General features: G+C 36.1%; 2 protein-coding genes and 1 long non-coding RNA gene across 4 annotated transcripts; 2 read left to right on the top strand and 1 right to left on the bottom strand.

Moving 5' to 3' along the window:
• Nucleotides 1-9857: 9857 nt before the first annotated feature.
• LOC145097187 (uncharacterized) lies at nucleotides 9858-12879 on the top strand. Its single transcript, XR_013704268.1, has 4 exons — nucleotides 9858-10177; nucleotides 10262-10645; nucleotides 11138-11707; nucleotides 12656-12879. It is a non-coding gene; the product is annotated as an uncharacterized LOC145097187 (long non-coding RNA).
• Nucleotides 12880-43404: 30525 nt separating this feature from the next.
• LOC145099456 (uncharacterized) lies at nucleotides 43405-46632 on the bottom strand. The gene is made up of 3 exons (XM_079037030.1): nucleotides 45756-46632; nucleotides 44236-45128; nucleotides 43405-44145 (listed from the first exon to the last, which is right to left on the bottom strand). Exons 1-3 carry the CDS (start codon nucleotides 46630-46632, stop codon nucleotides 43405-43407), a joined length of 2511 nt encoding a protein of 836 aa, XP_078893156.1.
• An 8111-nt stretch (nucleotides 46633-54743) lies between these two features.
• Nucleotides 54744-59617, top strand: LOC145100652 (uncharacterized). Of its 2 annotated transcripts, none has more exons than XM_079037839.1 (10): nucleotides 54744-54900; nucleotides 55014-55091; nucleotides 56662-56684; nucleotides 56839-57130; nucleotides 57206-57503; nucleotides 57617-57679; nucleotides 57773-58113; nucleotides 58216-58308; nucleotides 58402-58518; nucleotides 59118-59617. In XM_079037839.1, the coding sequence occupies exons 4-10, from the start codon at nucleotides 56846-56848 to the stop codon at nucleotides 59265-59267; spliced, it is 1347 nt and encodes a 448-aa protein (XP_078893965.1). In that variant the 5' UTR covers nucleotides 54744-54900; nucleotides 55014-55091; nucleotides 56662-56684; nucleotides 56839-56845; the 3' UTR covers nucleotides 59268-59617. The 2 variants fall into 2 exon arrangements, with proteins under 2 accessions (XP_078893965.1, XP_078893963.1); XM_079037837.1 differs by having other exon boundaries at nucleotides 56662-56720.
• Nucleotides 59618-72089: the final 12472 nt, after the last annotated feature.

Genomic DNA, 72089 nt, shown 5'->3' with positions numbered 1-72089 from the left:
CGTCATGCCTTCGCCTTCCCTGGCTCTCCTAAAGTACCTGAAACAATAAACTAAAAACTGTAAGCCCGAGGGATTACTCAGCTACCCCCAAAATACCCATACCGCACTAGCATAACCATAGCCATAACGATCAATCAAACAATATAAATACTGGACCATTGGCCGGACTGGTCCGCCCTACCGGGCCTACAGTCTATCTGAATCTATCCCGAGCCTTCGGCATGACTGGTCCGCCGCGTGGGCCTACAGTCTCCCAGGACCGCTCAAAGGGTGTGTTGGCCTTCAGCACAAAGCAGGAGCGCCTCAACCTAACCAACAAGCAACTAACCATGTACGCATACTATCATATACTGCATGTATACATAGCAAACATATCTATCTCATTGACCATCAATCATAGAGTTTCACTCATAGCTAGAGTATCGACCTAACTGGTCACTAGCACACCGATCCTCACGGATCATAAAAGCATAACATACTATCCATCCTGATTCCAAACCTATAGATCAGAATCTTATGCAGCATACCATAACTACCAATCTCTAGTATAACAACCATCCTACAGGATAAATTCTAGCAAAGCAATAACATAACACCCATCCTAAACCAGGATGAAATCTAGCATGGCAATAACAAGCAACCATCCTAACCCAGGACGAAATCTAACATGGCAATAACAAAGCAACCATCCTAACTCAGGATGTGAAAGGGTCGGCCTTGGTGTCGTAGACCCTATTGATATAGTGAGGATAACTAACCTCACAGATGTCAATAGAAATGCAAACTCCAACTATCGGATCACTTGACACCGGCTCCACCACCTATAACCATAGCACAATATACTCATAAGTTCTTACCCTTATGAGACGCCCCATAACCTCTTAGAAATTCCTGATCAAGGTTAGATTCCTCAGTCAAGGTCAACAGTCCATGTTGACCTCTACTCTCCGAGTGCACTCAGCCACTCACCGAGTTCATGGAGCACATTCCAACTCGCCGAGTCACCGGAGTGACTCGTCGAGTTCCTTCGAATCCCGATCGATCCTTAAGGGCCACCCGTCGAGTTTCCCCTGCAACTCGACGGGTACCCACACAAGACCATCCAAGGGAAAAGTCATCCGACTTGCCGAGTTGTTCTTCAACTCGTCGAGTTTTATGGAGATCTTCATCGGACTCGCCTAGTTGTTCATCCAACTCGCCGAGCTCAATGACCGTCTTCATGGCACTCGCCGAGTTACCCTTCCAACTCGCCGAGTCCATTCAATCCTCTTTCCATACAGATTTGTTTTGAGCCATGCAGCGGCTCCAAATCACAGATCTAAGCTTCTAAGGCATACTTATCACGTAAAGTTGCAAACTTTATGTACATGCATGGCTATAAGGGCTCCAAAAGTCTATTTTAAGTTCTTAATGGAGCTTCTAGTCCAAGAGGGACTTCATCCACAACCAATACATCAACTTTATGGCTCTAGCACCCAAGGAGGGTCTAGATCTGAAGTTACAACTTCAGATATAGCCTATAGCTCAACATCCCAACGTGAAAATCCATAAAAAGACCTAGAACTTAACAAGAGGAAAGAAAAGGAAGTAAGAATGGCATTTTGATACCTTTAAAAGATGCTAGCTGAGGCAAAACTCGTTTCCCCCTCCTTTCTTGCTTCAATTTCCTTTGCACTCTTAACTCCCTTCCTCCAAAATCCTCTATTCTATGCTTCAAAACCACTCCAAGGCACACACACATACGAATTAGGGTTTATAAGGGCTCTCAAAGACTGTAAGGAAGCCCAAAGGAGGCTAGGGCTCCTTTAAATAGGGCGCAAACCCTGTGATTTTGGGTTTCATCTGCCAGTTCCTACTCGCCGAGTCCCAATAGTGGACTTGCCGAGTAGGTCACTAAACACGCGTTCTCACCCCGCTGCTACTCGACGAGTAGATCGACCAACTCGTCGAGTAGAGCATTATCCAGAAATTCATAATAAAGAAATACCTGAGGATCGGGGCGTTACAATGTTTGTATGAAAGCATTTGTAAGATGTTTGTAAGATGTTTGTATAAGTTTTGTGAAGTTTGTATTTGTTTAAACTCTCCTAGAAAACCCTATGTTTTCTACTAAAAGTAGCCTTCTACCAAGGCATCTAGTATCTCTGTGTGTGTCTCATGTAAGAGTGTGGATTTTCGCAATCCGACTATCATTAACCAAAAATATAGTTTTTACATTACCGTGCATCGTGTGCATGTTCACGAAGTGAATGTAATGGGAAAATATTATAGTACTGAAGTGTTGTATTAAGTAACTACTGTTGTACTAGCTACCTTAAGCAATTGTAAATTTTAAGGTAACACTTGATCTGCCTGTATCTTGCTACCAACTCAATAGTAAAACGACAATGTAAGATGTCGTAGAAAATGACGTTTGCCACCCGTAGACTTGCAAGTCCCACTGTAGCGAGCAGCAAGGTGTAGGATAGTCAATCCATCATAGATCTATACACAAACTCATACGCTCCCCAATTAAGGAGATTCTGATACAAAAACAGTCATTGCAGGTAGTGCCATGCCATGTTTAGTGGCTCACATAACTGTGTTAATGTAAATGTAATGTATATGTGTGCTAGCTGTATTATGTGTTCTTTCTCTGTCTAGCCTGTATGTTTGTTTCTCATCATAGTGTCTATCGTTTGTTTCTCGTCATAGTGTCTATCGTTTGTTTCTCATCATAGTGTTAACATGTTTGTATACCCTTGGTACCCAAGGGCATTGTATCCTTTGACTCATGTATGAACTGACTCATTGTATGTTTCATTGTACTAGTAATAGTGTTAGTGTCTTCCTAAACAACTCCTATAGTAGTTTACTAGCAATGTATGATCATGTTTGTGTACCCTTGCTACCCAAAGGTATAGAACAGACTGAAAAAACTTTTTTGACTATGTATGTATACATGATATACAACTAATATTTAAACGACCTTTGGACGGATAACCGATGCCCTAAAACCACATCCAAACAAGGAAAAGGAATTAAAGCGGGCTGGCCTTCCTAAGTCTTTTAAACATTGCTTACATAACTATACATACATAGACATGCATTTGACAATATATAAGTATGAAAGAGTTTAAGTAAAAGTATTTGATAAGTAGAAGAGTTTGTAAAACAGTTTGAAGCAAAACAGTTTGAACAGTAAGAAAAACCACTGGTGTTGTTGTTATTAATCAAATGTGATTAATGTAATAACTATAAGTATTTAACTTGTATCCCCCCCCCCATAAAAGCATTTAAAAATATTTAAACCATTGATTAAGGGATATGAACTCACCTGTAGTGAGTGTTTTGGATGAAAGTGTCGGATAGGCTGCTAAGTGTCAAGCTGAGACTTGAACACACACGCGGATCCTAGTTAACATATAATATCACATATATGAATCCAATTAGTGTTTAAAATAACTGATTATTGAATTGGGACCACCTTAGGGACTATTAAACACTTATATTGAAGTGTTACAACCATATATGATAGTATGAAGGGGGTGTATGGCTTCACAAAGGAGTGTATGGCCAAAATACACACTATATGTGTGTGTGCGGCCAGGTGTGCGGCCCTACATGGTGTGTGCGGCCGTACACCTAGTGTTCTTGGTGTTCTTGGTTAAAGATGCTACCTTTTATTAAGATCCTCAAGGAGAGTTGGATGATACTTGAGAGGATTTCGGGTCCTAGCTTTGAAGAAGTGTAGAATGTGTTCAAAAATGACTAAGTCTTGAATATATAAGGGGAGTGTGTGAGGCTGGGATGGGTGTGTGGCCGCACACTCTTGTGTGCAGCTGCACGCACCTTGTGTTGGTGTGATTGGCTCAAATGCAAGCCGATACACCCACAATACTTATCCCACGACTCCTACCCTGCTTATACTTTGCTTTAGACACTCTAGTTGACTCCAAACATTGCTAGAAAATAGCAAAAAAATGATTTTAACTTTAACTTTGATAAGAAATGAAGAACGTAAGCTAGAAATCTTCGGGTTGTCACACTGGGGGCCTGAGCAGCAGGCAGCGTTCGAGACACTGAGACAGAGATTGTGTGAGGCTCCAATCTTAGCCCCGCGAGAGGGCGTAGGGGATTTTGTGGTATACTACGACGTGTCAATTTCGGGTTTGGGCGCGATTTTGATGCATAAAGGACTTGTAATCGCCTACGCCTCAAGGCAGTTGAAGCCACACAAGGCGAACTACTCGACGCACGATTTGGAGTTCGGGCGGTTGTCTTTGCCCTCAAGATTTAGCGACACTATCTCTATGTGGTTCGATGTACCATCTACGCGGACCATAAGAGTCTGAGATACAACATGGATCAGCCGAATCCGAATATGAGGCAGCGTTGGTGGTTAGATGTGGTGAAGGATTATGATTGCGAGATCCTTTACCATCTGGGGAAGGCCAATGTAGTGGCCGATGCGCTTAGCCATAGGGCAGTGCCGATCAGAGACTTTTGTATGCGGATGACAGTAGTGACTCCACTATTGGAGCAGATCTGAGAGGCCCAGCAGGAGGCTATGAAGGAGGAACATCGGAAGAGCGAGTGTATAGTGGGTCAGGTTTCCTCCTTCGACTATGATAGTCGAGGGTTATTGAAATTACACCGCAGGGTGTGGGTTCCATACAATATGGGTGTGCGCCAGGTTTTTATGGAAGAGGCGCACAAGTCCCGATTCTCCATTCATCCCGAGGTGACGAAGATGTATAGAGATCATCGTCTTGACTATTGGTGGCCCTGCATGAAGCGGGATGTAGCATGGTATCTGGAGCGGTGCTTGACCTGCAAGAAGGTCAAGGCCGAGCACCAGAGGCCACACGGCAAGATGCAGCCATTAGATATTCCCATGTGGAAATGGGAAGATATTAGCATGGATTTCATCACCAAACTTCCCATGACTGCGTGGGGAGTACATTCCATATGGGTCATCATGGATCGATTGACGAAGAGTGCCCATTTGATACCGATCCAAGAGAGTATATCGGCCGAGAAGCTGGCCGAAATCTACATTCGCAAGGTGGTGGCTCGGCATGAAGTGCCAGTGTCCGTGATTTCTGACAGAGATGTGCAGTTTACTTCTAGATTTTAGAAGAAATTCCACGACGAGTTGGGTACTCGTCTACACTTTAGCACCGCTTTTCACCCGCAGACGGATGGGCAGAGCGAGCGGACCATCCAGACACTAGAGGATACGCTGCGGGCATGCGTGTTGGACTTCGGTGGTCGTTGGGATACCTATCTTCCATTAGCTGAGTTCTCCTACAACAACAACTCCCACGCGAGTATCGATCGTCCTCCCTTTGAGATGTTATATGGGAGGAAGTACAGGACCCCGATATGCTAGGGTGAGGTGGGCTAGAGGGTCATGGGGAGCACTAAAGTGGTGCTCAAGACGACAGAGAGGATTCAGCAAATCAGGAGCAGGCTTCAGACTGCTCAGAGTCGGTAGAAACGTTATGCCGACAAGTGCCGCTCTGACCTGGAGTTCTAGGTCGAGGATATGGTCCTCCTGAAGGTGTCGCCATGGAAGGGCGTCATCTGATTCAGGAAGCGGGGCAAGCTGGGCCCCAGGTATATTGGATCTTTCAGGGTTATAGCATGGGTAGGCAAGGTGGCATATCAGCTGGATCTATCGGCCGAACTTAGTCAGATTTACAGTACGTTCTATATCTCCCAGTTGCGGAAGTGCTTGGTGGATGACTCGGCGGTGGTACCTGTGGAGGATATTCAGGTGGATGACATCCTAAATTACATTGAGTGGCCTATGGCGATCCTCGACTGGAAGTCGAGGGATTTGAGGAACAAGAAGTTCGAGCTGGTGAAGGTGCAATGGCAGCACCGAAAAGGCTTGGAACGGACGTCGGAGCAGGAGGATGAGATGATGGAGCATTACCCAAAGCTTTTTTAGGATCGAGCAACAGACTTCGAGGACGAAGTCTAAAATAAGTCGGGTAGATTTGTAGCACCCGGTCCCTGGTACGTATTTTCATTCAAGTAATTATAACATTTTGGCCTGGGACACGGCGATTTGAAGTCCCAACTCGTTGAGTAGAATCGACTTTGGACGCAGGAGTTTAGTGGCCTACTCGACGAGTCGGCAAACCGACTCGATGAGTAGGCGATGTTTGGACAAAACCCTATTCTAAGGGATTGCACCCTATTTAAGCATCTCATTCAGCCTCCCTTCGTTTCTATTACTCTCAGAAACCTCCATATCAAACCCTAATCGTTTGTGTAAGGATCTAAGGCCTTTGTGGTGGTTTTTGGTGATTTTGGAACATAAGAAGGAAGAGAAAGGCTTGAGGAATCAAGAGGAGGCCAGAGGAATTCAAGTTTGTGCATCCTCTGTAGTTCTTTAGAGGTATAAAGCTGATACTTTGCTCTTTCATGTTTTAGATCCCCTTTTGGGGTGATTTAGGGATTTTAGGAGCCATTCTTGATGACCAATCATGAGTGCAAGCATGGTTGGGGGCTAATACTTCAGATGTAAGGTCTTTAAGGGGTTATAAGGCAGAAAGGGACTAATTTTGGAGCCATAGAGAGCCCCATGCATCTTAAGAGTCCCATTTAAGGCCATTTGAGCTCATAGTCCCATACATGCACGTAAAGTTTATAACTTTACATGCTAGATCGATCTTAGAATCTTAGATCTATCTTTTAGTCAAGTGTTGTACATCAGAAATCGAGAAATGAGACATGGTCATTCCCGACTCGGCGAGTCATACTTGGGACTCGGCGAGTCCATGGCTTGACTTCCCTTTTTTGTTATGGTTCGAAGGAACCCAGTGAGTGTTAGAATGGTCTTAGAGGAGTCCGGGGGAGTGACCCAACGCATTGGACTTAGCCATAGACCTGGTAATCATAGGAATTGACAAATGTATGAACATACTCGGCGAGTCCATGGCATTCTCCCAACTTTCAAAGATGAACGCGAAGAGTTGTTCATACGACTCTGCGAGTCAAGGGCAGGACTTGTTCATAGGATGGAGATGAACTCGACGACTTGTTCATACAACTCGGCGAGTCGGATGAAGGTTCATTCGGGGTTGTTTTAGAAGGAGAACCCGTCGAGTCGTTGCAAAACTCGACGAGTAGAGGCATGTAGAAGGACAGATGAAAGGATAGGGACTCGACGAGTTGGCGGCCTAACTCGGCGATTCGGGTCAACTGGAAGTTGAATTTGACTTTGACTTAGTCAGGGGTAAAATAGTCATTTTATCCTAAGAGTAGTTATCAGTGTCTGATTCAGTGTTTTATGGATTTATAGCTGAAGGATCACAGGAGCAGTAGTCAGACATCTGTCGATCAGCTTTTCAGCAGTCAGCCTTACAAGGTGAGCTACCTTCCGGTAGCAGTGGGTCTACGGCCACAATACCGACCCACCAGTAAGAGTCGTATGTTAGATGATTGTTTTTGTGATATTCATCTAGGTTTGCTGGCATGATATGTTATGTGTGATATTAGTAGAGTTCGGTTGTTAGGACCGAAGGGTAGGTCGGACACCCCAGATATGTCTGACAGTATGTTATGATATGCTTATATGCTGGCATTATATGTTATATGTGATAGTGGTAGTAGGAGGGGAATAGTCCCCAAGTTTGGTTGATAGGACCGAAGGGTAGTTCAGACACCCCATATATGCCTAATAATATGTTTATGTTATGATATATGTGATAGAAGTAGTAGGGGGTGGAATAGTACCCGTGGTTCGGTTGTAGGACCGAAGGGTAGGTCAGCGCTCCAGAATGGCTCGGCATGGGTAGGTCAGCACCCCATAATGGCTTTACTCGGGTAGATCGGAACCCCAGAATGGCCGTACCGGGTAGGTCGGCGCCCCAGAATCGTCGTACCGGGTAGGTCGGGCACCCCGTAATTGTCCGACAGTATGCATGCTATATGATTGTATGGTATGTGGTAAGATTGGGGGGGGGGACTCACTAAGCTCCGTGCTTACCGTTTTTAGTTTTGTTTCAGGTGCCTCTTTAGTGAAGGGGAAGGAGCCGACGTGGTAGCTGCACATCATACACACATGGGATTCCGCCTTATGAGATTTCTTGGGATTGTACTCTAACATTGTTACTACTTTTATTATATGATTTTCAGACAAGTGATTACAGTTTTATGAAATGATATGACACAGTGATGATTTATGACAAATGTTTTCTAAATCATTATACTAAAATTGAAATTTTTGGACTCGGAAATTGGGGATGTTACAAAAACATCAAATATACATTTCATACAAATACACATATACACAAATATGAGTAATTTCACATAATAGGCACAAATACACAATTTTTTGTAAATAATCTCGAAATTAAAGGAGAAAGGTACCTATGGTTGCCGAAAATCAACAATGGTGACCGAAAATCAAGCTGTTGCCGGTCATAAAGGTAAAATGTTTACAATTTCAATAGTTCGGTGGCAAATAGATAATAAAAAAAAGTTTAGTGACTAAATATGAACAAAATCGAAAGTTCGTTTCTCTCTAAAAAAATTCAATGACTAAATATGAACAACTCTTTTATTATGTTTTAGCAAATTATTTATTTTTGTTAAATTCTAGCAAGATTTGTTGATGAAAAAAGTTTATAATCATTTTTCGATTATAAAAAGGAGAGATTTAGATATCGAAATTCGAAAGTTGAATTTTTCATATTATGCTAACTTGAAGACCGAAGTGACCTCAGAGTATTTGAAGTTTATGAAATGATTCGATTGGAGATTCGGAAGTGATTTTGGTTCATGATGGGTTTGGACTTATTAAAGATTTTTGAAGTGTGCATAAATGCTCAAATTTTGGGTAATTTTTTGGAGAATGAGAAACTCCTAATTACCTTTTGATGCTCGGTTTGTATGTTCTCACATTCTATAACCCAGATTGAAAAGTCATGGAAGAATTGAAGATTTGATGTTCATCTCTACATGTGTCACGTTTGAGGCTCGATTCGTGAAGTTGCTCGAGTTTGGAAGATTTGAAGCGGGTCATCCATTCATAAGTTTGAGGGGGAAAATGTTGGCTAAAATGTTATCCATGTATGACTTTCTAAATGGTTTGACTTTTGTAGACTCACTTGCATGTGGTAAAGTAGACTTGTGACATGATATATATATATATATATATATATATATATATATATATATATATATATATAGAGAGAGAGAGAGAGAGAGAGAGAGAGAAAGATGTAAAGACCTCTATATAAGGTGGGTTCATACCACATGTAGAGGTGTGCTCCAGAGATGTAACATTGAGAGTGTTAGTGTGTGTTAATTATATATATTTAGATCTAGATCCTTTTTTGTAAACACATTTCATAATCAAATGCATCTATTAAACACCCAAATCACCGTGTTCTTTGTGTGTTCTTTAATTCCACATGTCAAACTAATGATCATAATTCACATGAGTGAGAATGATTAGTTGTTTTGTAAAACCAAAACCGGATTGGAAATTTTGATTTTTTATTTTAGAAAATATAAAACCATTGTTTTTTTTTTCAGTTTTATTTTTTCGTACATTTCTTCATCAACAAATGTTGATAGAATTTAACAAAAATAAATAATTTGCTAAAACATAATACAAGATGAAATTTGTTCACATTTAGTCATTGACTTTTTTAGAGGGAAACGAACTTTCGACTTTGTTCATATTTAGTCACTAAACTTTTTTTCATTATCTATTTGTCACTGAACTATTGAAACTGTACACAATAGATAACGAAAAAAAAATTAGTGACTAAATGTGAACAAATCGAAAGTTGGTTACCCTTATATATTAGTTTGGCAAGTGATTGTCACCAGATAGAGATGTGAAATTTAAAAAGAATCTAACACAACATATACGTGTTTCTCCTCGCTTCCCACCACTTTCATTTGGGGTCTCGCTTCCATCTCCAATTACCACGTGTATTGCTCCCTTCACAATCACACCGTCACAACCACCACCACTATGTCGATGAACAGTCTTCTTCTTCAACAATCAGTAATGCAATACAGGAGGTTATTTCAAGTGTATCTTCCACCTTTTGTTTCTTGTTTTTCATGCGAACTTCTGATTGAAAAAAAGCTACCAGAATTATCGATATTGTCTGTGAACATCACCAAAATGATCTTTTGGGATTGCTTCTGCTTTCTTCATTAGGTATGTTGTGGTCGAAGTTGATCTGGCATATCTGGCTGTTTTTATGTCTCTTGATTTACTACATTTGGCTTACTCATTTTTTAGGGTTTATCTATGTCGACTTTGCCAATGTTAACAGAGATAACACATCAATTTTATAATCGGGTCTTCTCTACTAACTGAAAACAACATTTATCAATTCAAGTCAGCCCACCTTATTCTGCAAATTTCAATCGATTATTCATGTGTGGAGAAGGAAAAAGGGGCGGTGACCAAAGTGCAACAACGAATTCAAGAAATTGACCAGCTCTTAGCTCTCCGATCACAGCAGACGCCTTCATCACAATTTCTTCTCCTCCCACATCTTCTGCTCTCTAGCCACCGCTGCCAGCCCTCCGAACTCCACCGCTAGTACTCCAAACACCGTTGCCATCATTGTCGACTCAGCTTCCGATGTCCAATCTCCACCACCGCCATCTCTCCGATTAGGTAATGAATTTATGTTTTTTGGTTATCATATATGTCTATAAATGTCGATATGACCATGTCTGGTTATTTCGATTTTGTGGTTATTGTCATGGTTTGCAATGCCAAAAATCTCATTTTCTGATTATCATATTGTCTGTCTTTTGCTATCTGCTCGCACGAATTTCTACCAAATGTTTGCAATGGAAAAGATTTCTGGTTAATCTTTACTTGTGAATGATTTTTGTGTCTCAAATTTGCCACTTCAAATTGGAATCTCACAAAGGAATGTGTTACGTCCCTAAAACTTTTGTGTCTGATTGTTGAATTATTTGATCTGCCATTTCTTTTCAATGCTAGAAATACTAAAGAAAGGCTTATCAACATATAGTTTTTTCCTAACACACATAAGCTAATCCAGAATATCAATCCACTCATTTTTGGTTTTTAAAACCAAGTTCTAAGATGCATGCAAGAATTTCTCATGAGTTACAGTTGTCGTTTTTTTTTCTTCAGGAGATTGATTATACAAAGGAGGCAGCAGCAAATGCCGAGTTGTTTGGAAGTAATTTCAAAGATCTTGATTATGTAAAAGTCCCAAGCATATATTAGGAATGCACCACTCCATTTGATAATATTTAAGTAAAAATATGAACTAATCTTGGATTTTATGATGCTATCAAAGTTTTTTCTTATCCCTTTTGGCTCAATAGTTTGATTAGAAATACTGAGAATCTTACAAATGTCTAAAATCGGAGTCTAAATTGACAGCAAACAAACTAACCACATCTATTTGAATATCAAAATTGAACACTTACTATTGTCAACTTTCAAAATCTGAAGTTCATCTCCACTCATAAATAACTTAATTCTACCATTTGGGGTTGACAAATATATGTTTTAGTTGCGAACAATTAGATGATTTGAGTAAATATATATCTTCTTTTGCATTATATTGGTTTGAAACAAACTTAAAAGGTCAAGAAAATTTATGTAAAAGTTGGTTACCAAAGCATGGAGTCAGAATCAAAGTTGGTGTGTGTTTTGTTCATGGATATGGCAACACTTGCACCTTTTTGTTTGAAGGTATGTGGTTACACCTCATCATCTATGTCTTATATAATCATGAAATTTGATTCTTTATCCCTAATTTTAGTGATATAGTTGACAATGTAATCGAACAATATACAAAAATTAAAGGTACACCTATTGTCTAAATTTGTATGTTTGACTTTTTTTGTCAAACAAAGTATTTTTTGATAAAAAAAAAAAAGAATAATTTTTTCCTAATTTTGGTATTTTCTTTCACCATTTCAGGGGAGATAAGTTATTTAGTCACAATTTTATGATTTTAGGATATTGTTTCACGATCTCAAAAGAAACAATTTAAAGTAATAGTTTATAAATGATGCGCGTGTATTTTTAAATTGTGGTTGTTTTGTGTATGACTTTGCATTCTTGGATTAGTTTTCTTAAGTTTCTTATATTAAATGCTTAGCAATAGTATTTTTCTAAAATTATAGTGTTCATTCTTCTTTTTTTATTTAAAATGACCATTTTGACCATTTTGGTCAAGTTTGTTATTCTTACCAAAAAAAAGTTGTTTCATAATTTGGCATGCTTAAGTTGACAAAAAATACTGATATGAAACTTTTAAAACAGAAAGTTTAATTTTTCTTAGGTTTTTTTTTTGTAAAAATGACCATTTTACCCTTTTTGTCCAATTTGGTCATTTTTATTGGTTTTTTTTTTTGTTTTTCACAATGTGATTCATTTAAACAGATAACAAAAACAATACATTGGTATGTTAATTTTGTTATAAAAATTCTATTTATAACCATTCCAGTTATTTTAAAACTCGTAATAATTACTTTCATTTTTTTTAATTTAGCAATGTATTTTTTATAATACAAAGTATGATGTTATATTAGACATAAAAATACAAATATGTTGTTGTTTATTGTATTTACCATATGAATGATTTGTAGCTTTTATGAGATACTATGCCAGTAACATAAGCTTTTTTGTTATTAGGTTCCCAAAGAACAACCATAGAGGAGAAAAATGGTTCAATTGGTGTTCGATTTGTATACTTTCTCCATGATGAATGCATCCAAAGCCAAAGCCATTCAAACAAAAAAAAATATCTTGTTTCATATATGCAATCTACAGTGATCCGAAGGTTGTTTATGTTTATTAAGTGGTTGGTGTGTTTTGAATGTAGATACATGGAATAGCAGTTTACTTATTTTGAGTTAATTATAATAGCAACCTATTCCTACAAAGGCATTATGTTCCGGACATGCATCAAATATTGAAAAGTTGGATATATATTTCTTTTGAATATACAAGGAATTGGGAGGCTATAAAATACCCTTCAACCCCCGCAACGCGGGGCGATTCTTCCCTAGTTCTTTCTGAGGTATCCACTTAATATGTAATATATGGACTATTATACCCATGAATTCATTTAATTCATTTAATTCATTTAATCCACTTAATATGTAATATATGGACTATTAATATGGACTATTATACCCATGAATTCATTTAATTCATTTAATTATTGTATTGATATATAATTAATATATGGAACTAATAATATGGGATCTTAACTATTCTTTTGTGAATTATAATCCTTAACGTATATACAAATTTCTATTTCCAAAAACACATGCACGTTCCACACAACACCAGGCCTTGAAAATCCATAGACGGCACAACAATCTTCATCAACGGCGCTACTTCCATGCATTTCAATCAGTAAGCTTCAAAATCACTATTATTAGTCATTGAAAATTTTAAGAAAAACTCCAAAAAAAATCTTCGCATATTGGCTTGATAATGGATTTAGTCTTTATATCTTTTTTTTATTAAATTAAGTCTAGAAAACTCGTAATCATATTCAATTTGACTCTTTTACTCAGTCAACAAGTCATCCAACTTTCAAAAAATACGCTTTCGGCCCAGATTTCAATTTTTAATCCAGAATTTATGCTGTTGGCCTTAATTTTAAATTTATTTCCAAATTAGGTCTAAAATTTACATTTTCGACGTAGATTTTAGAATTTTGATATGAATTTATCATAAATTTAGTTTTGTTAGCAATTTTTTATTTCAAACATTGGTTTCGAGTATGTTTTTTCTCTATAAAATCATATATTTAAAAAAATTTGACATAAAAAATCTTATATTTTTAATATAATTTTTTTTTAAATTTGTATACGAAATACCTATTTATAAAAATAGTTATATATTATGTACATAAATCTATACAAAACGCTTTTTATAAAAAATATATATACAAACACGTATTATATATATATATATATATATATATATATATATATACACAAATGCATTAATTATAAAATTGGTGTTTATTATATATATATATATATATATATATATATATATGTATATATATACATATATATATATATATATATATATATAGGTTAGGTTATTTTGTTTTTACTAACTATTGTGTGTCATAATACACAGATTTGGACCATCGGATGGAATATAATCAAATGTCATGATTTGAGGGTCTATGGTAGTAGAATATGATAGCATGTACCATATAATCACACAAATTTCAGCATAAGGGCATTTTAGTCAATTAACCTATATTAAAAAAGGAAATTTTCGGATTTTTAGGGATGATTAATTCCTTTATTTTTTAAAAATCTGAATATTTTAAATTAATTCAAATTTAAAAATCCGATTTTATTCTGTCAGAATGATAGAATGTCAACTATAAACTAGTAAATGTATTTTTCGATTTTATTCTGTCAGAATGGCAGAATGTCAAACATAAACTAGTAAATACATTCTGAAAGAATACACAAAATCGATTCTTGAACTAATAATATATCAAAAAAATACATTGTATGATTGTGATTCATTGAATAATAACAAACATTCTGAAAGAATAACAAGTATAATTCTTAAAAAATAACAACATTCTTAAAAAATGAGTGTGATCATTCTTTAATTCATTCTTCAACCCTTTCCCATCAGGTCTTCAAGCCATTCTTTAATGAGAAAACATCATTTGGAAAATCCGTGTGTTTAATTTTCCTTAGCCTTGATAGTGCTAAACAATGAACCAAAGAGATATAACACTATTGCACACTCATCGGGAGTGTGTAGGATACTAAAACATGGCTTAACGGGGTTTACGGACCTTGCATTGCGAAGCCGGATGCACAAAAAGGTCATAAAGGAACCTCTCTGAATCTCTTTCACTCTATCTCTCTATTTTAAATCTCTTCAAGAATGGGGGAATCTCTCCCAAATCTCTCTCAAAAGTTCCCGTAACTTTTTGTAATCATTTGGCCATCCCGACCCTTAACCGGGTCAAAAACGGCTTGAAACAGGGTAAAAACGAGTAAAATAGCCCCTTAGGGCCAAAGCCTCTCTATAGGGGCCAAGTCCTCTTAGAGCCGATACAAGATCCGAGACCGAGGCCCCATGAGTAGCCGCAGCCACCGAGCCAAAGCCTTAGAGCTGCAGCCGTCAAGCCCGCAGCCACCAAGCCCGGAGCCACCGAACCTGGAACCAAGCCCCCGCATTAAATCTCGCCTTCGATCTTCCTTCAGACGAAGCCGCCTGTGGTAGCTGCTCGGAACGCATTCCCCTCTCCCTCGGATCCGCACCAGCAGCCCAGCCACTCCGGTTCCAAGGCTGCCGACGACCAAACCCTCGTCAGACTTCGGATCCTCCTCTTTTCACCCGGTTTCGACCACGACTCCATTTTAAGCCAGTTTTTAATTATTTCAACGGTGGATTTTCAACCAAACTTATATTTTGACATATAAGGTCCCATATATTCATAAATTCAGCATATTTTTAAGGAAATCTTTATTTAAGAATAAAATCAATTGAATAAGATTTTATGGTTGAGTGTTGACTTTGCTTTACCTTATGACACAAGCAACCACCCCCACACCCACTCTATGACCAGCCACACCTCCCCACCTTACCTAGGTCACTTCAATGTCCTTTCCACTCATTTCCCATTTCCCAGCCCTCCCCATGTCCTTAGGGCTGGAACATCCATCCTCTCTCCTCACTTCACTCATTTTCTCTCATTTCACCAAAGATCAAACACAACTTTTCTCTCAAACTTTCTCTCTTAATTTCGGGATTCCAAAGTTGATCATCAAGTTTTCTTCCACTCTTGGTAAGAATAATTCATCCTCCTTGTGATTATTACACTTCATTCTACTCCAATCATAGGTTGCTCACACAAATTCCATCACTTTGGTGTTAGATTCTCGAAAATATTCAAGGCATCTTCAAGTGTTCTTGAGTTGAACACTTCTCTTCTCCAACACTCACCTACTGATATCACATAAAGTGAGTTTACACCCCTATATTTTTATTCTTTCTTGATTTTTAAGGGGGGGGGGGGGGGAATACAAGTTAAAACACCAAGAACACAATTAAAATTCTTCTAACAGCTTTCATCATAAAAATTGGGCTCCATTCACGGACTGTTTTGGTCAACTTAAACATTTTAGTTTTTAAAACTGTTTTAGGTGCAAGTATTTCCAGTTATTATCTTTAAAATGGTTACTTGCACATCTCCATACGATTTTTCTAAAATTTATGGTGATTTTTACAAAACTGTCTATCATTTCAAGAACCAATCCGGACCAGTCTGTGATTATGGACGTTTTCACACATGTTGGGGACCACTAAAAATCATGAAAAAATTTATGAACAAGATAGACACGTTTTCCAAACTCCCAGAATTTACGGATTCTGATTTGGACCTGTTATGAGTTTTCAATAAATTTTCTAAGAACAGTAATAGAAAATGTTAACAACAGAAAAATGCTATCAATTTCATTTCACCTTGTAACATGTCGAGCAAGGTGTATATCTTTATGTGAATATATGTTATTGCAATAAATGACATTTTGTCTTAGTATATAGACATGCATCAGTTAACAAATGGATTTTGATATATAGAACATAGAAGATAACAAATTATTATAATCAAAGTACATCCATTACATACAAACATTTGAATAAACTATGTTAAGTACAGTTTATGTACATTACCACTACTACCCTTGTTTTGTTAAACTATAATAGGTATAGTTTATGATACATTACATAACACACTCATACAAAAAGGGTATATTTATACAAAAGGGATTTTCATTACATTACATGTAAATTCGTTAATGACTTTTGTGAGACATTCGCTTCACATTACCAATAAGTCATGTATTGTAACCAGAGTCTCCTGGAGGGAGAGCGTGATAGTTGTATATAGATCTATATTGGGTTTGACAAACCCACACCTAAGTTGCATGCAACAGCTAGACAGGCAGGTCTGTGGTGACAAATGTCATAACATTTCCGACGCCTGAAGAACGTCGTTTCAGGCCAACTAGGTCATAGCATGGTTATAATAACTCACATTAAGTATTAAAAACATATAATTTACGGGGATTTCATTGAAATCAAACGAGTTATGTTGATATGAACTGGCACTGTTTTACTATAAATATGACAAATTAATTGTACATTTCGGTCTTTGGGTTTTAAGACTACATTTACACATTAAGGAAAATATTGGATTTTCTGGAACGGACACTACTTTTACAAGAAAAGGTTTTCATAATTGCATACAAAAACTTATGAACTCACCAACCTTTGTGTTGACACCTTTTTTAAACAACTTGTATTATCAGGTAATCACTAAACAGGTAACCAAGTGCTTTTGAGTATGGGACGTTAAGGCGTCAAACATTTCACATTTTTGTCAACATAATGTAATTGATTTGGAAACATGTAATTCATACAATGATGTAACTCTTTCAATTATATATATGTTGGTTGTGTTTACTTTAATCACTACTGCAAATGTTGTTATGATATTATACATGAAGTCCTCCACCCCCAGACGTTTCCGCCATCCTTGGTTTGGGGGTGTGACAATTCACCAACTCACTAGGTCGTATTGGGCTCTTAATTATTAATGTGACGCGTATGGTTTTTTGCCATCTCGCATGACTCGCAAGTGGTATCCTTTGTTCTCTGTCCTACTCCTGACGAAAGTAATCTGTAGTCCACTTATGTACCTTTGGTATCCTCTGGCATCCCACTAGCTTCGTACTCTTTGTCTGATCCCTTCTCGAAGTTCTCTCTGTTGACTATTTTAGTGAGGTGGTGTCTCTAGTCAAGTTATCGGTGCAAGAATGGGAATGTCTAGAGAATCTATGAGAATACTCAATCTATTTCTAGTACTAATTTTAACTTGAGATCCTTATTGAATCTTTCTATAATCACATAGGGTATACAAATTATATATAACTCGAATCTAATAGTCATTCGAATATGTGGTATCACTCCAAATCCACATCCAGACAAGGAAAAAGGAAGTGAAGCGAAACCACACATTCTAAGTCTATGAGATCTTTATTATATATAACTCTAGGATGTATACACTTTGCCATTATAGATCGATCAGTAAGGGTCTTTTAATTCTCATATAATTATTTACAGTTATTGAAGACACTCCTATAGTATCTCTGTTTTGGATTTGGTTCTTAGGTTTCTTGTTACTGTACACTTTTAGTATTGTTATTGGGTAGTATCTCAAAATACTCAGATAGTATTTTACTTTATGTTTTGTTCTAAAGACTCCTTTGGACCTAGTATTCGGTAAGTTTTACGTTTGTCGCAACACCACTATCATCCCCGAAGACACGTTCACCATATCTCAAATAAATATAGTTGATCAAGCTATATTCATTCCAGATATGATTACATAACTGCCCAGTTTTGACTGTTGTGCCCAACAATTAAATACTTTTGTTATGTTCTAGTATGATACTGTTCTATAGTAAGTATGTAGGTACGTAGATATGTGTACCTTTAGTTTAGCATTTTAGTACTTAAAGGTATAAACTCGTGGTCAGAGTATTTTAATCCCATTGTATTTATAGTCTATATATCTTCCATGGGTTGATATACTCAATTCACTATAAACAATGCTCTGATACCAATCTGTCACACTCTAAAACCAAGAACGGCGGAAACGTTCTGGGGCGGAGGACATCATGTAAAGTATCACAACAACGCAAATTAGTAAACAAGCAACAACATCACCCATTGCATTAATAGTATAATTTTAAATACAAGTGTGTTCTTTTATAGAATAAAAAAATATAATGAATATTCAAAATAAAAGACAAGTCTTGACTGCGCCGTCTTCACAAAACATGGTCATCGTACCTGTCTATTGGTGTAACGACCGAAAATACAACAAATTTTAAATTTTTCAAAAACATCTCGATTTCATTAATTCATTACAAAAAGGGTTTTCAATACAAAACATTTAACGTGTTCCCAGAATCACACACTACAAAATCATGAGGAGCGGTATGATCACGCCTTCGCCTTGCCACGATCTCCTGAAGAACCTGAAAAACATGAAACCACAACTATAAGCCCGAAAGCTTAGTGAGATATCCCCAAAATACCAACCACAAATACCATACACGCATAACATGCCATAACATATCCGATCACAGAACATCCATGCACTTCGGGTCTACTGTGTGACTGGTCCGCCGCACCGGCCTACAGTCCACCTGGTCCACCTCTGAGTCTATCCACATCCATCGAGTCTACAGTGTGATTGGTCCGCCCGGTCCCGGGCCTTCAATCCCCCTGGTCCACTCTCTGAGTCTACAGTATGACTGGTCCGCCCGCACCGGGCCTTCAGTCTATCTGGTCCACTCTCCGAGCCTTCGGCACGTCTGGTCCGCCCTTTCGGGGCCTACAGCCTATCCGGACCGCTCGCTGGGCCTTCGGGACAACCGGTCCGCCCTGAGTATCTTGGCCTACAGCACACAGCAGGACCTGCCTCAACCCAACTCCAGTCCAAACAACCATGTGCACATATACATACAATCATATAGCAATTCACAGGCAACAGGCAGATCAAACAGATCGCATAGCATATCATCCTCCTAACCAGGATACCGACCTAACAGGTCGCTAGCATAGCATCTCCCTATCTCTCAGGATACCGATCTCAAACAGGTCTCTATATACCATCCTAGCTCTCAGGATGCAAACATAACGTAGCAACAACATAACAACAACTACCCGGATCTCAATCCGATAAGGGCCGGCCTTGGTGCCTTAGACCCTGTTGATATAGTGAGGATAACTCACCTCGAAACTGCCGACTGAACAGACAACCCGAACTGCCCCGATCAGTGATTCGATCTCCACCACTGGACAACCGCCAATGCACTGAACTCAAAACAACAATCAACAATTACCAAAATGCCCCTGGAAACCACTGGTCAACCCTTGGTGAAAGACAAGGTCAAAGTCAACTCCGGACTGACCCTACTCGCCGAGTCAACCCTATGACTCGCCGAGTTCCCATAATCAGAACTTCACTCAATCCGCGACCTAACTCGCCGAGTCACCCCGAGACTCGTCGAGTTCAACAACTCTGAGTTCTACTCGCATACAACTCACCGAGTCATCCCTTGAATCGCCGATTCTCGACTCGACCAGAAAATATTGGGACTCTTCGACAAGACTCGCCGAGTCCAAGAACAGACTCGCCGAGTCTAAGGCTATCATCAACCTACTCGCCGAGTTGTTCATACAACTCGCCGAGTTCCAGGCTATCTTCGTCCGACTCGCCGAGTTGTTCTTCCAACTCGTCGAGTCCCAGCTCATCTTCAAGCAACTCGTCGAGTTCACCTATGTGACTCGCCGAGTACCACTGATCTGAATCCATTCAGAAGCATTCCAGGCCATGCAATCGATCCAAAACATAGATCTAGCCTCATACAACTCATCCATCACGTAAAGTGGCAAACTTTACGTGAATCCAAAGAGATCTAGGCCTTATTCACTTATAACTAGGGTTTGGGACATGCAAGCTTCACTAAACACTCCAACATAGGGACTTTCATGCTCTCTGATTCTTCTCCATTCCAGATCTGAGGTAGCAACCTCAGATCTAACCTCTAGACTTCCAATTACATCCATAGACAAGATCCCACAAACCCCAAAATGAAGAAACAACATACAATCAGTCCAAGAACGAGATATTACCTCCAATGAACGCCCCAACTGCTATAAAATTCGATTCCAAGCAAAGCCCCTTGCCCCAAGCCTTCAATCTCACAAAATTCCTTCAACAAACTCCTCAAATGCTCCAAATACACTCCAATCTTCTTCAATCGCACTTTCTAGGGTTTCTGGACTTCAAAGGGGAATAGAGAGGCTGGGGGAAGGGTATAATGTTCTTTAAATAGGGCTCAACCCCGAGGATTAGGGTTTTCTCCACTCAGCGCCTACTCGCCGAGTCCATCTCACTGACTCGCCGAGTCGGCTACTTAACACGCGACCCAGTCGCGACTCTACTCGCCGAGTCCATCCATGGACTCGCCGAGTCACTCCTTCCCAAATTACACTTTTAGCCCTTCAACTCTACTCTTGCTATTCCTGGATGTTACAATTGGTGACCTGAGAATACAAGTTATTTTGAAAGCGTAGATCAGCATAAACCTGATGAATTCATAAGTATTTAATGTCATTATTTGTATAAGTATCAATGAAAATGTTTGTAAGTAATTGTAAACGTTTGAACTTCCTAGAAAATCCCATATTTTCTACTAGTATAAAAGGAGTCATCTACTGAGACCCGAATGAAAGTAAGTAAGTAGTCTTCTAACGAGACCCTCTGAAAGTAAGTAAGTAGTCTTCTCATGAGATCCGCTGAAAGTAAGTAAGTAGTCTTCTCACGAGACCCGCTGAAAGTAAGTAATAATGTGATTGATAGTCCCCATACTAAAAGTTCTCCATATAAGAGATTCTAGGAACTAAAGGTGACTTCCGCAACGAATTGCTAGGTCGAATAATCCACATTAATGTTACGAAATCATATATAAACCCAAAACTATACCTAGAATAGCTTACTAGGAAATTATATATATATATATATATATATATATATATATATATATATATATATATATATATATATATATATATATATGAACGTATACCTTTGCTACCCAAAGATACTGAACTGACTGATTAGAACCATTATATCTACATATGTATACATAATATATAAGTAAGATTTAGATGACCTTCGGACAACTAACCGATACCTTAAGTACACATCCAAACAAGGAAAAAGAAATAAAGCGAGTTAGCAATTCTAAGTCCTTTAAACGTTATTTATATAACTATACATATCTAGACATTCCTTTAACAATTGTACTAGGAATAGTAAATAGTATCACCTAACTATACCTATTATAGTTACTAATAAGGTATGTGAATAAACAAAAGTATGCCTTTGCTACCCAAAGGTACTGAATTGACTGATAGAACTTTTATGTCTATATATGTATACATAATATATAACTAATATTTAGACGACATTCGGACAAATAACCGATACCCTAAGGCCACATCCAAACAAGGAAAAGGAATTAAAGCGAGCTAGCAGTCCTAAGTGCTTTAAACATTACTTATATAACTATACATATATAGGAATGCAATTGACAATATAAAAGTATAAAAGAAGTTTTGGTAAAAACTTTGAGAAGTTTAATAAATAAGAATTTATGACTTGATGTCAGTTTATAAAATGATTTGAAAGCAGTTTGTTTGATAAGAACATTTTAAAGTATAAGAAATCCTTTGTTTTAAACACAATTGTAACAGAGTTTGAAAGGAAAGATATAGTATGTAATACATTTTGATAAAGAGTTTAGTATGTAAAGATGTTTTGAGAAATCATTTTGAAGTAGTATACTAAGTAAAACAGCTAAAAGTGTAGTAAATCCATAGTTTGATAGTTATTAATCACATGTGATTGATATAATAACTATCATGATTCAACTTGTATTCTCCCCCCCCCCATAAAATATTTTATAAACATTTAAAATGTTAATTAAGGGGTATGAACTCACCTGTTGTGAGTGGATTGTACGGAAGTGTTGGACAAGGTGTTAGGTGTCAAGTGGAGACTTGAACACACACAATGGTCCTAGTTAACATATAATGAAAAACATATGTATCCAAGTAGTCATTTAACAACTAATTAACCAAGTTAAGACACCCTAGGACATGGAAACACTTTGATTCAAGTGTTATAGGTACCGAAGGGTTGCATCTAATGGTTGCATGGCATGGCATTGGAGTTTATGGCCCAAAGGACCACTCCTTATGGAGTTTACGGCCTAAGGTCATTTCCCCCATGAGTTTACGGCCATAAACTCGTGGTACTAAGTGCCATTGGGTGTTTTGAGGTCTTATAAGTCAATATTGAGCATCCATTGATCAAGTCCAAGCCTTAGGAAGCATTAGGGGCACAAGATCACCCCTTTATAGAGTTTACGGCCTAAGGACCATTTCCTTATGAGTTTACAGCCATAAACTCTATGTTGACATGGTTTCTTTGATGTTTAAGGACCTAATCACTTCAAGGATGTGATCTAGGCTAGTGTCCAAGGCAAAAGAAGGGACTAGGGTGCATTTTGCCCCACTTATAAGGGTTTATGGCCCAAGAACATGTCTTGGCCGTAAACACCTTTGATCTTGAGTTTCTTTGTGATTTCCAAGTGCAAACAAGTCAAACTCAAGTGTATAACAAGCTAGGATAAGTGTAAATACAATCTAGAAGCTTGATTGGGTGTTTAAGGTCGAAGAACACTAGTGTGTGTTCTTGGTGAAACTAAGAACACTTGAAGATATACACAATTGGAATGATTTCACGGATGAAATCATGTAAGATCACTAGATCAAGTAAGATATCAACTAGTTAGGGCAAGAAACACTTACAAATTTGAATATCAAAAAGGAAAATTGGATGATACTTGAGAGAATTTTGATGTTCTAGTTCTTGAAAGTGAGAAAAAGTGATAAATATGACTAAGTGTCATATTTATACCCCTTGGGGTTTACGGCCGTAAACACCTTGTTTAGGCCGTAAACTCCAAACTCTTGGAGTTTTGAGACCTTATTGTTGCACAATAAACCCTAAGGCGTCCTCTCTCCTGTTATCTCTTGAAGTACTAGGCTTTAGAACACTCAAACTGACTCCAAAACTGCTAAAATTTAGCAATTGAAAGATTGACTTTGATTGAATGCAGGGATTGTTATAAGATAGAAATTTCGAGTTGTCACATCATCCCCCCGTTAGAGGGAATTTCGTCCTGAAATTCAGATTCGAAAGTGAATACTCCTAAATCATGAAAAGAATAGGTACTTCTGTTCCATCTGCATCTCCTGTCCTGATTGATGGGAAGTTCTAAGTTTGGCTTCTAAGTTTATTTGTATGGTAGCACAATCACTCGTTGTCTGGAGATACTCTCCGTCCTGAAATTCATATTAGAACTCATACATGGTTCATAAATCACCATCTCAGGTATACGAGTCGTATATAATTAAGATTGAAAAGGTAGTCGGATAAATGATTCTTCTCTAAGCTCACATCCAAACAATGAAAGAAGTTAAAGCGGAATCATCAATTCTAAACATGTAGAATCTTGATTATGTACCACCCTAGCATACACTTTCCTCCATGATAGATTAACCATATGGGCCTTTGGATTGAACTTGACGTACTGTACGAGTAGTTTTCCAGAGAGGTTTGCTGAAGTTACTTCGGGAAGGCTACGAATCATAAGGTACTCTGCGCATGAGCACCTCGGAGTTCTGGAACAACGGCTTTGATAGAAAGTCGATTACAAGAAAAGGATTTTTGCTTGAGACTGGCACTGTGAGGATCAAATCGACTCAAATGATGACGTCAAACTACTCAAAATTACTGGTGTTAGACTGGATCAAAAGGTGTTACAAAACGATACGGTGAAATCTAGGAAAGAGTTTTTAGTACTTTAGTTTCAGCTATGCTATTACAGTTGTGAACAAAGTATACTGCAAAAAGCTACTACAGGCAGCATGAGAGTCCCTAACACTGATGGGATCTCGCAAAATATAAGACTCTAGTTACACTAGTTTTTAATAGTTTAGGAGTCTAACATAAACGCTACTGAACGTAATAGATTTTTAACGTGGGTCCGGAGTAGTCTCTCCTGCGGCGGTGATCGTTAGCATCCTTTCGTCTGTGCCAGCATTCGTTGTCCCCAGGAAATTTATTTTGTAGTGACCCACCTCGCCACAACCGTAGCAAGCTTGGCTCACACGAGCGTTGGGTACTTGGTTGATCGGCCTTGCTGGAGTCTTGCAATAACGGGTGGTATGTCCCTTTTTGTTGCAGTTTAAGCACTGCATTTCCCGACAAGGTCCATGATGGTGAAATTTTCATCTGTTGCACTTTTGGAGATTACGAGCATAAGGATTTGTTGGTAACGGGTTAGCAGAGACTATTGTAGGTACTGTAGCAACATTGACTGTAACTAGTTGTTGTTTCCTTGAGGACTCTTGTGAGGACTTGTCTTTCCTCTTATTCCAACCTTCCTTTCTGTCGTTGTTGTTGTTTCCCTTTTGTTGATCTTTTACAGCAATCATTGAGTTCTGATAGTTTTCGTGGTCAATAATAGATTGTGCTAGTTCTTTGGCACTATCAAAAGTATTAGGCCTTGACGCTACCACGCTTGACTGGATTTGAGGCGACAATACCCAAATATATCTTTCTATTTTTTTGCTCTCTGGAGCAACCATATATGGGAAAAGAATTTCCAGGTCGCAGAATCTGTTGGTGTAGGTTGATATATCATAACTAACCATTTCCAGACTCCAGAGTTCCTGCTCGAGTTTTTGAATTTCCCCTCGTGGACAGTACTCTCTCATCAGCATTATTTTTAAGTTCTCCCAGCTTATTGATTTTGCCACTATTAGAGTCAACGCCTTAATGTGGCCATTCCACCATGTTAAAGCTCTTTCTAAAAAGGTATAAGTAGAAAACTTGACCTTGTTGTTCTCCAGGCAGGCGCAGATCTCAAAGACTGTCTCTGTCTTTTCTATCCATCGTCTTAATATCATAACCCCTCCAGTTCCATTACAATTTAGGGGTTTGGCGTTCGTAAAATCTTTATAGGTGCACTCTCGTGAGTGCCCATGAATCTCGCCATGGTTCGAAGGAAACACCCCAATTCCCAAACCAGTTGCGCCAGAAGTATTGATATGTGACATGGCAGCCGCTATAGCCGCTGTGACTGTTTCTTGGAACATAGCAGCATCAAACTAAGGAGGTGGTGGGGGGTGGTATATGTGCTTTAGTACCATTGTTATGTATTGGATTTCTTCTAGGAGGCATCTTTCAACTATAAGTTGAAAATAATTCAGAAAATGATAAGAATCCAATAGTATAGTAAATAAATGTCTCCTATGAACTAAATCGCCATAGTTCAACAACAAGAGATAGTATGAATGGTATAGGGTTCTAATGATAAAAGAATGAAAGTATTTGGACAAGGATTGTCGGGAACCAATCCAACTGTCAAAATCATTGATATTCAAGATGTAATTATAAAGACTTTAAGCCTACCACAGAAGGTGAGTAGCGTATTCACCAACTCACTAGGTCGTATTGGACTCTTAATTATTAATGTGACGCGTATGGTTTTCTGCCATCTTGCATGACTCATGAGTGGTATCCTTTGTTCTCTGTCCTACTCCTGACAAAAGTAATCTGATGTCCACTTATGTACATTTGGTGTCCTCTGGCATCCCACTAGCTTCGTACTTTTTGTCTGATCCCTTCTCGAAGTTCTCTCTGTTGACTATTTTAGTGAGCTGGTGTCTCTAGTCAAGTTAGCGGTGCGAGAATGGGAATGTCTAGAGAATCTATGAGAATACTCAATCTATTTCTAGTACTAATTTTAACCTGAGATATTACTGCAAATCCACATCCAGACAAGGAAAAAGGAAGTGAAGAGAAACCACACATTCTAAGTCTATGAGATCTTTATTATATATAACTCTAGGATGTATACACTTTGCCATTATAGACCGATCAGTAAGGGTCTTTTAATTCTCATATAATTATTTACAGTTATTGAAGATACTCCTATAGTATCTTTGTTTTGGGTTTGGTTCTTAGGTTTCTTGTTACTGTACACTTTTAGTATTGTTATTGGGTAGTATCTCAAAATACTCAGATAGTCTTTTACTTTATGTTTTGTTCTAAAGACTCCTTTGGACCTAGTATTTGGTAAGTTTTAGGTTTGTCGTAACACCACTATCAACCCCGAACACACGTTCACCATATCTCAAATAAATATAGTTGATCAGGCCATATTCATTCCAGATATGATTACATAACTGCCCAGTTTTGACTGTTGTGCCCAACAATTAAATACTTTTGTTATGTTCTAGTATGATATTGTTCTATAGTAAGTATGTAGGTACGTAGATATGTGTACTTTTAGTTAAGCATTTTAGTACTTAAAGGTATAAACTCTTGGTTAGAGTATTTTAATCCCATTGTATTTATAGTCTATATATCTTTTATGGGTTGATATACTCAATTCACTATCCTCTGATACCAATCTGTCACACCCCAAAACCAAGAACGGCGGAAACGTTCTGGGGTGGAGGACGTCATGTAAAGTATCACTAGTGTTTAAGGTCCAAGAACACTAGTGTGTGTTCTTGGTGTTCTTGGTGAAACTAAAAACACTTGAAGATCTACACAAATGGAATGATTTCATGGATGAAATCATGTAAGATCACTAGATCAAGTAAGATATCAACTAGTTAGGGCAAGAAACACTTACAAATTTGAAGATCAAGAAGGAAAATCGAATGATACTTGAGAGGATTTTGATGTTCTAGTTCTTGAAAGTGAGAAAAAGTGATAAATATGACTAACTGTCATATTTATACCCCTTGGGGTTTACGGTCGTAAACACCATGTTTAGGCCATAAACTCCAAACTCTTGGAGTTTTGAGACCTTATTGTTACACAACAAACCCTAGGGCATCCTCTCTCCTGTTATCTCTTGAAGTACTAGGCTTTAGAACACTCAAACTGACTCCAAAACTGCTAAAATTTAGCAATTGAAAGATTGAATTTGATTGAATGCAGGGTTTGTTATAAGATAGAAATTTCGAGTTGTTACACTAGCGTTCCTCTGGACTGTCTAGAAAAGTTTGTGGTCGTCATCTACACTCTGCTAGATGACTGGATCAACGTCAACATCGAGGCCTCTCATCATTTTATTTCATCACACACCAACTATTACATCTACCCATCTTTTACCTAACACATTTTATAGATATAAAATACATAGACAGTTTAAATCATTTAAAACATATATAAAATCGCTCATCCAGCATAGACAACAAGTATTCAGAGAATATGCACACATAGCACGTAATTTTATTTAAAATACTTCTTATCTATGTGTAAGATGAAAGTAAATATGCACTCACTTATAGCGTGCTTTGATAGAATCTAACTAGAAAAGGTTAGCGGTTCGTGATCGTCGGGCTCGGGACGGGAAACGGCTTCAGCAAACGAGAGAGAGAGAGAGAGAGAGAGAGAGAGAGAGAGAAGAAAATTGGGTGCAAGCAAACTTAGTATCAAAATGGATATTTATAGGCTGAATTTTTTCCTATCATGACATGAGAATTCATTGCTCACGTTGTGATCCATGCCTGCTCACCCCGTAGACTTGCAATTTGCGTTTATAGCTTCGAAACGTGTCCGGACAACTTCTCACGTTGTGAGAATGATAAGCTCACGTCGTGAGCTTTCAAGAGTCATATCGTAGACTTACTAGGTGTTTTCTAGGCTCTATTAGTGTTCATTTGACTTCTCACATTGTGAGAAATAATACTCACGTCGTGAGTCCAGTCAAATTAGGGTTTCTGACACGTGTCATGCTCTTATACAGTTGCATCTTTGGAAGGTCATAACTTTTGCATACGAGCTCCGATTTTGACGTTCTTTATATCCACACATAGGTGGAGACATCCTCTAAAACTTTCATTTAGACCCCTAAGGCTAAAAAGTAACTTATTGTAAACTCATATTTTACGATTCTCAGTGTCGTGCCTGTTTTGTCGCAAAACTTCGACAGGTCATAACTTCTTCGTTATAACTCGGATTTCGGCGTTCTTTATATGTTCGAAAACCTTGTGACATATACTAAAACTTAGTTAAGATTAATTATTCTAAATGATAATCTATAGAAAAGTCATTTTTGATACTTATCGTCTCAAAACTGACTAGCCCGAATCTGCGGGCGTTACATTTAAGACTCACAGTGCCCTCTTTACATATAAGATTCTCTTGTCATGAACCATTCCTTTTCAAAAAAAAATTCAAGAGTTATCGCAGATTCTTATCAAGATAAACACTTCACACAATTGGTCTTAGTTGGTCTTTGTCCTTACCAAGACATCACAACTTACCAATTTCAAATGTATAAGAGCAAAAACATTTTACTCAACATTTGATGAGTGTTTTAAACCTTCTTAGGATTATGTCACTCAAGGCACAATCTTGGAGTTTAACTCTAAGACTTGTTTTTGGAACGAAGTATGATTCAACTTAATTGATTTACCCATTTCAACAATTCCCGATTCCTCTTCTTAGCCATACAAGTGTCCTTATAGGATCAATTGTGATATGGTTTACATAATCATTAATATGTTCATAAAACACGATACTAAAGTACTCTCCCATCCTTTCAGATTGGAGAAACCTTTATCTTTCTACCTAATTTGATTCTTCTTATTCGTCCTGCCATACATTGAAACTTTTCCAATGTTTCAGAATTTTACTTAAACTTGTAAGCATAACCATATCTACTAACTTTTAGTAAATCAAGATGAACAGTCTAATCGATATTTGTGGTGGACCTGACCAGCGCACAACCAAGTGTACCCAATCTCCTAGTCCTTCACTTGACTCACATATTCATGTGAACATGGAACTAGTCTTAATTTCCCAAAGACAAAGGTTCCCATTCATCACACAATACAAATTGTATGATTCCCAGTTTGTATCCAATGAAACTTAGGTGATGAGAATATATCCTTATTTGGTAAATTTTGACACTTCCACAAAAGAAAGAAACAAATCCATATTGCTAACAATAGAAACATACAAACATCAATTTTCACAAATGCCATTGCAAGGAAACTTTAAATAAAATAAACTCAAAATTTTCTTTTATTTATAAAATTGTGGAAAAAAACTTTTCCTTACAATGCAATTACAAATGAAAACTATGTTACTACATATTTCTAAGCAATCTATCATAACCCCTAAGCATCAACTCAAAAATCTAATCTTCGAACCATGCGATCGAAATCCATCTCTTCGCAACCAGATTCAGCATGCTCTTACTTTTAAGCTTCCTTCCTTTTGCATGATCCTGAAGTAGAACCATACATATTGATTAAATTTCTCAGGTAGTCAGGACAGCTTCGCTTCCAATGTCCCTTTCTTTGGCAATAGAAACACACAAGCTCATTGGGAATGGCACATAATACAGTCTCAGAATTTGCCTTTCTCTTATGATCAAAACTTTTTACCATGGCCAATTCCTTTCCTTTAGGAGAAGGAATCATTTCTGGGATGTCCATGTCAGCTTGGGATATAGATCTTCAAATCAAAATTTCTTGACCATTGCACCAAATCATTGATGATTCAGCAACAATTAGAAAATAGGTAAGATCAATAAGGGTCATGTCGTGATCTGTCACATAATAGTCTTTAACAAACTCACTATATGACTCGGGAAGTGACTAAAGAACCAAATCAATAGAAAACTTCCTTGGGAATACGACACCCAACATTCCTAGCCTGTCAATATGCAGGTTAATGTCCAAGACATGAGGACATATAGACTTTCCATCTTTGTGTTTACTAGCCAATATGGATTAAGTGATCTTGAACTTTTCATGTCTTCAAGCTTGTGGGTCAGGGAGAATAATTGGAGGTGGTGGAGGAAGTAAAGTATGATTTCCACTTCCACGATCCAATCGTGGAACATCATCTTCAAGAGGAAAGCTAGTTCCAAAAAATTTGTGAAGACCATAGTTGTCTGAACCGGACATCTACAATGGAGAAATTCAAGTTAGTTGATTTAAGTACTTAATATAACACCCAAATGAAATATTAAGGCTAGGACCCAACACAATATTTTACAATTCGGAAGAGGGATGTCGTAATCCAATTGTAAAATATTTGAATGTAGGTAAACGACGATTTACCAATTTCCACCATGAAAAACGAAATGATTATGAAGTTTTAATTGGTTTGAAATTCCTAGATCCTTTGAGATTCATTGAACTTTTCAATGGCATGTTTAAATCTAGATTGTGCCCTTCAAGTTTGTGACTGGGATGCCGAGGATCACAAACAATGTGTGAATAACCATGCAAATTAGCTTGGTACACCCAATGTTACAAATCACTTAATCAATATGCTAGTTAACCACACACGCTCCATTGATCTATGATTAACATCAAGCTACCCTTTTCCACGCACTGTCAGTCCCAAATTAGTGTATCGGTTAACCACACACGCTCCACTAACGACTTAACAAGGTGCAAAGTGCAATTTCATGGGATAGCACCATATTCACAATTTTCCTAAAGTAACTAAGATTGGGAATTTAATAAATTTTAGTTACTTTATAATTATCATTATACTTATAAAGAGAATTAGTGTCCTATCCTACCCGTTTGGCTAACGTCCCTCCACCAGTCAAGGAATCGGTGGGTGAGAGTAGACACTCATTAAATTGTCATTTTATAGTCAGTAACTTTATCCCCCCCCCCCCCCTCTTATAGATTGGCTTCGTGAATGAAACCTACTAACGGTAAGACTAACTTATTCTTATATATATATATATATATATATATATATATATATATATATATATATATATATATATATATATACCATTATATAAACCATATATAATGATGGACCATTTGAATTTTAAGACAATATCTTATAGAATGTAGACCTTTAGATCTAATTTCAATGGTCAAGATAGTGATCCTTGTGATTAAAAAGCAACCAATCAAAATACAAGGTTTAAATGTTGAAGCCTTAAAGGAAACATACATGACTCACTAAAAAAACACGGGAGATGCATGTTTTTTTTTTCTTGATTTGGATTGCCAACGTGTAATAGATTTATGTGAATTAGATTGCCAGCATGGAACAACTTGCCACTTTGCCAGTATAAAAACTCCTTTTTCACTTTTTTTGTTCCATCAATTTTCTAAATTGTTTTCTCCCTATCCCTTTTCCCTCTTTTGGTTCATCAAATTTCCAAATTGTTTTCTTCCTATTCTTAGTTTAGTCACAAACAAACACATGTGGATGTTTTATTTTTGTATTATATTACTCAGGTTCTTAGATGATTCTTTGTTATTAATTACTACTATAACATTTTTGTTTTATTTCTCTATTATTAATTCTAGCAATTTAGTGTGGTTTTTGTTTTTGCATCGTGAGTGGTTAAACAATTTTTTAAATATTCAACTACTCATTTCGTATTTTAAAACTTATATAGTTGCTAGATAATTGTTTTCAAAAATTTAGAGAAGGCAAGGCATATGACTTCAACCAAAAAAATAAAGTCCACCCGTTTCTACTTTTCATATATATAAAAAAAAAATACTAATGCTCTTTAAAAATATTTTTAAAATCTAGAGATTTGAGAACTTAAATTATAGAATATAGTATCTTTGAACTAGAACTTAAATTGGTAAAGAAACTTACATGAAAATTTTTCTAAAAAAATAATTGTTTTTACAAATAAGATAGACATTATATTAAGGGTGTCAGATGTTGTTCATGTTGATTCTTTGATAAAGATTCTAGCAATTTGGTATTTCTTTTTGTATTTTTGATTCTAGCAGTTTAGCGTTATTTTTTTGTTTCTAATAATAATATATATATATATATATATATATATATATATATATATATATATATATATATATATATATATATATATATATATATATATATATATATATGATGCCACTTGTCAATCTATTAGTTCTCCGTTTTAAATTTATTAGACCTCCTAATTAATAAGATGTTATTTGTCAATGTATTTATTCTCCATTTTAAATTTATATCATTGTTTTCATTAATTCACAAATAAAAAATGTATAATATATATTAAAAATTAATTATATATATTTATTTGAATCAACGATTATAATTTTACAAAACTAATATAAATATATCGTAATTAATAATTTATCTTTATACTAATAAAAGAGTAGTCATTTTGCCATGTGTCATTATATTAGACCTCTTAATTAATATGATGCCACTTGTCAATCTATTAGTTCTCTATTTTAAATTTATTAGACCTTCTAATTAATGTGATGTTATTTGTCAATGTATTTATTCTCCATTTTAAATTTTAAATTTTATATCATTATTTTCATTAATTCACAAATAAAAAATGTCGAATATATATTAAAAATTAATTATATATATTTATTTGAATCAACGATTATAATTTTACAAAACTAATATAAATATATCGTAATTAATAATTTATTTCAAATAATTATTATTAATTTTGAGGTTTTACTATAAAATTTCAATTAATTTTATAACCATGGTTTCCATGGATTATAAACTAGTATATATATATATATATATATATATATATATATATATATATATATATATTCAAATAAATAAATAGACAGGCTCAACAAAAATATCAAAAAAATCATATTCTGGTTTGCAAGTTTGAAAGAATACTACTAGTTTTAATAAAATAAAATCAAAAGGTTCAACCAAATCTGAGTTTTAAAATCCGCAACAAAAGATGGGTTTCTAATTTGTTATTAAATTTATATTTGAAGAATATTGTGAAAATCTAAAAGATTGATAAAGTAAATAATGAAACACTTTAAAAATCTATTAACCAAAAAACCAATACATGAAGGTTAATACAAAATCAGATCATTGTTTCTCCAAATAAGGTGGACATGAGAAACCTGCATTTCACCAAAACACAAAAACATAAGAACATAAACTAAATAAAACACAAAACACGAAACAATCTAAATAAAAAGATTACTGACTACAATTTTATAAAAACGATTATTGACAACTTCAGATGTAAAGATCTAATAAATTACAAAGTAAAGGAAATAGAAAGATAAAAACATGTTGCTTTAACTGGTCCGGTTAGGTGAGAACAAATATTGAACAAATCTGGTCGAGATGGGTCCGAGGTTAGTAATAAAGACGACGGACAGCATTGGCGGCGCTAATGGAGTCAGGGGAGATGCGACGCCTATTAATGCAGCAGTGACTTCAGTAATCGTTTATACATCGCTTATTTCATCTTAGCTAATGAACAAAGAGGAGTAGTAAGTTACAGGACAAGGAACCTGGAAAAGACGGTGGCACCATTACAGAGGAGGAGGTAGTTGCGGCGGTGAAGGAGGTGGAGTAGATTGTTGCAATAATATATAATCGCAATAGGTGGTGTCGAATATGGATGCGGAATAGTTTGTGGCGTCGGCTATAGAGTTGAGGGAGGTGGTAGCCGGTGTAGATGGAGGCTGGGATGGTGGGCTCATTTAAGTTTGGTTTGTGTTTCCAATAGTTATAAAATACAAATTTTAAATCTAACAAGTTTAAAAGTTATAAGACAAATTTTTGGCTCAAGAATTAGGAAATTAGCAAACGCAAAAAACATTTAAAATCCGAACTATTATCAAATTTAAAACATATAATTTGAATAAACTTTTATGAAAAGACTTTTATTTGACATAAATAGTAAACATTCAAGATAGTTTCAAATGATAAAATAAGTGACCAAGGATCGTAATGGGCGTTATCATTAGTCAACTTTTTTTGTTCACTTGATAAAAATATAAAATACTCAAGGACATAAAATTTAATAGAGATGGTAACGGGTGTAAACTTTAGTCATCCTTTTAAATTGAATATTTGACTTTTTTTTTTTGAAATGATGTTATTGGTTGAAAGTTAGTTAACATTTGGACATAAAATTTAATAGAGATGGTAACGGGTGTAAACTTTAGTCATCCTTTTAAATTGAATATTTGACTTTTTTTTTTTGAAATGATGTTATTGGTTGAAAGTTAGTTAACATTTGGATTAGAACTCGAGACCTCTATTTTTAAAAGCAAAACCTCTGTGAAATGGGTTAGCCTTATATTGGCTAAATTGAATATAAGACTAAATAAAAGTAATTTGTTAATTTTTTATTATAATCGATAATAGATATAAATAAAAGTATAAGACCAAGATGAATCATAAACTTTAAATTTGAAATTTTGTAGAAACCAAAGAGAAGAAAATAACACAGATACTAAAACTTTCATTTGATGACATTCATATTAAAAGTAAATATAAAATATTATAGCTGAAATCAAAGTATTCATTGAAATAAAAATATTTAATATATGCGGAAAAGATACAAAACGCTCCGCCTGCAACTACGCATTAGTTAAACACATATTCAACTATTATCCAATCACCAAAAGAAAATGTTTTACAAAACTATTTGGGTTTTTTTGTTTTAAGTTTATATATATTTTTTAAAATTCACGTTTTAAACCCTAAAGAAATAATACACCGAAAGAAATACCAATATGTACATACATTATAAATATATTTGGATGATAATTATATATGTCAATGGTGTTTGAAATATGCTATGTTTCTGTATAGAAATTATCACCAAAGGAAAAAATTCTATAAAAAAACTTTATTAATTGATAATTAAGTAAATTAGCATCTATTTGTTTCAAAATTTAAAAACTATATTCTGAAACAATTAAAAAAAAATTGTTTTATTGTTAGAAAACCCAAAATACGTAATTTAGATTAAACAAGTATTAATTAAAGGGCTAGATTACTCATTTATACATAGATTAGTTGATTACAGTTATCATTTATATACACAACATCAAATGCCTAAAATAAAACATTAGAAAAGATTAAGAAACACATCAAAATTTGACTAAAGGGAAACTAAATACACTGTAAACGTTAGAAAAGATCAAAGAACATATCAAAATTGTCTAAAGGGAAACCACATGCATTATATCTTGTTTACAATATAACATTTCCTAAACTATTTTCCGAAAGAAAATTAAACGCCAAAAGAAATTATTCACCGTTCCCCGTACTCAACGCCCGTTGCATCGCACGGGTACTCTACTAGTATATATATATATATATATATATATATATATATATATATATATATATATATATATATATAATACTACAATAGTATAAGGGTTGAATTTTAACTTTTAAAATTCTAGGGTTTCGAACTAAAGTACTCATAAGGGTGACTTTACAAATTTCAAAACTTGAGGGCAAGTTTTGAACTATTCAAAAACTTTAGGTTTCTATAACTTATGAGTTTTACTGCATTTTTAATGGAAAAACTTTTCATGTTCTATAACTTGAGGACTAGTTATGGAACACTTTAAAACCATTTAAAAGAGAGACTTTTCATTTTACATAACTTGAGGACAAGTTATGGTGTTCATAAAAGGCATTTAGATCAAATATTCTAACTAATAAAAACTATCAAATAATTTTTCTATGATCTAGTTAAACTCATAAGTCAAGATAATTCATATCAACAATTTGCAAGAAATTAGCATATTATATAAACTAATACAAATCTTGAAACTATAACAATTATCTTTTAGATGGATACGCATGATCATTACCATACCAAAAAAAATCAAATTTTATGAACTAAAACATTTTGTGGTAATGATACTAATCCAAAACAAGCCAAAAGTCCCGAAAATATGCCATCAGAAGCATCAACTCATCGAGTGCATGATGATGACTCGCACGGTGTTGACCTTATACTGAGTGGACTTGGCGAGTTCATCAGTTAAAGGCCATAAAATTGATTTTTTCAACTTTGAAAATTAATCCATGCATCAAATATAATAGAAAACAACTCATGGCTTTGATACTACTGTTGGGTTTTGGTATACTACAACTTCCTATGGTGCACATACAACCCTAAATGCTTTGGATCTATGTTTTCTCTAATTATACATGTAATATTGTTTCCAAACCATTAAAGCTACAACTAGCATACAATAGACATAAACATCATAAGAATGAGTTATAGGATTACCGCTTGATGTAGCTAGTAGAACTTGTTGTATTTGGCCTTTAAGAACTTAGCACCCCAAGTGTGATGCCTTAAACGCTTCACAACACACCTAGGACAAAGGAGAACTTGAGAGAGATGTTTCTAGCTCCAAAATCGGCTCTAATGAACTCCAAGAACTCTAGTGGCCTATTTTGGGTGCTAAGGGAGTCCTTTTATAGTGTGGCAAAGTCTACGGTTAAATCCATGCAAACCCTAATGCCCTTGACCTTTCATATTACTTAGGCTTCTTGGGTTAAACCTCCATGGACTATCAATGTTGATATAGCCCATCATTAATAACAATTTGCCTACACTATAAGAATCATTGATTTACCAAATCAATCCCCATATATTTAATTAGTCTTTTTTGATCACATAATTAATTCCAAATTAATTCTTGATCAATACTAATTAAATAATATGATTTCATATTAATATATTAGAACTTATATTATATTAATAAATCATAAGTAACCTCTTACTCAAGTATCCATCCTATCAAATTGTCCTGGTGATATGCAACCCGAAATAGACCATGCTACTCTCGGGTCAAGTACATACTAATTATAGTTATGAGATTAGACACCTAATCCAACAACACTTACTTGAGCTTGGCTAATTGCTCGCATTGCACTCCCCTCTTTCTTGAAATAATCTTTTTCAAAATGTCAAGTTCTTTTTCTTTTGAAAATATTATCATTTCCTCAGTTTGAGTTCTGACACACCCGAGAGTGTGCCCGAATCCCTCAAAACAAGGCTCTGACACCAACTTGTAACAACCCATAAATCGGTACAATTTTTTTCATTTTAATTAACATAAGAATTGCAATTGTCACATTGTTTCCAAAACCAACCATAAATAATAATGTCAAATCATCAGTGGATAATATCAAAAATGCGGAAATGGTGAGGAGTGAATGTTGCGTCATCAAGTCAGGCCCTTCCCTTTAGTATCGAAAGTACCTGAAACCACAAACATAAACTGTAAGCAAAATCTTAGTGAGTTTCCCAATCATACCTCATACATAAAACATATAGGTGCCATGGGCTACCCCCATGGTCTTTCCTTGTAATGTCGAGGGCTACATCCCGGTCTTACATACGTGTGCCATTGGCTACCCCATCGTCTTTCCTTGTGATGTACAGGGAAATTCCTGGTCTTACTCACAAATGCCATGGGCTACCCCCTGGTCTTCCATAAAATTATTACTAATGTAGCAACATTCCACATAACAAGAAGTGGGTCGACATTGGTGCCTTCAACCCATTATCATTGTTGGAAAATATTCTTTTATATCAGCTCAGATACCGATTGTTGGAAATATAAAAATCGGATCACTACAACAAAAAGGTCGGTTACCAGTTACTGTGTGATAGATATATAAGTTTAAGATATAAGATGTAGATATATATATATATATATATATATATATATATATATATATATATATATATATATATATAAAGAATAATAATTGCGGAATAATTATAATTATGAAAGCTATAAATGACTAAAAGCTATAATAATATAAATGACTATATTTAAATGACGTAAAGCTATAAATAATATAAATTACTGTATTTAAATGACATAAAGCTATAATAAAATATATAAATATATAAATAGATATCAAGTAGGTTCGTCAATAAATTGACTGAACTGGACTCGTGGAACGACTGGTTGATATTTGGACTCTTGGAACGACCGGTCGATATTGGGACTCTTGGAACGACTGGTCGATATTGGAACTCTTGGAATGACTGGTCGATATTTGTTCAAAGATCAATCCGGTATTTGATAAGTAATAAAAAGTTCATTTTCATGTAAAATGGGTTGTTTACAAAACAGTACAAAGTACACGAGTCATGTATTTGTATATGGGTATAGGGTGTTTTGAGGAGATTTGATGAGGTTGGAGTGGGTATTTGGAGGGTGTTAGGAGGTGGAATAAGATTGTAATTTTGGTGGTGTAAGGCAGCAAAGATGGTGAAGTTGAAGGAGCTTTAGGTGGTGATGGATGTAGATTTTCGGAGTAAATCTCTCTGGATAGCCAATTCTCTCTCGCGTCTCTTTGGGGGTTCCCTTGGTCAAAATAATCCACGAATATTTCTAGATGTAGGTAAGGTTCTGAAGAATTGATGGTGAAAATCTCCCTAGTAGAATTTTGGCTGTGTTGTGCCCAACTTTTTGTTTTCTGACATGCCGATTCTGAACTCGAAAACAGAAATCTCTCTGGATAGCCAATTCTCTCTCGCGTCTCTTTGGGGTTTGCCTTGGTCAAAATCGTTGATGAAAATAGCTAGATGTAGGTAAGGTTCTGAATAATTTTTGGTGAAAATCTCCCTATTCATTTTGTGCATGTACTGAGCCTGGTTTGGTTCGTTTCTGACTTGAACATTCTGATGTCGTGAAAAACACCAAGGTGGTGATGGTATTGGTGATTTGAAAGGGTTTTTGGAGGAGGGTTAAGGAGGGTATTTGGAGGGTGTTTGGAGATTATTTTAAGGTTGTTTGGAGGTTGGAAGGAGGTTGATATAAGAGAGTTGTTTGGTGGTAAGTGGTGTGATGAAAAAAGGTGGTGAAGTTGATGATCTTAAAGTTTGATGAAGAACATGTGATGAAGATGGTGGATGGTGTTCTTCATTTAGCTTGTTGATCTTGGTGTTCTTCACTTTCTCCAGGGATTTATCTTATTCTTGAAGAAGATGAAGATGGATGATGGTGTTGGGAGGATTTGGTGTTTGTAGGAAGTGGTACAAAATAACAAATGAACACACACAGTCACAACTCTTTACATACTCATGTATAAATATATGAGGTGAAAAAAATATGTAGTAGCACTTGAGTAGTAAGTTGAAAGAGTAATGGCTGATCATGCAAGTTGTTGTAGGAGCTAGGATACGTGGGTTTCTCTTTGCTTCTGTATTTCATAGGAAAGATTCAATTAATACAATTGAATTTCCATTTTAGTCCCTTGAGGTTTTGAGGTCTTGACAATGCTTAGCCTTAATTTGTTTTGGCTTCAAACGATTAAATATGCGGCTATTTTTTGTCTTTGTGTATTCCGTCTGTCGCGTATTTTTGTATTTTCCATTTAAGCACGAATCCATGCAACCTGAAATAACTGATAATATGTGTTAGATAATATAAACAACAGTTCGTCTTATTTCAGTGATGGTCACATACAAAAACATTTTTCAACAATTCCCCCTATGTGATCATCACTGAAATAAGGACAATTTGTGATTTAATCATATTAACAGTTTAACTTTTGAAGATTTGAGATAAAATATTTGTCAATAGATAAGATATATATAAAACACAGTGATTGTTTTGAAAGTTTGTGACTTGGTTTAACATATCTTATGTAAAAGATCTCTAGAAATTTGTTTCCGAATCAAAGTCTCGGGTTCGGTTATCAAAGGGTAGCCATATATGTATCCAAAGAAATTTCCTAAGATTAAGTGGTCTAACAGGTCGATTCAGATGAGCGCTCATAGGTATAGCTCACACTTCACTTGGGTGTTTGGTTGTTCTAGCAGCAGAACAAGTTAATGATCACTTAAAATGAGTGATATCTCTCTCTGACGACTCACACTCATATTGGAGGTGTTCAACTATGCTTTTCCTGAAAGGTCACTTAGTCTCATTATTAGATAATCAATCACATAAGACTGGTTTCGGCATTACTCAACGGGTTTCTTCATTCATGCCATTAAAGTTCACTCTCTCTTCGTCGGGAAATACATGTAGATGGGTTTAACAATTTTCATAGTGCTGTTTGCAACTAAGAATCTTCAATGATGAAGGCTACAGTATCCCGGGAAATCCAATGTTGTTGTAGCTTCTTCTTTGATGGTATTCTGTTTGTTGATCAATATCGATTTATTGTAAAAAGATATTTTGTTTTAGCATCGAGAATTTGCTACATTTGTGAAAATTGGGTTTTTTTGAAGTATTTGTCTTGCGGGATTAAGATATCTTCTTTTGTGAAAAATGGTTAGAAACAGATCATGGGATCTTATGATGTTTGTTTTGAAATAACCATTCGGTTGAAAAGTTTGTTTGAAAATACCAAATGTAGAATATTTTTGTTTTCTTTGGTATTTCTTCGGTGAATGATTTGGGTTTTTTGTTGATTCGTCTTTATCTTGATTCGTCTTTGAGGATTGGATGTTGATAGATCTTTGTTTCTCCTTTGGTTTTCTTTGATCGATGTTTCTTGAAATCCTTTTCGTTTCGTCTTTTCTTGTTGATAGATCACGGGATCTCAAGCCTTCATTTTTTGGTTGGCTTATATCAAGGTAGGGATTGGTGTCATAAAAGACAATTTGTCTAGTATGTAAGAAATGAATGTATTGTCCCTGATCAGTTTGATATCTAAGCAAAAATGAGACCGTGACAAGGTATAATCGGATATACCTTATAAGCAATAGTGACACACCTAAGCTCACAAGAACTGAATTTCACAATGATTCAGATTGACGAGGCACAAATTCTCACATGGGTTTTTGTTTTCATCTGAACCTCCTAACCTTATGCCCCTTAATTGTTTAAAATTGTCAATAACAAAATAAAATCGAAGGAAATAAAGTTATATACATTATGAAAAGTAGGGGATTTGAACCTTCACTCCAATTAGGAATCAATATGACTTCAAATCTTCATCGAGCATAAGCATCTGAAAATTAAGTCAAGAGACGATTAATCACAAAGTTCCATAAAATCTTATTATGGTAATTCTTTTATTATATTTTTGAAGATTTGTTTTTCTAAATGTTTTTGGAAAGATTGGTTATTTGAATGTTTTTGGTATTTTTGAAAAGAAAGCAATTTTCAATTGTTTTTGAATTTTCTTTTTGAATGAAAGTAAACACACTTTTGTACAAACAAAAAGTAAAGCTTTAAGGATGGATGTTATCTGGATTTAAGATTCCTAGACGGCCTAGGAAGTATTGAAACTTTATTTCATCGAAAGCCTTAGTGAAGACATCGGCAATTTGATCTTCGGAGTTGATGAAGTGTAGTTCGATATGACCCTTTTGAATGTTGTCTTTGATAAAGTGATATCGAATGTCGATGTGCTTTGTCATGGAATGGTGAACGGGATTGTGAGAAATGGAAATTGCACTGGTTGAGTCACAAAATATGGGAATTTATGAGATTTTGAAGCCATAGTCATGTAGTTGAGTTTGCATCCATATGACTTGTGAACAACAGCTGGCGGCTGCGACATATTTAGCTTCTTCTGTTGATGTGGATACACAAGTCTGTTTCTTTGAAGTCCAACTCACTAGTCTACCTCGTAGGAATTAACAGCTACCAGATGTACTCTTCCTATCTAGCTTGCATCCTCCGTAGTCTGAGTCGGTGAAAGCGTTCAACTGAAAATTGGATTTAGCTGGATACCAAAGGCCAAGTTTGGGAGTGCCTTTAAGGTATTTGAAGATGCGTTTCACAGCAACTACATGGGATTCCATAGGATTTGCTTGGTATCTGGCACACACACATGTAGAAAACATGATGTTAGGTCTGCTGGAAATGAGGTATAAGAGTGATCCAATCATTCCACGATATCTTTTCTGGTCAACGGGTTTTTCATTAAAGTCTGCATCGATTTAGTATCCAAAAGCCATTGGGGTTTTTGCGGTATTGGATTTATCTATTGAAAAGCGAGTGAGTAGGTTTTTAACATAATTATCTTGCTTGATGAATATGCTATTAGTTGATTGTTTGATTTGAAGTCCGAGAAAAGTAGTCATCACCCCAATCATGCTCATTTCAAATTTGCTCTTCATTAGATCTGCAAACTTAACACTCAAAGATTCATCAGTAGAACCGAAAATAATGTCATCAACATATATTTGTACGATTAAAAGATGTTTATTAAAGATTTTACGAAAAAGGGTTTGATTGATTGAACCTCTTTTAAAACCTGATTCTTCGAGAAATGTTGACAACGTGGCATACCAGGCTCGGGGTGCTTGTTTCAAGCCATAGACAGCTTTCTGCAATTTAAAGCTGTGATCTGGAAATTTGGTATCTTTGAAACCTGGTTGTTGTTGAATGTATACTTTGTGATCTGTTTCTCCATGTAAGAATGCACATTTAACACCCATTTGGAATACTTTGAAATTCTTATGTGCAACATATGCAAGAAAGATGCGGATTGCTTCAATTCTGGCAACTGGAGCATATGTTTCATCGTAGTCGATTCCTTCTTGTTGTGAATATCCTTTGACTACAAGACGTGCCTTGTTTCGAAAAATGATTCCTTGATCGTCAGTCTTGTTTCTGTATACCCATCTTGAACCTATAACAGTAACATTAGGTGGAGTAGGAACAAGATTCCATACGTCGCTTCTTTCAAATTCTGCTAGCTCTTCTTGCATAGCTTTTACCCAGTCTGGATCTTTTATAGCAGAATGTATGGTTTTGGGTTCAATCATGGATAAGAAGGCTCCAAATAAACATTCATTTGTGGATGCAGCTCTAGTCTGAATGCCTGAGTTGGGATCTCCGATGATTTGGTCTATAGGATAATTTCTAGTCCACTTTATTAAGTGATTCTCTTCCGCTATAATAATTGGAGTTTCAGTATCCCATTGTTCTTCTCCGGGTGTTTCATATTACAATAATATTGAAGGTTCCCCCATAAATGATGCATCGGGATTGTTTTGGCTATTTGGGGATAGGGTGTTCAAAGGAGGATTTGGTGTTTGTTCCAAAGAGGAAGTATGTGTTGGTGGTTCCCCCTCGAATTGATCTGCATCATTTTGGTTTGTTTGTGGAATAACTTCACTGGGTGTTCCTGTAGGGTCAATTGAAGTAGTTAGAAGTTTAGAATTGTAAGCGGTTTTTGGTTGTTCAAAAAGTAAATCAAGATCGATTTCAATGTCTATGTCAGGAGAAGGTGTTTGTTGAACTGGATTTTGAAAAATGTTTTCAATCATTTTAGAACCAAAATGTTCACGATCCAATTTCCTGATATAAAATTCAATAAAATGAACATCGGTACTTTCTTCAATTACTCTAGTACGTTTGTTCAGTACTCGATAAGCAGCTGAAGAAAACGAGTAACCATGGGAAATTCCTTCGTCCGACCTTGATTCAAATTTTGAAAGGTGATCTTTATTGTTCTTTACGAAGCATTGACAACCAAAAATATGGAAAATTTTGATGTTTGGTTTTTGGTTGTTAATGACTTCATATGGTGTTTTATGAAGATGTTTATGGATTAAGGAACGATTATGAGTGTAGCAAGCTGTGGCTATTGCTTCTGCCCAGAAGTATTGTGGCAGATCAGTGAAGATAAGCATTGATCTTGTAGCTTCACATAGAGTTTGGTTCCTTCTTTCGACAACACCGTTCTGTTGTGGAGTGTATGGGGCTGAGAAGTTATGTTTAATTCCTTTGTCTTTGAGAAATGAATCTAGAGTCTTGTTTTTGAACTCTAAAACATTATCACTTCGGATTCTTCGAACAAGCCGTTTGAGCTTGAGTTCGATTTGTTTAATGAAGTTGATCATCTCTTCAGGTACTTCTGATTTTAGTCTTAAGAAAAAGACCCAAGTAAAGCGCGAGAAACCATCAACGACAACAAGAATGTACTTCTTCCCTTGTATGGTTTGGGTTTTCGCAGGGCCACAAAGGTCTATATGCAACAATTCTAGTGGCTCGGATACACTAGATTCTGAGATGCTTTTGTGAGTGGACTTTGTAAGTTTTCCTTTTTCACATGCGGCACAGATAGTTTCATTATCAAGCTTCAAAAGTAGTAGCCCTCGAACAAGATCATCGCTGATCAGTTTGTTGATGTACCCAAAGTTTAGATGGGAAAGGCGGTGGTACCATAACCAACTAATATCTGTTGGGGCTTTAGATAGCAGACATATATCGGGTTTAACATAGATAAGATCCATGTCAAGTGGATACATATTTCCGGCACGGTCAGGATCAACTATAACATCTTTGGTTTTGGCGTCCATGATCAAGCTTCGTTGTTTGGTGAACAAAACTTTAACATTGTTATCACACAGTTGAGAAACACTGATGAGGTTGTGTTTTAGGTCATCGACGAAGGCAACTTTCTTTATGGTGAAATTACCATTTGTTATGTTTCCATAACCCTTGATTTTTGCTGTTATATTGTTGCTGAAGGTAACCTCTTGATTGGTTTGTGTAGGTTTGAAGTCACGTAAGTAGTTCCGGTTTCCTGTCATATGCTTGGAGCAGCCACTATCAATATACCATGTATCATCATTGGGTTCTCCAACATTAAGTACCTGTTCTATGACGTTGGGAGCTCTTGAAGGTATATCAACACCAGCTACGAAGCAGAAGTTTGATTGTGCTAGTTCATATTCAGGTTTGTCATCAAAAGTTGACCACTATTCACCGCTTGGTTCATGGATTGCCATCAATGCTCTTTGCTTTTCTTGGTTTTCCAGTTTCTTCAATTCATCGGCTCTTTGAGCATAGTATGCTGAGTCTTTGATTTTGGTTTTGTTTTTGGCTCGACATTCTCTGGCATAGTGATTTGTTCCTTTGCAGTTGTGACAAATGATCACTTCTTCATCACTGTCATCCTTTTGACTCTTAATCGGAAGTCTTTCAGGTGCTTGATTTTGGGTTTGTTGGGAAGGTTGAGAATGGTTTTGTTGGAATCCAAAATTTTGGTTGTTTTGAAAACCATTGTTTTGATTGTTGTAACCTTGATTTTGGAAACCTCCTTTTTGATTTTGAAAACTATTGTTTGGATTGTGATTATGACCTGAGTTGGGATCGTTTTGAAATCCCTGGTTTTGAAAACCTTGGTTTGAGTTATTATGGAAGGAAGATCTTTGAGAGTTTTGTCCAAAGTAAGGTCTAGGTTGAAAACTTGAGTTGTTTTGTCCAAAAGATGGTCTTGGTTGAAAACTTGAGTTATTTTATCCAAAAGAAGGTCTGTTTTGAAAGTTTGGTCTAAAATTTGATTGACCATGATTTGGGAGAAATCTTTGGAGATTTGTGTTTGCAACCAATGCACATAATTGTTGATAGTCTACTTCAACATTCGAATCAGAATGGAAGGCTTGGTTTTGAAATGATGTAGCCTGATTAAAATGATTAAAGTTTTGATCATTGAAAGGTGTTTGGTTTTGTGAAGTTGTGGACACAAGAGCAAGTGATCCTCCAAAAGTTGCAGTGGTTGGTGGGTCAATCGAGCATTCATACGATTGAAGTTCTCCATACAAATTGAACAAAGTTTCATTATGAATAGTTGGATTTCCCTGAATAATGAGTTTAACCATTTTCCAGCTTTCGAAAAGATTGTTTAAAAACTTGAGATTTATCTCGTGTTGTGTCTTTTTGATGCCCAAATTGTTCATTTTAACCATAATAAAATTGAACCTATTATAAGCATCATGGATGGTTTCTGATGAAAGCAATTTGAAATTATCGAATTCATTGAAAACAAATGTTCTTTTGTTTCCGATAATTCTTTTATTTCCACAAAAACGATTTTTCAAATTCTCCCAAATTTGATTTGCGGTTAACAGTATAATGTCATCCATTTGACTTAGAATATTGTGAGGTATTCCATACACAAGTTCCTTTTTGGCTTGAAGTTCCAACTGTCTTATGATTTCGGTTTGAGTGGCTTGATTTGTAGCAAGAGTAGCCATATTTTCTGGAGTAATATATGTTCCTTCTACGCATTTCCAGACATCTTCATTTATAGCGTTAAGATGAAGATTCATACGGCCAACCCACGAATTATACTCTTCAGGAATAAGTATGGGTGCCCGTGAACCAGATCCTAACCGATTTGCAATGGAAACAGAGTTCATGTTGGAGTAATTTGCCAAAGACATTTTTTTTGAAAGGATTTTGAACAAGTGATATTAAAATGAAATATTTAAAGAAATGCTTATGGAAGGTTTATAAACGCTAACCAAAAGTTTTCGACAAAAATTTCAAGGTAAATCACACAAGCTCTGATACCAATTGTTGGAAATTATTCTTTTATATCAGCTCAGATACGAATTGTTGGAAATATAAAAATCTGATCACTACAACAAAAGCCTTGGTTACCAGTTACTATGTGATAGATATATAAGTTTAGGATATAAGATGTAGATATATATAAAGAATAATAATTGCGGAATAAGTATAAATATGAAAGCCATAAATAACTGAAAGCTATAATAATATAAATGACTATATTTAAATGACGTAAAACCATAAATATATAAATGAGTGTATTTAAATGACATAAATCTATAATAAAATATATAACTATATAAATATATATCAACTAGGTTCGTCAATAAATTGACTGAACTGGACTCGTGGAACGACTGGTCAATATTTGGACTCTTGGAACGACCGGTCGATATTGAGACTCTTGGAACGACCGGTCGATATTGGAACTCTTGGAACGACTGGTTGATATTTTTTCAAAGATCAATCCGGTATTTGATAATTAATAAAAAGTTCGTTTTCATGTAAAATGGGTTGTTTACATAATAGTGCAAAGTACACGAGTCATGTATTTGTATATGGGTATAGGGTGTTTTGAGGAGATTTGATGAGGTTGGAGTGGGTATTTGGAGGGTGTTAGGAGGTGGAATAAGGTTGTAATTTTGGTTGTGTAAGGCAGCAAAGATGGTGAAGTTGAAGGAGCTTTGGGTGGTGATGGATGTAGATTTTCGGAGTAAATCTCTCTGGACAGCCAATTCTCTCTCGCATCTCTTTTGGGTTTCCCATGGTCAAAATCGTCCACGAAAATTTCTAGATGTAGTGAAGGTTCTGAAGAATTGATGGTGAAAATCTCCCTAGTAGAATTTTGGCTGTGTTGTCCCCAGTTTTTTGTTTTCTGACATGAAGATTCTGAACTCGAAAACAAAAATCTCTCTGGATAGCTAATTCTCTATCACGTGTCTTTGGGGTTTTCCTTGGTTAAAATCGTCCACGAAAATTCCTAGATGTAGGTAAGGTTCTGAAGAATTTGTGGTGAAAATCTCCTTAGTCTTTTTGTGCTTATATTGAGCCTAGTTTGCTTCGTTTCGGACTTGAAGATTCTGATGTCGTGAAAACACCAAGGTGGTGATGGTTGTGGTGATTTGAAAGGGTTTTTGGAGGAGGTTTAAGGAGGGTATTTGGAGGGTGTTTGGATATTATTTTAAGGTTGGAAGGAGGTTGGAAGGAGGTTGATATAAGAGAGGTGTTTGGTGGTAAGTGGTGTGATGAACAAAGGTGGTGAAGTTGATGATCTTAAAGTTTAATGAATAACATGTGATGAAGATGGTTGATGGTGTTCTTCATTTAGCTTGTTGATCTTGGTGTTCATCACTTTCTCCAGGGATTTATCTTGTTCTTGAAGAAGATGAAGATGGTTGATGGTGTTGGGAGTATTTGGTGTTTGTAGGAAGTGCTACAAAATAACAAATGAACACACGCACTCACAACTCTTTACATACTCATGTATACATATATGAGGTGAAACAAATATCTAGTAGCACTTGAGTTGTAAGTTGAAAGATTAATGGCTGATCATGCAAGTTGTTGTAGAAGCTAGGATACGTGGGTTTCTCTTTGCTTCTGTATTTCACAGGAAAGATTCAATTAAGACAATTGAATTTCCATTTTATTCCCTTGAGGTTTTGAGGTCTTGACAATTCTTAGCCTTAATTTGTTTTGGTTTCAAACGATTATATATGCGGCTATTTTTCTGTCTTTGTGTATTCCGTCTTTCGCGTATTTTTGTATTTTCCAGTTAAGCATGAATCCATGCAATCTGAAATAACTGATAATATTTGTTAGATAATATAAAAAACAGTTCGTCTTATTTCAGTGATGGTCACATACAAAAACATTTTTCAACAATCATGATGAGAAAACTCACCTCAACTGCTGAATCCTAGACAAACGTTTGGGCGGCTAGGCTGGATAAATTCCTGTGCTAACTAACAATAAAGTCCCAAAACAATTGGGTCAAAAATCTGGGCTATGACTTAAAACACATGACTAAAGTCCAAAGTGGAATGGGGAAAATTAGACCTGAAGCCTAATAAAATCCTAAGCTAAAACCCAAGGATCAACTAAGGTCCAATAGAAGTCCATCAGTTGAAATGGCCCATGAGAAAACATCCAAGGCCCACCCCCAACAAACAAGTCCATCGATTTGGGCTCAAAATAGAAATCAACCTGATTTAGGTTGTTCGCTCGGCCTACACAATAGTACACACTACGTACAAGGTTAAAGCGGGAAGTCGCGACTAAGGAGGTAGTACACGCGATGTACTGGAAGTACGCTCGGCGTATGCGTACCCCATGCAAACCATGTAAAGACGTCTTAATCCCTTAAAACCAAATGACTACAATTTGGATCTGAACCTCTTAAGACCATTAATGCCATAAAGTTGCCAACTTTATGCCTTTAGGTGAATACAAAGAGCCCAAACTCTAAAACCTAGCTTGTTTCACCCCATCCTATACTCTAACACATGAATGTGGATTCAACAAGGTTGAAGCTTGCACCTTTATGGTATAAAATGACTAGAAATGACTGCAAATACAACTTGGAGGTGTATCACATACTCACCAAGATCTAAACTTTAGGTTCAAATAGGAAGAAACTAACCTCAAACTAGAATTTAATGAACGCAACTGAAGCTTGGAGCTTTATACCTTCTAGTGGTGCAAGATGAAAAGGAGAAGTTGGATCGAAGGTCTTAAGGGAAAAACTTCCTTCTTGAACAACCTTCTTCACAACCAAAAACATACACTATCACTTAAAAAGCTCTAAAAGATCAAAATGCACTAGGGTTTGCTAAGTTGGTTGAGAAAGGGGATGGAGGCTGAGGTATAGGGGGTTCTTGGGCAATAATGAGGTTTAAATAGTGCACAAACCCTAATTCTTTGGGTTTTGGTCTGAGCCACATACGCCCAGTGTACTGGAGTACACACATCGTACACACACGAAACCTATTATGCTAAGCATACAAGAACGTGCTGATGGGTTTTGAGCATAACAACATCCTATGTGTTCATGCAACCCTAATTGCTTTGGATCTAAGTTTTTCACTAATTAAACATCCAAAAGAAATTCCAAATCAAGAACCCTAGATCTAGCATATATAATTCAAAATTCACGTATGAAAAGGGTTATGAAGATTACCTTGCTTGCTATATAGTAATAACAAGGATTCCTAGCTTGATCTTGACCTTTGAAAGCTTTAGTGCCCCAAATGTTGCACCTCTAATGGCTCAGAAACATGTGTAGCAAGAGGATGAGAAGGAGAGAGGAGGGATAATGTAGATTTTCAACTAGGGGTTCTTCAATGAAGTAGTGGTCGAAAATCCTTGGTGAAAGGGTCCTTAAATAGCTGAGGCTGCTAGGGTTTTCAGGTGGAAACCATACTCTATTGCTTAGGCCTTAAACAGTCCATGGACTTCCTCTTCTAGAGGCCTTAGACGAATTCTATAGGGCATCCCTATAGATTTCGTCCACTCCATCCAAAAGGAGTCCAACAGCCCAATTTTGCAACTATCAATGATTTGCAAAACAGTCCCCGTTCTTTTAATCATAAATCAGTTCCTTTAAACCCAAAACTAATTCCAAATTAATTTCTAATCAAATACTAATTAAATAATATGATTTCTAATCAATATATTATTTCCATAATATATTAACAAATCATTTATTAACCTCTCTATCCATAAATCATCCTGTCAAGTTGCTAAAGTGAAGGCAACCCAAAAGGACCATGCTACTATTAAATCAAGTTCATACCAATTATAGTTATGGGCTTAGACACCTAATCCAACAGTCTCCCACTTGGATAAGTAATAACCATAATTGCAAGTACGACTTCAAAATCTGATTAGCAATCATAGCTTTCAAAATCCGCTGTCGAACTTTGCCCAGTCAGTTGTGTCCTTAGGATAAGGGATCATATAATCCTCCGTTCTGTAAGATATTATGTGGAAAAAGACATGGAATAGAATCATTCTCATTATCCAACAGTTTGTTTCTCGATTTCTGATTTGTATGATAAGGAACTTAATTAAACACATCAATTCAGTCCTGACCAGGCCCAACACATAAGTCAACACAAAATCATTGAGGGGCTCAATATATCGCTTTTACCCCTTGAGATAAAAGGAACAGATAAACTTTTACTTATATGCTTGTAATAATTACTCATTAAATCATACACAACAATGTATTTTATAACATCAAGTTACTGGTACATTTACGTATTATCAATGCACAACCAACTCGTAAACAACGACTCATATATCTTGATTTAAAGACTATATAATATTATCGTCTCACAATTACTCGTGATAAATTCCATGAAGTAATTCAAATAAGTGTGGGTTTAATCTAATACTCAAATCCCCATTTCAGAAGTACTCATGAATGTTGCAGCAAACTATTGCTATGTCGAACCACTTAGTCAATCTACAATCTAATTCATGACAATCTTGATTCACTACTTACTTTCAAAGTATGATCGACTGTGGATAATTTGAATAAGCCAATTATTTTGGAAATAAAACGTGAAAAGTTGAAACACAAAATAAACAATTGACAAAAGATAATAAGAAATATTCATATATAAATCTCCATTATATAATCACTAGATGTCAATTACATGTATCTATTACAATTTTCTAAAATATCTATCTAATCACTAAAACTAATGTTGTCCTTCAAACCAATGCTCCTCGCAAGCTGAATGTGCTTAATCCTACTCAGACCTTTTGTGAGGGGATCTGTAGGATTCTCTTCTGACGGTACCCTCTTGACGACGATGAGTCCTTCTTCTACCTAATGTATGACAAAGTGATATTTCCTATCAATATGTCTGGATCTTCCATGATCCCTAGGTTCCTTGGTTAAGGCTATCGCTCCTTCATTATCGTAGAAAATCTCCATGGGCTCCTTTATGGTTGGCACAACTCCAAGATCTCCAATGAAGTTCTTCAACCATATAGCTTCCTTTGACACTTCACTCACGACTATATACTATGACTCACATGTTGAATCAGCCACAATCTCCTACTTGGAACTTTTCCAAGTACTGCTCCTCCGTTGAGTGTAAACACCCAACCAAACTGCGAATGAAAATTGTCTTGGTCTATCTGAAAAATGGTGTCACTATAACCAGTAACTCTCAAGACATCACTGCCACCAAGAACGAGGACCCAGTCCTTAGTCCTCCGTGGATACTTAAGAATATTCTTTACGACTATCCAATAAGCTTTATTCGGGTTCCCTTGATATCGGTTGACCATTGCCACACCCCCAAACCGGAACAGCAGAAATGTTCGAGGGCGGAGGACATCATGTATAGTATCACAACCATTGCATCATAGTAATCAAAGTAAACACAAACATTACATTGAATAAGTAAAGTATTTACATCTATTCGATACATAATTTGTATGACAACGAAATGTATAACAAAAGTATACAAGACCCGACTCTAAAAGTCGCGTTTTCTCAAAACCTTCAGGTGTACCTGTCTACCGGTTCCCTGAGAATACAAGTGTTTTTGAAAGTGTATCAACATTTAAGTTGGTGAGTTCATGAGAATGTTTTTGTAAATAAAAAACCTGTCTTTAAACCTATGAAAATGTTTGTATGTTTCTCAAGAAAATCCAATACTTTCTTTAGTAGTGTAAAGTAGTCTTAAACCCTAAGACCAAGTGTATGTTTGTTACTGTATTATGTAGCTGTATATGAAAGTATTAGTATGTATGCTTGGATACCACCAGTTGTATTGTATCGTGTTGTCTTGTATGAAAACCTTTATATGAAATCTCTGGTTACTTCTAGTAGTGTATAGTATGTTCTGTATAAAAACCTTGGCTACCACCAGTAAGGTATAGTATGTTCTGTATGAAAACCATGGCTACCACTAGTAAAGTATAGTACGTTCTGTATGAAAACCTTGGCTACCACCAGTAATGTATAGTACGTTCTGTATGAAAACCCAGGCTACCACCAGTAATGTATAGTATGTGTTGTATGAAAACCCTGGCTACCACCAGTAATGTATAGTATGTTCTATATGAAAACCCTGGCTACCACCAGTAATGTATAGTATGTTTTGTATGAAAACCCTGGTTGCCACCAGTAATGTATAGTAGATTTATTACTTAAAATAAAACCATGTGTTTATATTCCCTGGAATCCTCTAGTTGTAGTGTATAGTATTTTTATTAAAATGAAACTATTTGAAGAATTGAAATCTCGTAAAAAAATGGTTAGTTTATATTGTTGTGAGTTTGGTATAACCATGCTTGATGTGACATAGTGACATCTACGACGTTCTTCAGGCGTCGGAACGGTATGATATTTGTCACCCCATGCATGCCTGCCTAACTGTAGCTAGAAGTTTAGGTGTGAGATTGTCAGTCCCGTATAGATCTATAAACAAATCTCACGCTCTCCCTCCAAGAGAGTCTGGTTATACTATGGTAGCATTTAGTTCCGCACCCTGGAGGGTACAATTGAAGTAGTGTCTCACAACCCTGTATTAACTAGTTTATGTGTAGTTTTGTAGTGTTCTCTTGTACTTGAAACTATATGTATAACTTATAGAGTAAAAATAATTATACTTAAATAATTATTTTGTAACGTACTCTTGTATTCGGAAAATAGTATTGTATATCATAAACTATATCTACCATAGTTTATATGTGTTCGTTTCTATATAATGTTCTTGAAATAGTAAAACAATGTATTTTATCGATCCCAAACTATACCTATTATAGTTTGAATGTATGTTCTTGTTTCATGTAATGAATTATGTAAAGTTCTGTAATGTTCCCAAACTATATCAACTATAGTTTGATTGTATGTTATGTATTGTACAGAAAAACTTTGCATTTATGGCTGTATGTTGAAAACTACCCTTACGCTCAGCATGTTAGAAAAGAGATAAAAATATCTAAATATTTTTATAAAATGTAGTGATTTCTCGGTTTGTAACAATTGCAAAAGTTTTTAATCTGTTGAAATCGTTTGCATAAAAACACAAAAAAATCCTTGTGTTTTACTTGTATTCCCCCTGAAAACATTATAAAGAGTGAAAATGTAGGGGTATGAACTCATAGTTTTTTGTGCACGTGTTGGACAACGAGACTGGAAAAATGACCCTCGAGTTGATGTACGCGGTATTAACGGTATCCTAATGATAATTAAACACATAATTGTATTTAAATTAGAGAAAAAATTAATTTAAGTGTTAGGAAACACTTGCTTTTGTGTTAGGAAATGTTACCGAGAATTGTTTGAAGTGAAAGAGAGGGTTCTCGGTCACTACTACAAAATGAGTCTAATGCAACCTTTTAGATGCAACCTTGTAACAATAGTTGCATTTGATTATAAATAAGATCCTGTCCAACAAAAAGGTTGCATTAAAAGATTTATTGCAACCGTTTTTTATAAAAGTTGCAAGTTATATTAAAAATTGTAACTTTTTTTAAGAAAAGTTGCAAATTATATTTAACACTGTAACTTTTTTCTAAAAGGTTACAAATTTTGTTAAAAATTGCAACTTTTATTACAAAGGTTGTATTGTTAAAACATGAATGCAATTTTTAGGGTAAAGGTCCATGTTTTATAATTTTGAAATCTAAATTATAAAATAAAATAAACAAAGTTTAATTAAAACACTTCTATATATAATTTAAATATAATATCCAAGATATTAATTATTATTATCAAATAAACTTCAAATTTTCTTTAAATAAATTTTTCGTACATTTATTTTCAAAAAATTTGATTTATATATCTTATCTAATTTCATTTTCCCTCTCAATAAATAACATTTTATTTCAATTCCCGCTAAATTTTTTTTATTTCCCTGTAACTAAATCATACAATATAATTTCCAATATTTGACTTTTCAACTAAAAGCACGCTATACCTGATTACATCTGATCTTTCAATCGACGTCATACTCCTCTCAACCCTAAGTCGGGAATCAGGCAATCATTACAATTGAAGGTAGCAGGCTCACAGTGCCATTCATTGGCACTGTTCATCTCGTTTCCAAAGTTTCGATTCACACCATTGAAGGCTCCAAGACTTAGTTATCTTCGTACCTTTTCTATTCAAGGCAAGCGATAATAGCTAATTGAAACCTCATTTAACCTAATCGATTCCAAACTATTTCGTCTCTCCGATTTGAGTTGTTAAATATTTTCTCTACTCTCGGTTAATCTTCCACAGGTGCCAGGAGGCGGAATACCCTCATCTAATTGTCAATTTCATCAAAGCTTCTTGCTTAAGTCTGTCTACCCAAACCAGGTATGACCCTGTACCTTTTTTTTCTCAAATTACTCTTCTACTTGATATAATTCAGTAGATTTTTGCTTCAGAGCATAGCTAATTGATTCAAAGTTGTTTGTTTAATGATTTACCATGCATATACATGTTAAACATGATCATATTTGAAAGAAAGGTACATACATAACATATGATATTTATTTACCTTGATTTATAATAGAAAAATACCAAACAACCCCTACACAAATTCGCAAAAATAATCCCTGCTTTGAAGTTATAAGTACTAAACAGCCCCTCCATAAATCAATGCCAAACACCATAATACTAAAACAGGGAGTAGAACATTATAGCATATATGGGACTTATACCCAACTGCAACTATGAAGTTCTTGAGTTCGGTTAGAATTTGTATCTGTAGAAGGCTTTCAGCAGAAGATTCCTCCCAAAGACATAAAAAGGAAGAGTTTTCCAGTTAGACAAATAAGAATAAACTTATAAGTTGATCATGTAGTATTTGGATTAAATATCTTCTTAAAAAAATTGAACCAAATCAAGAGCATATGGGATGATATAACCAACATAGGCAATTAACACAGAGATTGTGTTTAACAGTTGAACCTAAAATGAGAAACAGCATATAACATGAGAAGTAATCAAAAAGTTAGAAATATAATTTTTATATAATATAATATTATATATTACAGAAAAGTATGAGTGATTTTTACCTTGGAATCAAACTCCTGAACATCCTTAATCAATTAAAAAAATAGTTTCCAATAGACTGGGAGATGTTGCGAAAAGGAAGCATCTTCAATATGGAAATATAAAGACAGATTTGAGTATTATTAAATTATGACTAGCATATTATAAGTCCAACACATTTATTTTATTTTCAATCTCTTAAACCCAAAATATGCTCACGGACATGTTTGTAAAAGTCAAATTACAACAGATTTGACTATTTTCCCCTACATAATTTTTTTTATAATAAGCCACATTTTTGCCGTATTAACATTTTTTTCTGCATTATATGCATTGTACTTTATAAATTTTTTACTTTTAACTATTTTTTCATAAGAATGTATACACTTTTTCTATGTCTTACTGATTTGCCCCTGGATTTTTTCAGTTTCCTAAAACGCCATTCTCATTGTTTTTACTATGTCTTAATTAGGTGTATAAACAAAGACTGTTATAACCGGCTTGACAGCTAATTTTATACGAAAATAGTTGATTTTTACTTGGATTGTATTATAATTGTCTATAATATAGCTTATATTGGTTGTGAGTGTTACAGATTCATGGCTGCAAAAAATGTCATGCTACTTAGACAACTTGATTTGTCGCATAAATTTATTTTCATTAAGGTCCCCAATAAAACAGAAAATGTTTTACAAGTTATCTAGACCGGACTTAGTTTATAAAAAAAAATCATAATAGAAGGACCAAAATGAGCTTTATCTAGAATTGACATTATTCATAATAAAACAAATACACACATAGACACTTCGTGTGTATTTGGTCAATTGAGTTTTATTTTTATCTTTTTTTTATATTTTAAATTAGAGATGCATGTGTGGTTGTTTTGCAGGTTCCTTTCGATTCAGTTTAATCGTAAGTATCGGAGTTGCATTGTGCCTTATTTGTCAGGTTCTTGTTTCTTTTTTTATTTAATTTTATGATTGTAGGAAAAAATTACATGCAAGTGATACTACAATGCTATTATTATGTATTTTGAACTTAAATTGATAATTTCACTTTTGAGCAGGCCGATAATGGGAAAACAAAACAAGCAAGATCAAAGTGCACAAAAAGAAATGAATGATTATGAGAAGAATAGACTTTTGAGGATTAAAGAAAACCAAGCAAGACTAAAAGATTTGGGAGTTAAAAGCATTGCAAATTCTTTGACAAGTTTGGTAGAAAGTCAAAAACCAAAGAAAAAACAAGTGAAACCAACGTATATCGGTGCTAGAGATTCAGACTATATTCCTGATTTGGGTGATGATAATGATGGAGATTACCATGAAGTTGCTAGAAGTGTTCAAGTATCCAAAAAGGTAATCATATTAGCAAATCTGTAATTGTTTTATTTTGATGTTGATATTTAATAATGAAAAGTAAATTTGTTACAGCAACATCGTCCACAATATATTGCACCAATGTCCATGAATAGACTTGCTAATTTAACAAGGCAACGTCGGGTGATTGCTCCAAATGTCTCGAATAAGTATCCATTGGTTTCGAATGCAACAAAAGAAAAACAATCTAGATCAAAGACTAGTATGGGTGACTTAATCTTGAGGAATAAAGGACCGCAAAGGGAAAGAGAGGTATTCAAACAAAATGCGGAAAAGCATAATTGTATCATAAGTGGAGCAAAGAGACAATTGGCTCTTGTTGATGAGGATGAGGATGATGAGATATCTCAAGGTAGTATCTTGTCAATCTAAATGTTTATTTAATTAATGAGAAATAACAAAGTCACCTCATAAAACTACATGTTATATTAATTTACGTTTCTACGATTTTTGATGTTATTGCAGCTGATATGGAGCAATTTGGTTTGAAAGATAATGTTAATGAAGGACGTCTTGCGCAATGTGAAGGTACTTTCGTTTAGTTTAATGAATATTTCATTAATTGTTATATTTTTTTGTAATTGCTATTTATTATTGGTGTTATATTTACTCATTAATTAGAAGATGATGTTGATCAAAATGATGACCATGAAGACATGGACCGTTTGAAATATGCAAATATTGAAAATGAGATTGAAGTTGATGATAGCGATGACGATTTGGGAAATGAGGATGATGTACTTTTTGAAGAACAATTAGAAAATATGATGTGCCCGATGATGCTAAAACTTGGGTTCTTAGGACAATTGGAAATTTGTATAAGGTATACAAATGTAGGTTCAAGAAAAAACACTTCTATCAATTTAAGGACAATAAAAACAAGATGGAAGAATCGACATGAATGCATTCCTCAAGAAGAGTTCTCAAAACTATTAGTGTTATGGAATAAAAAAGATGTGGCGGTAATTTCAAAAACATTTTCTTTATTACTAGTGTTTGTTAATATTTGATTTGTCTTTAGGTGTATTTGGTCAATTGAGTTTTATATATTAATGTGTGTGTAGAAACGTTGTTCGCGTGCAAAAGAAATACGCAAGTCTCTAAAAAATATGCACACGGCTGGTCCAAAAAGTTTTGCTAGAATTTGTGACGAAATGGTAATTAATGTCTTCTTTTTGCTTGTGATTTGTGTTTTTATTTTCCCACACTTTGATACTTTCTTGTTGATATTTATGTTATCACGTGTATAGAAAAATGAAGATCCAAACAAGGAATTCCCAACTCTAAGTCAAATGTTTGAACGTACACGTAAAAGGACAGATGGGCATGTATATGTCGATACATATGATGACACGGCAAATAAAATTGTAAGTTTGTATTTCAATTTTACAATAATTTTCCCTTTTAATAGTAAACTATCTTTTTAGATGCTAAATTGCAGTTTTTAGACATTAAATTGCAATTTTTTATATGTTAAAATGCAATTTCCTAGATGTTGAAATGCGGTTTTTCTAGATGTTAAAATGTAGTTTTTTATTTACATATAAAAACAGTCTTTTGATAGCAGATTTTTGGACATCAAATACTTGTCTTTTACACAATAAAAAAATGTTTTTAATGCAGTTTTTTAGATGTTAAAATGCAATTTTTTTAGATGCTAGAATGTAGTTTTTTTTACATAAAAACACTATTTTGATAGCAGATTTTTGGACATCAAATAACTGTCTTTTACACGAAAAAAAATATTTTAAGATGCAGTTTTTTTTAGATGTTAAAATGCAGTTTTTTTTTTTACATAAAAACAGTTTTTTGAAAGCAGATTTTTGGACATCAAATAGTTGTCTTTTAAACAATAAAAAAATTGTTCTTTTCTGCATTTATATGCAAATTTTTTTACAATATAAACAACTTTTTAATGGTAGATGCTTTAGTAAAATTATCCTATTCATTTTTAATAATCTTGTAGGAACAAATGAAGAAGTATGAACATCTAGAAGATGAAAGTGATGTCATAGATCCTTATATGATTGTGATGAAAAAAGAGAATGATGGATACCGTCGACTTTATGGTAGAGGCGTTACTAATAGATTGATAAAAAAAAGTGGGGGGTGGTGATGCATCATACATGATTCCGACGGGACTTATGGAATCATTCAAAGCAAATGAAGTTGAAAGAAATGAGTTGATTGAAATGCGGAAAGAGATTCAAGAGGACCATGAAAAAAAAACAGGCCGAATTAGAAGCTATGCAAATAGATATTAAAAAACAGCAAGAAAACCTTGAAGCCATGATGCGAAAGTTAGCGGAACAACAACCTCGAGAAACCCGATAGTTGCTAATATGATTTATCGTCTATGTTTAATACACATCTAGAATGTTTTTAATAATTTTTTTGTGATTATAGTTGACAACTTTGTGTTGGCTTTGATTTATGGTTGTTATTTTGAATTTAGATATGACAAAGGAGACCATAAAATTATATAATATATTTATGTTATTATTTTTATGGTGTAATTTTAGTAGTAATGTATATTTGTAGCAATGTAGTAAACATATGTGGCATCTATATGATTAGGAAAAAAAATGTCGCATTGAAATTAGAAAAATCACAAAAACAAAGTTGCATTTGACTATAAACAAGGTTGCATTTTTCAATTAAAGACATAACAAAGGTTGCATATGCCATATAGAAAGGTTGCAATTCTTTACTAGAAAACATAATTAAGGTTGCATTTGATTATAAAAAAAATTGCATTTTCGTAACTAAAACAGTTAAAAAAGTTGCATCCAAGTGTAAAAAAGTTGCATATGAGTATTAAAAAGGTTGCTTTTGCATAACACACGTTGCAATAAAAAAAAGTTGCATTTAAAAAAGATTTGCAACTATCTCAAAAAGGGTTGCATTTTCGATGAAAAAAGTTGCTTTAGATCTAATGCAACTTTACCTAATGCAACCTTTGGTAAAAGGTTGCTTTAGGCATTATGCAACTTTTACAAGGCCTAATGCAACCTTTTGGCGGGGTTGCATTAGCTTCATTTTGTTGTAGTGGGTCAAGGTTCAATCCAAGGACTAGGTTCTCGGTCCAGAGGGGTTTTTGGTCAGAACTAGTTTTCGGCCGAACACAAGTTCTCAACTGAAATTAGGTTCTTGGTTATGCTATTGTCTTCGACCACTTGATGCTATGAAGGCTGTTCTTGGTGTTCTTGGGAAAACTATGAAGATTTGAAGGTTTCTTCTTGAAGATATGAGTGTTCTTGGATGATCATTGGGAGCAAAATGAGAGAGTTTTCCGGTGGAAATGGTGAGAAATGATCAAGTTTTCATAAGAAAACCTTTATAGCGGTTGGGTTTTAGGCCTGAGATGGGTTCTCGACCGAGATCGGTTTTCGGCCTGAGGGTTTTCAGCTGAAAAAAGATGGCTGAACGAATTTTGTTTTTTTTCGAGGGAAAAATCTTGGTTTTTCGAGCGTTTTTGGTTCCGAAAACTTATATAATCTTTATTTATATATTTTAGATTACTTTCTATCCTACATGAAATTAAAGGAATAAATAAAATTCAAAATTTTATTTAAGGTGGTCGACTTTTATTGACTGGAAAAGTATCAGGTTGTCACATCATCCCCTCGTAAGAGGGAATTTCGTCCTGAAATTCTTTTTATAGAGTACAATCATGGACTAGGAGAAAGATGTGGGTACTTCTGTTGCATCTGGTCTTCTCGCTCCCAAGTGAATTCAGGTCCCCGCTTGGCATTCCAGCAAACCTTCACTATTGTGCGACTTTGTTTCCTTCGTTTGACTTCCCTATCCATGATTTCGACTGTTCTTCCACGAAGTTAAGACTCTCGTTTATCTCGATTTAATCGAGTGGAATCACAAGAGTCTCGTCGGATAGACACTTCTTAAGATTTGACCCGTGGAAGATGGGATGTATGTTGCTAAGTTCTTGAGGTAAGCGGAGTTTGTAAGCTACGGGGCCGATCCTAGCGAGGATCTCGAATGCGCCAATGTATCTTCGATTTAGCTTTCCATGCTTTCCGAAGAGTGTCATGCCCTTCCTAGGTGAGACCTTGAACATAACGCGATCACCAACCTGGAATTCCAAGGGTTTCCGTCTCTTGTCGGTGTAGCTCTTTTGTCTATCTCTTGAGGCTTTTAAACGTTCTCAAATTTGTATGATATTTTATGTGGTTTCTCGAATGATTTTCGGGCTCATGAAAGTGATATCAGGGACTTGTCCCTTAGCCAGCTGCGTGTCGCCTACTTCTGCGCAGCACATAGGGGATCTGCACTTACGGCCATAGAGGGCTTCGAATGGAGCAGCATTGATGCTGGTGTGATAGTTGATGTTATAAGAATACTCGACCAATGGAAATGGGTATCCCATGACTTGCCAAAATCGATAACACATGCTCTCAGCATGTCTTCGAGCGTTTTAATGGTTCTCTCACTCTGCCCATCGGTTTGTGGATGGTAAGTTATAGTCATGTACAACTTAGTCCCAAGAGCCTTCTGAAGTGACAGCCAGAATCTCGAGATGAATCTACTATCTCTATCCGAGATAATAGATATGGGAACACCGTGCAGTCGTACTATCTCTTGGATGTAGGTTCTAGTTAGTTTCTCCATTTTGTATGTTTCTTTGATTGGCAGGAAGTGGGCGAACTTGGTCAGTTTGTCAACGATTACCCAAATAGTGTTGTGACCACTCGAGATCTTGGGCAATTTGGTGATGAGGTCCATTGTAATTCGTTCCCACTTCTACTCAGGTATTTATGGCTGTTGAAGTAGACCTGAGGGCTTTAGATATTCTACCTTCACCTTGGTGTAAGTTAGGCACTTGCCCACGTAGGTAGCAATCTCAACTTTCATGTTTGGCCACCTATAGAGTTTCTTGAGATCCAAATACATCTTATCTGAACCCGGGTGAACGGAGTATCGAGTTTTGTGGGCTTCATTCATGATAACCTCCCTATAACCACAGAACCTTAGGGTCCAGATCCGGTTCATGAAATAACGAACTCTGTCTCCCTTGATCTCAATGTTCTTTTCCATTCCTCGTAGGGTTTCACCTGCCACATTTTCTGGTTTTAAGTCTTCCAGCTGAGCCTCTTTGATTTGCGTGGATAGATGGGAATGGATTGTCATGGTTAGTGTCTTCACCCTATGATCTGAGTACTCCTTTTGGCTAAGGGTATCTACTACTACATTGGCTTTGTCGGGATGATAGCGTATGTGACATCCCCATTTTCACGGCCAGAAAAGACCGATTTTGTTTATGCTTTATAAAAATCAGAATACTTCTTTTAATAAAAACGTTACAGAATTTTTTACCAGTAAAACATGATAAATACGTTATCAAAGCATTTCCAAAGAAAAGTATTTTTATTCATTTTAAAACATTTGGGATGTCATCGTCAATACAAAAACATAAGCATAAACAGAACTTACATTCAGTATCACTAGTGATTTATATGTCCTTAATCTCTCAGTGTAATGTGACTTCATATCAACACCTATGATATAAATAAACTGAGTGGGTCAAGTTAGGAAACCTGGTGAGTACATAGGGTTTTCAACCCACAATAATAGAATTATTATGTTTAAACAATCAAACAATCAACCCAATTACCCATCCCCATTATCTTCTTTACTCTTAAGGATCTATCCTAAGAGTCATCTATCCTGCATTCGTTTATTCCGAAGTCCCTTGCTTCCAGGGTTATAGGACTGGCACTAAATCCATAGCTGCCAATGCTCGTTCGTAAAGCACTAATTCCATAGTTGCTAAAGTTTATTCATCGGGTACTAAATCCATAGCTACCAGTGTTTATCTAATAGGTACTAAGTCCATAGCTACCAATTCCTAACAGGTACTAAGTCCATAGCTACCAGTGTTTAACTAATAGGTACTAAGTCCATAGCTACCAATTCCTAACAGGTACTAAATCCATAGCTACCAGTGTTTGTCCAATAGGCACTGAGTCCATAGCTTCCAGTGTTATTTATTAGGCACTAAGTCTATAGTTGCTTATGTTTACTCATATCATCTTTTCTCTCCCATCATTCATCTACCCATGTCATCCCCAACATATTTGTATATATAAAATACGCATACAGTTTAAATCATTTAAAACATGTATAAAAACGTTCATCCAGTATAGACAGCAAGTCAGGGCTTCACTAGAGCAGTGTTCCCGAGCCGAAAGGCTCTTTTCTCGGAGCCGTCGGGCTCTCTAGGGCTTCCGCCTTGTGCTAGGGAGTTACCCTAGGCTTTGAGGGGGGGGGGGTTAGGGAGGCTTAGAGAGAGAGTTTAGAGAGAGAAAGAAGTGGGAAATGGAGGAACCCGGAACCTCTATTTATAGGTTGAATTCCTGATGGACTCGCCGAGTAGGAGGACCTACTCGCCGAGTTGGGGCATGTGGCAGCCTTCTGGTGGTGCCACGTGTCCAATTCTGGTGGTGCCACGTCACCCCCCATCGCGTATTAGCCTTCAAATTTATAAAAATCATACCTCTCGCATACGAGCTCCGTCTTCGATGTTCTTTTTTTCAATGCGTAGGTAAAATCAAGATCTACAACTTTCATTTAGACTCCGTCGGCTAATTCTCGACCGATCTCAAATTTAACAGTAGGAGGCGTTTAGACTGTTAAATGACCGCGAAGAATTCGTAATTCCTTCATACGGACTCCGTTTTCGTCTATCTTTTTACCGTTGAGTTCCTATTAATGAGATCTTCAACTCTCATTTAGGTCGCCTAAGTCAAAAACAGCTTGAACTAAAATTCGAGTTTCGGGTCGTTCACTGCTAAGCCGAATCTTAGAAAAATCATAACTTCCTCATACGCAGTCAGATTTGGGCCTTCTTTTTTTGTATGTTCTCGGTTTAACATATACTACAACTTTCGTTTAGATTGATAAGGCTAAAAGTTGCTCCATCGTGAATTTACTATTTACGCTTCCCAGTGTCGTGCCGGTTTTGCCGTAAAACTTCGACGGGCCATAACTTTCTTGTTATAACTCGGATTTCGGCGTTCTTTATATGTACGAAAACCTTGAGACATATTCTACAACTTTGGTTAAGACTATTTATTATAAATAATATTTTGCCAAAAAAGCCTTTTTCGACACTTATTGCCTCTAAATTGACTAGCCCGAATCTACGGGCGTTACAATTATCTCCTCCTCAGGATGATTATGTCCCAGAATCATCAACGAAACAGGATTGTATAATGACTCCATACGTTATCTCTTCATCCTATATAATAACTGTAACTTTTATGTTGCTTCGAACGAGTATCTAACTCTTGGACTCCTTGACTGCAGGCGGTGCTCGGTCTTGCACCTGCTCTTTAGACTTTCAATCATGAACTTCGTGTCATAGCCTCATACTTTATCAGAGACTCCTTATTCTTCTTAAAAACCTTAGGATAAGTTAATTTGATTACTACAATTGACCGATGTGTCATATTCTAGTGACCTATCATCGTATGTAGCAACGCTTAGACTCAGGTCTCTTAGAGTCAAATTCCGGAATGAAATATGCCTTCCTTCATGTTCTAATGTGATATAATCACATTTTAACATGTTGCATTTCTAGCTACCAACTTCTTTAACAATGAGCGTGATACTTCTATTGATCGCTTTGATTTCAATCGTTTGGTTTAAGTCGGATGCTACATCAAACTTGGTTCTCTGAACCACGTAACCTACTCATCGTAGTCGGACTCAATGTGATATGACCATTAGGGTCGAGATAACAACAATATTCTTAGTCATTACCGAAACAATGGTAATGATATACTTGAATAAAATGAAATCAATTACTAGCTTCTTGGTAACCTTGTGACTTTCCCTGATCCAAGTGTGAGTCCTGTGCTTCCAGTAGTATAGGCCTCTACTACCATTCACACCTACTCATACTCATCCTAAGTATTGTCTCGCAGTTCTCCAAGTCATTATCACAAAAAACAATTTTTAATACATATAAATGTGTCCAAACAATCATAAAAATTTCCCTAGACTCTACAAGGACTTCTTCCATGCGTATGTTCAATCATTAATTCTACTTCAACTCGGTTGGCGGTGGAAACTCCATACGATGGGACAACTTCAGGAATTACACCAATCGTTCCATCATCCCGCCGATCGAAGGTATACTTTGGACGTACCGTACTCTTCTAAACACACTATTATTTTACCATACATATTCTAAAGGCAAGATACAACTCTTACGATATCTTCCGATAGATGTCATTCACTATCATAAGCCTTTTCGTTTCCTCCATTTGCTCAGTCTACTATGAGTCCTTATCATGACATTCTATAAACCAAAGCAACCGTTCGGTGTATCGATACGAGAATATAGATAGAGGAAGAGTTAGACGCATATTCATCTGTATTACTCCAAAAAGTTACATGTCAGTTCTAATATCGTAATTAAAGTTTAGAAACCTGAGCACATAAAATTTCCATATCCGGTCGGCAACAGACCATAGATCCGATTATACATTTAGCATCATAAATCATTTAGCACATAAAAGCATATTAGGCATTTTCCCTAAATAAGCTAGTGCTTGTGTCTATTCAGGTGTATTACCTAAGACACACTCCTCACCATCATTGCTTAGCATTCTAAGTTTAAGTCTAGAAATAAGTCCATATTCCTAGTTCGCTTAAACTAATGCTCTGATACCAACTGTGACATCCCCCTTTTCACGGCCAGAAAAGACCAATTTTGTTTATGCTTTATAAAAATCAAAGTACCTCTTTTAATAAAAACGTTGTGGAATTTGTTCCCAGTAAAACATGATAAATACGTTATCAAAGCATTTCCGAAGAAAAGTATATTTATTCATTTTAAAACATTTGGGATGTCATCGTCAATACAAAAACATAAGCATAAACAGAACTTACATTCAGTATCACTAGTGATTTATATGTCCTTAATCTCTCAGTGTAATGTGACTTCATATCAACACCTGTGATATAAATAAACTGAGTGGGTCAGGTTGGGAAACCTGGTGAGTACATAGGGTTTTCAACCCACAATAATATAATTATTATGTTTAAACAATCAAACAATCAAACAATCAACCCAATTACCCATCCCCATTATCTTCTTTACTCTTAAGGATCTATCCTAAGAGTCATCTATCCTGCATTCGTTTATTCCGAAGTCCCTTGCTTCCAGGGTTATAGGACTGGCACTAAATCCGTAGCTGCCAATGCTCGTTTGTAAAGCACTAATTCCATAGCTGCTATAGTTTATTCATCGAGTACTAAATCCATAGCTACCAGTGTTTATCTAATAGGTACTAAGTCCATAGCTACCAATTCCTAACAGGTACTAAGTCCATAGCTACCAGTGTTTAACTAATAGGTACTAAGTCCATAGCTACCAATTCCTAACAGGTACTAAATCCATAGCTACCAGTGTTTGTCCAATAGGCACTAAGTCCATAGCTGCCAGTGTTATTTATTAGGCACTAAGTCTATAGTTGCTTATGTTTACTCATATCATCTTTTCTCTCCCATTATCATCTACCCATGTCATCCGCAACATATTTGTATATATAAAATACGCATACAGTTTAAATCATTTAAAACATGTATAAAAACGTTCATCCAACATAGACAACAAGTACTCAGATAATATGCACACATAACACGTAGTTTATATAAAATACTTCATATCTATGTGTAAGATGAAAGAGACCATGCACTCACCTGAAAAGATGGTGACTCGGCGCTTGGACAACACTTCGTTACTCTTAACACAATTTTCCTCGACAAAACCTAGTATCAATATGACTAGGGTTTAGTCTGACGTTAACCGCGACTAATTAATAGTCTAGCTATTATTATTATTATTATATAAGCGTTAAATAACACTCAATATAACTCATAATAATAGCCCAAATAATTATTTTAAGGTCCTAATAATGTTACTATAATTAATTAGAAGCTATATTAAAGATAGCGTAGGCGTAACTCACTTACAGCGGGTTTTTCGCAAAACAGGGCTTCGCTGGAGCAGCGTTCCCGAGCCGAAAGGCTCTTTTCTCGGAGCCATCGGGCTCTCTGGGGCTTCCGCCTTGTGCTAGGGAGTTACCTTAGGCTTTGGGGGGGGGGGGGGGGGGGTTAGGGAGGCATAGAGAGAGAGTTTAGAGAGAGAAAAAAGTGGGGAAAGGTGTAGGAAATGGAGGAACCCGGAACCTCTATTTATAGGTTGAATTCCTGATGGACTCGCCGAGTAGGAGGACCTACTCACCGAGTTGGGGTATGTGATAGCCTTCTGGTGGTGCCACATGTCCAATTCTGGTGGTGCCACGTCACCCCCTATCGCGTATTACCCTTCAAATTTATAAAAATCATAACTCTCGCATACGAGATCCGTTTTCGACATTCTTTTTTTCAACACGTAGGTAAAATCAAGATCTACAACTTTCATTTAGACTCCGTCAGCTAATTCTCGACCGATCTCAAATTTAACTGTAGGAGGCGTTTAGACTGTTAAATGACCGCGAAGAATTCGTAATTCCTTCAAACGGACTCCGTTTTCATCTATCTTTTTACCGTTGAGTTCCTATTAATGAGATATTCAACTCTAATTTAGGTCGCATAAGCCAAAAACCGCTCGAACTAAAATTCGAGTTTCGGGTCGTGCAATGCTAAGCCGAATCTTAGAAAAATCATAACTTCCTCATACGAAGTCAGATTTGGGTGTTCTTTTTTTGTATGTTCTCGGTTTAACATATACTACAACTTTCATTTAGATTGATAAGGCTAAAATTCTCTCCATCGTAAATTTACTATTTACGCTTCCCGGTGTCGTGTCGGTTTTGCCGTAAAACTTCGACGTGCCATAACTTCCTCGTTATAACTCGGATTTCGGCGTTCTTTATATGTACGAAAACCTTGAGACATATTCTACAACTTGTTAAGACTATTTATTATAAATAATATTTTTCTGAAAAGTCTTTTTCGACACTTATTGCCTCTAAATTGACTAGCCCGGATCTACGGGCGTTACAATGTATCTCACACTTGTAATCATTGAGTAGCTCTACCATCGCCGTTGTCTCATGTTAAGATCCTTCTGATCAAAGATGTGTTGAAGGCTTTTATGGTCGGTGAAGATAGTGCACTTGGTACCATAGAGGCAGTGTCTCCAGATTTTTAGGGCAAAGACCATTGCTCCCAATTCCAAATCATGAGTTGTAAATTTGACTTCGTGTGCCTTAAGCTGTCTCAAGGCGTAAGAAATAACTTTTCCCTGTTGCATCAGCACACAACCTAGCCCTTGATTGGATGCATCACAGTATACGACAAAATCCTCTGTCCCTTCTGGAAGAGACAAGATAGGTACGCTACACAGGGCCTGTTTCAATCTATGGAATGCAGTGTCTTGTCTTTCTCCCCAACTGAAATTCACACCCCTTTGATTCAGGGTGGTGAGTGGTTTAGCAATTTTGGAAAAGTTCTGTATAAATCTGCGATAGTAGCCAGCAAGACCCAAGAATTGACGGATTTCTGTGGGCGTTCTCGGTGCTGACCAATTCTCAATTGCCTTTATCTTGGAAGGGTCCATGTGTATGCATTCAGTGCTGACCACGTGACCTAGGAAAGTTACCTTCCTGATCCAGAACTCGCACATAGAGAATTTCACATATAGTTTCTCCGTCCTCAATGTTGCTAGCACTTGTCTCAAGTGTTGTCTATGTTCTTCCTCACTTCGTGAATAGATAAGTATATCATCTATGAACACTATCACACATTTTTCTAGGAAAGGATGACACACCTGATTCATAAAGTCCATGAATACGTCGGGTGTGTTGGTTAGAACAAGGGCATCACTACAAACTCTTAGTGTCTGTACAGAGTCTGAAATGTTGTCTTGGGAACATCACTCTCCTGGATTCGTAATTAATGGTACCCCGATCTCAGGTCTATCTTTAAAAAGTAGCTGTCTCCTTAAAGTTGATCGAAGAGATCGTCGATTCTGGGTAGAGGGTAGTGATTCTTAATGGTGAGTTTGTTTAGTTCGTGATAGTCTATGCACATCCGGAAAGATCCATCCTTCTTCTTTACGAACAAGATTGGTGCTCCCCAGGGTGAGAAGCTTGGTCTAATGAATCCCTTGCTGAGCAATTCGTTCAGCTGGCTGGGTAATTCCTTCATTTCTGCCTGTGCTAGACGATAAGGGGATTTAGTTACAGGGGTAGCTCCGGGAATCAAGTCGATCCGGAACTCGAATTGGTTTTTAGTAGGAACTCTTGGAAGATCTTCAAGGAAGATATCATGAAAGTTTCCGGCTTCAGGGATGCTCTCGATGTCATTAACTTCTTGTTAATCATTGACCACATGTGCCACGAATGCATGACATTCATTTTGCAAGTATTTTTGAGCTTTGATGCACAAAATGATGCGAAGGTTCGTGCTGATTTTATCACCATAGATAACGAGGGCTTCGTCATTTGGCAGATTGAGTCGAATGGATTTTTCGTAACAAAGAATATCGGCATGATTGGGGCTCAACCAATCCATGTCGATGATAACATCAAAGCTTTTTATGGAGATTGGCATAAGGTCGATTGGAAAGGAATAATCGTTTAGAGTGAGAGTGCATCCTATGAATACGTCGTTAGTGCTCTCTTTCTTTCCGTTAGCCATCTCAACGGTGAATGTTTCGGCTAGTGTTTAGGATTTGTGTTTGAGTAGGTGTTTAAATTCATGACTGACAAAACTCCTCTCCACACCACTATCAAAGAGAATGCATGCATAAGAGTTGTCGAGGAGGAATGTACCCGTGACTATGGTGGGATCAGCAACTGCCTCCTCCTGGCCCATTGCAAGCACTTTTCTGTGTTGCCCGCAGCTGTTGCTTTAGGGAAATTCCTCTTGTAGTGTTCGGTTTCACTACAACCATAGAAGGCTTGGCCTACTCCATCTCCACTTCTCCAGGAGCCTGATTGGTTGGTTGGACTTGTGCTTTGCAAAAATGGGTTATGTGCCGCTTTCTGCCACAATTGGTGCATTGCATGTCACGTTAAGGTCAATGATGATGGAAGTTATATTTTTCGCACCTTGGGAGGGTTCCAACATATATACTGGCCGGTGCTTGAGTAGTGGGAACATCAGCAGGAATGGTAGCAGCATGGACTATCACTGTTTGTTGTTTCTTGGAGGGCTCTTGCAAATATTGGCCCTTTCGTTTGTTCCAGAACTTCTTTTTCCCACCATCCTCTCTAGGTGGTTCATGAGCAGCTGGCACGGGATCTTGACGATCCCCATGGACTGTCAATGTCTGAGCTAGTCGTTTGGCACTATCAAACGTGAGTGAATTGGCAGCTAATACATTTCCTTGCATCGGGGGAGTTAATCCCCATAAGAATCTCTCCACTTTCTTGCTCTCCTAGTGACCATCCCGAGACATAAAAGGGCAAGATCACTAAACCTCGCAGTGTAAGCCGCAATATCAGAGCCTTTCATCTTCAAGTTCTAGAGCTCCTGCTCCAGATTTTTCATCTCGCCTTGTGGATAGTATTCGGAGAGCATTAGTTCCTTCAAATCCTCCCAACTCATAGCATTTTCTACCGGCAGAGTCAGGGATTTGACTTGGCTATTCCATCAAGTTAGTGCCCTGTCAGTGAAGGTGCATGCTGCAAACTTCACTTTGTTTGTTTCGGGGCACGCATAGATCTTGAATATTGATTCGGTTTTCTCAAACCAATGGGTTAGTGCAACGACTCCTCCAGTGCCATCGAAGGATCGAGGTTTCGCATTGGTGAATTTCTTGTACCAACACTCCTTCGTGTGTCCATAATTGTCACCAAGGTTAGATGGGTTGGCACCATTACCCGCCTAGTTTGTGCCACTGGCATTGATCTGCGACATGGCGGAAGCCATAACGGCTGTCACTACTGCTTGGAAGAGAGCATGATCGTACTGAGGAGGTGGAGGCGGCAGATTTGTTGGAGGATTGTTGTTCTTTCTGTTGGACTTCTTCTTCAGAGGCATCTTTCTCTAAAATAATTTGAGAGAAAAATAATGGTAAGTCCTCTATAGTGGTCAGGAGTCATGTGATATTAAACAGTGTATATCTTATCCTAACAGTTATAGTGTTCTATCCATCGATTTACAGTGGAGGTCTACTTAATGCAAGTAAACAATCACCAGGAATTTAATAGCAAAACTTAGAATGAAATTCGTACAATGTATTTGGCTCTAGTATCGTAGTTCTACAAAAAACTCATGTAGTATTTTAATTGTAGGTTCCGAACGAGTATTTCTCTTGTATAAATTGTTGGTAAGTTTCAGACTTGTTGCAACACCACTATCACTCCCAAACACACATTGGTCGTATCTCAAATACGTATAGTTGATCAGGCTATATTTATCCCATAAATGATTACATAACTGTCCAGGTTTAACCATAGTGTTCAACATCTAAATATTTTTCTTTTGTTCTTCTTGTGATACGGTTTCTGGTATGTACGTAGTGTTATCATACTTCTTATAAAATACTTAGATTTTAAAAGTATACTTCTAGTTCAGATTGCTTCCCCCCTTAGTGTTTATAGTTGTATATCATGTAAGGTTTGATATACTTAGTTCACTATAAACAATGTTCTGATACCAATCTGTCACACCCCAAACCGGAACGGCGGAAACATTCGAGGGCGGAGGACATCATGTACAGTATCACAACCATTGCATCATAGTAATCAAAGTAAACACAACCATTACATTGAATAAGTAAAGTATTTACATCTGTTATATACATAATTTGTATGAAAACAAAATGTATAACAAAAGTATAAAAGACGCGACTCTAAAAGTCGCGTCTTCTCAAAACCTTTGGGTGTACCTGTCTACCGGTTCCCTAAGAATACAAGTGGGTTTGAAAGTGTATCAACATTTAAGTTGGTGAGTT

Source organism: Lactuca serriola, chromosome 4 (assembly GCF_051521515.1).
Source record: "Lactuca serriola cultivar US96UC23 chromosome 4, Lser_US96UC23_V15, whole genome shotgun sequence".
NCBI classification, from domain to species: domain Eukaryota; kingdom Viridiplantae; phylum Streptophyta; class Magnoliopsida; order Asterales; family Asteraceae; genus Lactuca; species Lactuca serriola.
This window is presented reverse-complemented; position numbering and strand designations above follow the sequence as displayed.

Excerpts from the sequence above, each read along its gene's own strand:
- LOC145099456 (XM_079037030.1), bottom strand. The coding sequence starts at position 46,632 with ATGTCTTTGGCAAATTACTCCAACATGAACTCTGTTTCCATTGCAAAT. Across the intron at positions 45,129-45,755 it reads AAGATTTCTCCCAAATCATG|CACAATCAAACTTCTGCTTC; the intron begins GTCAATCAAATT and ends AATATGAACTAG. Across the intron at positions 44,146-44,235 it reads GAAGAATCCGAAGTGATAAT|AACGGTGTTGTCGAAAGAAG; the intron begins GTTTTAGAGTTC and ends ACTCCACAACAG.
- LOC145100652 (XM_079037839.1), top strand. The coding sequence starts at position 56,846 with ATGGGAAAACAAAACAAGCAAGATCAAAGTGCACAAAAAGAAATGAAT. Across the intron at positions 58,114-58,215 it reads GGAATAAAAAAGATGTGGCG|AAACGTTGTTCGCGTGCAAA; the intron begins GTAATTTCAAAA and ends ATGTGTGTGTAG. Across the intron at positions 58,519-59,117 it reads ATGACACGGCAAATAAAATT|GAACAAATGAAGAAGTATGA; the intron begins GTAAGTTTGTAT and ends ATAATCTTGTAG.